This window comes from Meriones unguiculatus, chromosome 2, assembly GCF_030254825.1.
Source record: "Meriones unguiculatus strain TT.TT164.6M chromosome 2, Bangor_MerUng_6.1, whole genome shotgun sequence".
Lineage (NCBI taxonomy): Eukaryota > Metazoa > Chordata > Mammalia > Rodentia > Muridae > Meriones > Meriones unguiculatus.
In genome coordinates, this window is record NC_083350.1 from 144,168,819 (window position 1) to 144,240,907 (window position 72,089).

Genomic DNA, 72,089 nt, shown 5'->3' on the forward strand with positions numbered 1-72,089 from the left:
GTGGTTCAACTAGATACTAGATTACAAGGCACTAGTTCTTTTTCTCCTATCTCTCTCAATAGCTTCCCCCTTAATCCCTCTCCTCATGCTTTCCAAGCATGACTCATATTATCACCTACACGATGGAAGAAGGTCTTTGTGGTAACAACAAAACAAAGCAAAAACCATTGTAGACAAGGTTGGGAGCTGTGGAGAGCAGGGCCAGGACCTGATGTCCGATTCTGCTTTGCCCCTTTCTGCAATGGACACCCAGGCAGGTAAGCAGAGGTCTGTCATCTTAGGGTGTTCTGACTGACCAAGAAATTCAACTGCTAGGGATTTTTTATAAATAAATAAACAGGTCAAGAGAAAAGGGCAGAGGTCAGGAATGTCCAAGGTAGTAGTGTTACTTCTGAAACAGACATTCAAGACACTGAGGTACCAAGCCATTGATTACACAGTCTCATAATAAATTATTGGTCTGTGAATGAAAAGCTGGCACAAATGTCTGTAAAGTGACACGGACAAATGTCAGGGCATACAGTCAAGTGAATAGAGGAAGAGAACAAAACAAATACGTCAGCTTAGTAAAATATTTGTTTCAGAGATACAATGAATTGCCATCAAACAGGTTAATTATTTGGTCTGTGATGCCCAGACCATTCCCAGCCAGGATTGCTGCTTGGCAACCAGGCAAGATGTCCTGTAATCTCAAAAACATCAGAGAACTCTCCATACTTGAGTAACAAACTTCCAGGTGGAGGAGGGTGGCATGTGTAAGAGTGGGTGGGTAGCTCAGAAAGAGAACATTCTCCTCTTGGAAGAGACCTCCCTGCACAGTATTTTCAAGGTGCTTACCTGACGTTTATCACTTCCCAAAGGAGCAAACCCACTTTGTGCTTCCTAGAATACAGGTGGTCGTCACTCAAACTACTCAAACAAGACTAAGATGCCATTGAGGCTTCTCTGAATTCTCCAGGGAACCCTGGGATTTCTGTTGTGTTGAGGAGAAAGCTTGGTATGGAGTGTTGAGCAGGACTTCAGCCCACACCTGTTCCTCTTTACCTGGTTCCCAGGCATGGTTGTCCTCAATGTTGCTGGGATCTTGAGCATCCTTGCTTCTCAAGTCTGGAGGCCTGGCCACCATACAGGTGTTATCAGGAAACCAATGAAGTATTACCCTTTGCCAATCCTTGGCTCACTTTCTTTCCCGGACACTTGTTCACCTTATTATACACACTCTGGATTGGGCAACTTTTACCCCAGCATGTGGGTCACTAATGTTCAGACACGAGTCATCCCTGATCATTCACGTTGGTGAGGTTTATTTGTTCCATAAAGTTCATAAAGAATCAAGCTAGTATAGACATCATTTTTTTTTAACCAAAAGTCTATCTTGTTCCCCTATCAGATGTCATCAAGGTGTAAGAATGATACTACTCTCATGGTGTCTATAAGAACTTTATGACAGAGAAAGCAATATTACTTTTATTTCCACTAGAAGGCAACAGAAGGATTTAGATTCTATAGTATTTTTATTATCTCTCTCTCTCTCTCTGTGTGTGTGTGTGTGTGTACGTGTGTGAGTTTGTGTGCACCTCATACACATGGAAAGCTGGTGAGGTCAGACTCCTGGAATTGGGTTATAGGCCATGGGTTAGCCATGAGTAATGGTAGATAAACCTGGGTCATCTACAAGATTGGTAAAGAACTCTTAACTGCTGAGCCATCTCTCTAGCCCCAGATTCTACAGTTTTGAAAGGCAAATCTCTATCTATGGACATTCTACTATTAATTTCCAATTTTGTAAGAACAGTGCTTGCAAAATTAAATAACAAGTCCTGGAAATGTGTTATCTCCCAGGTCCTTTCTTCTAACGTGCATTAATTGTCTCCTTCCTTCTTTACAAACCATACTTTTGAAATGTACCAAATTTTTGGAATATGTATAAATACTCAAGTTTTGTCTCAAATCTAACTGGATCATCATCTAACTTTGATTCAAAAAGTTTGGTTGATTTTGTTCTTATTTTTGATAGGATGAGGGCTAGAAAGATAGCTCAGTACGAAGAGTGTACACTACTCTTCAAGAGAATCCGTGTTCAGTTTCTATCATCCACACCAAGATGCCTGTAATTCCTGCTCCAGAGCATCTGATGCCCTCCTCTGACTCCCATAGAAAACTCTACTGTGTATATAAAGATTTTTTTCTGAAAGAGTTTGTATTTATGTATTTGAAAGATTTATTTATTTTATGTGTATGAATGTTCGCCTGCATGTATGTATGTTTACCATGGGTGTGCCATGTGTCTGTGGAGAGCAGATAGAGTGCTAGTTATTGGATCCTCTGGAATTGGAGTTAGAAATGGTTGTGAACTTCCAGATGGCTGCTGGGAACCGAACTCAGGTCCTTTGCAAGAGCAGCAAGTGCTCTCAACCACTGAGCCACCTCTCCAGCCACCTTATTATTTTTGACTATGTGTATGCTTGTATGTCTTTGTGTGGGTCTGGGCACATGAGTTCATTTGCCTGAAGAGACCAGAAGATATCCCAGAGCTGGAGCTGCGCATAGCTGTAAGCTGCCCGATGTAGGTGCTGTGAACTGAACTCTGGCCCCAAGAGCAGTGAGTGATCTGAATTGTTGAGCCATCTTTCTAGCCCCTCCTCCAATTTCTTTAGACAGGAAAGTGTGCATTTGTACCAGGTGGGTTGATACACAGTGCGAATGAACACCTTCTGCATAGAAATTCTGTTCATCACGTCTGTTGGAGGACACTGATTCCAGTGTAGCTGATCTCCAGATAGTGACCATTTGTATCCATCTCTACCGAAGAGACAGCTTAAGAGATCCTCAGTTTCCTCAGGATGCTGCTGAAGAAAACTGTTCTTTACTGCTTCTCTAGGCATCCTTGGTGGCTTCCTGTGTTGTCTTCGCAATTGTCACTAAATTTCAGGTCTGCTTATCAAGAACTTTATTGTGACTTCTCCTTTACTCTGGCGACCCTCATTTTTTTCATGATCGTTGTGGCTTTGTACATTTGTTACTACTTTATTAGCAGTCGGGTAGAAGGAATACATGTTTATACAACCTGCCATTTCGATTAAGAAATCATCGCACAATTACTTTTGAGTTAACGACTGTCGTTGGAGTTTTGAGAACATCCACACACTTGCTGTGCTTGTTCCCCGCAGAGAAGAAGCACACGGCTGCTTTTCAGATGTTCCTGTGTTGGCATACTTTAAAAAAACTCTTTTATTTACATTTCTTATATTTCTTTCTCCGTACTCCCTCCCAATCCTTTCCAACACCCCACCACCAGATAGGAGAGGAAAAGTTAGCTGGAGAGGAGGCTCAGTTCTCTTAGCTGCTTTCTGCTGGTTAGGGTTGTCGGGTTCCTTGGAGCCAGTCCAGTCCTCATTTCAGGAGATCTCCAACTTCTTGTCTCACTGCATCAACAGCAACAGGAGCCCCAGAAGGGAAGCAGCAGCTGCAGCCTTGTTCTTTCTCAGAGCTGAACCATACTCTTTGGGCTCTGGCATCTATTCTCTCTACCCAGTCCTCAGATTTAAAGTATCTGCAACTGGCAAAGAGCTCCTCTCAGAGCCCACATGAGGCAAATAGTCTGCTGCTGTGGACTCTCTGAATCAGCCCGACACCCCGCACCTGGGATTAAAACAAAAACATGCTTATATCCACAACATCCCTTTGCCTTGGAGCCTTTTCAAGAAATTGCTTGTGACAAATAATTAAAGATGCAATTGTAAAGTTTTCTTTTTATGTAAATTTTCCTGATTTAAACTCACTTTATAAATATTTTGGAAGCCAAGGATTGTGCCATACTGACATGAAACTGATGGAGTCAGAGCAATGACATTTCCTACTGTCCTCTCAAAAGTACAATAGCTACACAGGTTTATTTTAAAAACCATTCTTCACTTCATTTATGTCTAACCTTTTCTTACATGAAATGAGTCATAATCCATGTTTGGAATATAAAAATTTTGTCAAGTAAGAGGAAAACATGCCTGATATCTAAGTTGATAGAGATGTATTTAATTTTCAAACTTATGGATTCACTTGATTATTTTTATAACTGAATTTTCTCTATTATTTCAGTGCCCAATTAACCTAAATCAATCAATCAGCATTATCTGGTTTAGAGAGGAAAATGTTCTTCATTTGGGAAGGGAGAGACAGTGTCTAGATCAGACACATTGCAGGAGGTTCAAAAATAACAGTTGAACTCCAACTCCTAAGTCTAGGGGAACATTGAGGAAGAGAGGGCAGGAAGATAGTAAGAGCTGGAGGGTCGCAGAGTTTGCTGTGAGACTGTGTCATGTAGTAATTCGAGAAGCTTCACTCATTAAGTTTCACCAACACAGTTTCCCAACCATGGATTGAACAAGGACAATACCGGTGTAGATGAGGAAAAGTGCATGAAAAGAAAAGAAAAAAGAAAAAAGTTCTACAAAAAGAACTGTAGGCAACTCAGGAGAGATGGGAGTGGAGAGCTGACCTTCCCCAAGGAAGTTGTTCTCTAACACCAATTGGGTGCCTAGTGCCAAACAGCCCTGAAAACATAGCTGCAGGTAGCAGTCTACAGATTGAGCAGGTTATATTTAGGCATATATATATGTATGTATATATACATATGTGCATGTATAACAATTAGTGGGGAAAAAAGAGGCCATGAATTTGAAGAAGAGTAGGAAGAGGTTGATGGGAGGATTTGGAGAGAGAAAAGGGAAGAGAGAAATATTATAACTATATTATAGTCTAAAAGATAAAGTTAATAATAATAATAGCTGAACAAAAGCAAGGATCCATTTTTAAACATACCCCATAAGAACCTTTAAATACTACGTATGAAAAATAGCAGCACTTCCACCTCCATTTTTACCCGCAGCAATAAACTCCTCACCACTGTATGTAAAGAATCTGCTGTTCTTACAGGAAATAGAGTTAAGTGGCTATGTGTTAAACTTTGGGCAATAAAACGGAAAATTGTTACATTAGCGCAAAAATAACTTTTTAAAATTATTTTTATTTTTTTCATATTAATTACAGTTTATTTACTTTGTATCCCAGCTGTAGTCCCTTCCCTCAGTCCCTCCCACAGAAATAACTCTTAATGGGATGTCAAATAAAGGAATTTCACAGGTTTGATGGTGGCAAAGACCAAATTAAACATTAGGAAGAATAACTCAGTAGCCAAGAGCACTGGCTGCTCTTCCAGAGGGCACAGGCACTGTTCCCAGCACCCGCATGGCAGCTCATTACCACGTGTAATGCAGTTTCAGGGGATCTGACGCCCTCTTCTGGCCCCTGTGGGAACCAGGCATGCACACTGCACATTCCTCCCCACTAGAAGTTGTATAGTTTCCTATTACTAAAATTACTTCCCCCATCACACACAACCATCGGGGCTCCTTGAAAATATAGACCACATTGATGTAGCATTGCCCAGTTGGTCATTCTTCCGTTGGAAGCCACTAGGGATGCTTTCTGCTTTGAATTTATTATTTATGGATGGATAAGTACATAATTCTACACTTAACGTTTTATTATCATACAAATGTTTAGCGGTTAAGTGAAGATAATCAAAATCAGCACATCAGGACCACTTTAAAGGATTTCTCAGTGTAATGATCAGTGTTTTGTTACAGTGTAACTAGACAAAAAAGGTGGCACTTTACAAAAGTGAGCCATAAAAAACAAATGAGTTTCCCCCCTTTTCACTTGCTAATTTTCCTGTGTCATGCAATTTGTTTTTCTCATTCTACACCCTGTCTTTTACCTTTTTCCTTTTCAACAACACTTCTCTGATGCACATAAGATGAAATGCTTGTAACTAAGGGGACCCAAGTAGTTTGTGCTCTTTGGTTTCCAAAGCTTAAAGCTTAAATTATAAACTGTTCTGAGTTCTTCAGATGGAATGAATGCTCGCAAACTGGAGGCAGAAGAGACATGTAGGCAATGAGGCTGTGGCCTGGCTTGGGGTATCCTGTCTGTGGGGACAGTAAAAGAGTGCTGACAGTGACTCTGTCCTTCCTGGTGCACCACTAGGAGGTGTGCCTTGGAGATAGCAATATTCTACAAGCTCAGCGTTGCCTCAGACCTTCCCCGTTAGTCTGCTACAAAGAAAGTCTCTCTTAATACATATCAAAAAGTCTTTCCTCTCACTAGAGGAAATAAAGTACCAAAAATATATAAACATCTGTAATCTCTGTCATCTATCTATCTATCTATGATCTATTTTTGTCAATAAATAAGGTTACCCCATGTTTCTTTTGATGAGAAACACCAGTTACAACACAGACATGAGAGGAGAGTGAGGTAGCGCTGGACTAAGTTTTAGAAGGGAAAACAGAGCAGAACAGGGGAGCCAGAGACAGGAGGGGCAGGGCCGGGACCCACAGCTCATCACTTTAGAAAGTGCCTTTCTTTTTAGGCACTTTGTTTCGGGACCGCTCCACGAAGCAAGTAAGGCAGAACCTCAGTTCATACAGGGACAAACAGAGACTTTAAAGGATGAGATGAGGTGACCTGTCATCACAGAGATGGCAACTCATAGGACCATGTATTTGTCTCTTAAGTTCTATTACTTGTCACTTGCCCGATTCTTCATCCTTTTTTACTTTTTTCATTACAGCACAAATATCAATTGCAAAGTTTGTTTTCCTAAGTTCAACAGCATACTGTACATTACATTACAATGTTCAGCTGTTTAATATTCAAGGACGATAGCACAATTTTAATAATTTTTACCCCGTTTAGCAATGCACAGAAAGTCACATTACATTGACTACATGGATGAAAACTGCTGCCAAAACCATTGTTTTTTTTATGATGTCTTTGCTAAATGTACTTTAATAATCTTCAGAGCTGCTTTAATGATCTTTTAAAGTCATAGTTTCATGTACTGTGTCAGTTCAAATGGAAAACATGTCCTGCTTCTCTTTTTGTCAATACTTAAAAAACAGTCTTTGACCTTTGCTCAAAATAACTTTCCACGCAAATGATCTCAATTCTGAAGGTACCATTACAATTCATGTCCACTGTCGAAAGTGGAATTTTCAGAAACTTCAGAACTAAAGAAGGCAAGCTGTCGCTTGAGCTGCCTTTTCTCTCCCGGTTTCTCACACAATCTGACCTCGATGTTGGCATCGCTGAATGCATCTCCTTTGGTTTCTTCTACTGGACGCTGTTGTCGTGATAACTTTGCTCTCTTTTGCATCATTGAAATTCCAGAATTCCCATGCTTCCGTGCTGGAGGGAAGGTTTCTTTCACTATGCAATAGCAAACTGCAGACAAGAAATTCTTTTTGAAGTTTTCATTCATAAACGCGTACACAATGGGGTTACAGATGGAGTTGAAAAACCCAATGATTTGTACTACAGCGAAAACCATCTTGATTGTGACATCATCATATTCTTTTTCAAAATTACCTGAAATAGAATAATACTTCAGAACGCTGATTGACTTTCTCAAGAAAATTCAGAAGCACTTATCATCTGACATTGTCAGAGGTGAAAGGTATGTAAATTTCTGAAGACCACTTGGGGAGAGGAATCTGATTATCTGGAAACAAATGACCTTTGTGATGAGCATTCTTTACCTACACAGGCTGCTCTCCAGAACACATTACCAGGCAATTCAACCAAAACATTCAAGTGCCGTGTAAGCTAGAAGAAGGAGTTCAAATATTCACTTGCGCTGCAGAAAACACCGTCACACTGAAAGCCACTCAAAGTCCTAACTTACCAGGGAGACTATCCCGGGTGCTGCCTGACAAAGGCCACATTGAGGTTGTAAAGAGATCATTTGTAAAATGCCATATGGCTCCCCTCAGGGGAGAACCTGGAAGCTTTTCTTTATTGTGTACAACTACTAAAGTACGCTGGCTAGGGTGTCCTCATCACACAGAATCACCCTCCACACAGTGACCTGGTGCTCTTTTAGCAGGGAGGAGCCAGACTCAAGGCTTGATGTTTAATTAAGCCTGGGAATAGCAACAGGTTTACAGTCGTTTCTGTCTATTCTAGCAGGAAATGGGTCAGAGTCGTCAAACGAGAATGCCAGGTACTCACTGTATTCAACCATCATGTGGACAACATGGAAAGGTGCCCAGCATGCCGCAAAGAGAGCCACTACTGTCACCATCATCACGACAGCCCTCTTCTTCTTCCTAGACCCGCAAAAGAGTAGTGTGTTGGTTCACTTGCCCATGGAAAATGTGTTAAACAGCAAGACTGGCATCGAAGTTGGCCTTCGTCCACCCCAGCGTAACTGCAGGCAGCTTATCGCCTTTTCCTGCTTGTTTTACTCCTTGCCTTCATGGTCTTCATGTAATACATATGTTTATGATGTGTGCCCATTGTGGGGTTGGTATTTTACTAGGTTACTGACATGTAATGTATCATTAATATTCAAGCAAATCAATGGGCCAACACAGAAATGGAGACACAGAGAAGGTTCCATGACTGGCAGTCAGATGGCTAGTAACCGACGTACTTTGGGTTTGGATTTAGGGCTCTAAGTTGAGTGAGTAAGCTCTGTGATAGCAAAATAAAAATATTTATAAAATACAGTGAGCTTCAAGGACAAATGTAGAACTCTGGCTTACCAGTAATTCGGGCTCATTTCTTTATTCTTCTTATGAGGTAGACTTATATCCGCAGTAGAACTAAATATTTAGTTTCTATTTTAAAAGTTCAGACTTGGCACCTCTCCTTTCAACTCAATACCTCCCCCCCACCCCTCCAGCCCCCACCTCCCGAGGAAAGGGAACAACCAATTCAATGAAAATTCCCAAGGTGATGACGTTTTGGGACTGCCTTATGGTCATAAGGGCCCGTCTGTACACAAACTGGTCACTAGAGGGCACCGCACACCTGAGACACAACCAAATCCCATCAGCTCTCTGGAAGTCTGCACAGAAGGCCTCCCTCGGTTTCATTTGAATGGTCAGTGCGGACTATGAAGTAAGTCTATTGCACTATATATGCAGCATCGTAGTGTTAAAAAATCATACTAATGAATAAGGCCAGAAAGATAGCTGTTACTTTAAAATCAAATTTCAACAATAATCATTCAACATTAGTAATACGCTCTGGTTTAAAATTTTTTTCTAGGTGTATGTTAGCATCATCTTTGAGTAGCAGGAAGTAGGGATGGATGTCACTATGTAACTCTGTATATATGAAAAAGACAGGGGAGAGAGAAAATGTGGATCTGTGTCCCCTGGCCAGCGAAGTGACACAGAGAGGGGACCACAGAGCCGTGACACCGGCTCATAGCTCTTCCTGCAAATTATATTTACATATAGATGAAAATGCCACCATGCTCTTAATTCTCTTCCTAGCTCCAACTTTGCTTTTGATTTAAGAGCTAATGATTTTGATCTATCTTTTTGCAATACACTAAACTGCACAGAGCTTCAAGGGTTTAAATACTCAACTTAGATTATTGTGACTAAATTATCCAAGAGTTCTGGCATCCTTGGCAACAGTCCCTCCTAGTACAATGATTAAAACCTTTTAAACAAAGATGAACATTTGTTCAGACAGACCTGGCTATTTTGGACATTTCTTTCCCGTGAATAGTTTGAAGCGCTGAGCTGTCTCCCACTCTTTTCTTGATCCACAGTTCATAGCCAATCTTACTGTAGAGGGCAAGCATCACCACGAGAGGCAGGAGGAAGAGGATGACGAGAATGAAGGTGGTGTAGATTTTCTGGTGCACGGGGCTGGCCCATTCTTCCAAGCAGCAGACATGTTCTTTTTCATATAGGAAGTCATACTTAATCTTTATAGCAAGAATAATTCAATTATAAGAACCAGCAGTCAACACCAGAAGCAGTCAGCTGTCATTGCAATAAATCATTTTAGAGACTTTTCACATTTGTCACTGATATTATTTCAAATGTGTATCACTGCTTTATTGTTATTTTGTAGTAAAATGCAGTTTTTCTGCTTACCTGCTTAGGTCTTTTGAGAACTTTGTGCTTTTAGATTTGAAATAGAATTGAGGTCTGTGCATGCTTCTTTCCTTTCTTAACTTTTATTTATTTATTTATTTTTTGCTTCTCACAACTTTTCAGTGAGTTAAAAGAACACACTTCCCACACTGTATATTGAAAATACCATATGCTATCTGCCGTCTGCTTCTGCTTATAATATTAACTGAACCAACATATTTTGCTTCCTCACTTGTTGAAGAAACAGACTTGGAGAATCACCAGACTTCCGTAAAGTAAGAGATGCTGAAAGAGGCAACTGATAGCTTTTAAATTCTGAGGCAAATAGGAAATGAGATCCAACTACTGCCATCCTGAAATAATCCAAATGACCTTTGTTCGCTGATTTGTTCAAACTATTTCTGGCAGACTCGTTTTTAAGTTCAAGCTTTATTAACAACAACAGAAAATGGTGTGGCTCATTTCTAGATCAAACCAAACCTTTTAAAACATATTCAAAAGCCACATCTTTAGGTAACAAAAATGAAAATGTGAGCATTTATCAGGGATGTTGTCCTCTAGGCACTTTGGATCTTTTCAGGTGAATACTTAGGTTTTGAATATAGTTTCACTTTTGTTTATGTGCTTATGTGCAATTTCATCACAATCTTCAGTAGCAATTGAAAGGGCAAGAAAATCCAAGTTCTGGTCTAGGTGTTACAGACAGATATAACCAGGATATGAATCATTGGGAAAGCAATTTCAAAATCTGAACTTCCCATGACTAGAGGTAAAACCACAACCTATTCCGACTCCCTGTAAGTTGCCCCTGCAATGACCATAGAGATCACGAAATAACAAAGCCCCATGCTAGTCTCTGATGGGTTCACATAGCTCTGGGGACAAGCAAATCTCTAGGTATGCTCTAACCCAGGTGTTCTCTCCCCGACTTCTCATGTGTGCTACATTCCTGGCAACACAGTCTCCACTTCTAAACATACATTTCTCTGAAATGTTACTGTTTAAGACAGAACCGAGAGCTGAGAAGATATTCAGGGTCTATGGTTCACTTCTACTTTCACCACCCTCCTCATCCTTACATACGAGTCACATTTTTCTCCCAAACACAAATGTCGCCGTGGGCACCAAGGAAAGAGACCATTTATTACTGACACTAGTGATACCAGTGTCAACAACCCATGAAAAAGCCTTTTGCTTTCCTCAGTGTTAGATGTTAGAGATACTGTACTCAGTGTGAAGCCTGAGAGTCGGGGAAAATGGTATGTTGACAAGTGCCCAGAGGGGACCTAAGTGGTGACATGGTTCACTTAATCATTTCTTTGCATTCCCTGAGAGATGAGAACAAGCCATGCCCGAGAGAACACAGCAGCAAGGGCCTCATGTTCCATCATCTGCCTGGGAGACTCGGGTTCCTACGTGCTTGCACAGGTACTAATAGCATTTAGGGATGAGGCGACCACGGGATGCACGTTAATACAGGAAGCAAATGTGGTTGGCTGATCTGATAGTGAACGAAGTTATGTCAATTAGATTGTATGACACATTTTCTAGTGTATTTAAAGTCTACTCTGGAGAAAAGTTGTTTTTTTTTGTTTTTGTTTTTTTTTTAATTGCCACATCTACGTGTTTTCTATGGTGCAGGAATGATCTTACGTTGGGAATGTGTCATTTGTGAAAGAGTCCATCACTCTACATTCTGCTGGTGGAAAAGAGCTGGTCCTGCCGGAGGTGCATAGAAGGGCTCAGGAGTGGACAAGCAGCCAGAGGTGTTGGGTGTCTTGGGAAAATGAGATGAAAAGCATCAGGTATGAGTCACAGTCAGACCCAGAGACACTGTTTCCAGACTACCTCTGTTCCTGCCTCTCCCCTTTCTCCTCATCAGCTTGTGGGAGGGAGAGGCTCACCTGCACACAGAGGAACAGAGACACCCAGCAGGCAGCCACAGCCCTTCACATTTCTAGGCCCAATGTCAATTCAAGCTGAGGGAAAGGCCGGGTTTTAAATCGATTATATAAACTTAAGCGACTACGGCAGTGGACTGGGAGTTTCATAACAGATGTAGCACTGTTTCTTTGTGGAAAGTGAGCAGAGAATGTTAATTAATTGAATTCTGGCAGAGCTGGTGCAGCAGCTTGGGACATCCTCAGATAGCTTCAAAAGTGCTATCACATAAAGCTGCTCTCTGCTCTTACACAGTTCAGCTCACTCAATCCTCAAATCATAGAACAAATATCAGATTGTTTCTAAAACCTACTCTTATCTTATGTTTCACTTGATATCCTTGCTGATGGATGTGGCAAGCTTAGTAAAATTCCATATTTGCCTTTCGATTTAAAAAAAGTAGAAAAGAAAGTATCATTTCATAAATTTTGTCAGGGGCTATGTGAGCTATGCTCTGTTGCATTTGAAGACTGCTGTCTGTGTTAGACTACAAAAGATGTTCAAGTTCACACCCACAGAACAGGTTGGGTCAAGCCAACACCTACCCTCCTTTACCATGAATTCCCACACATGGCCGAACCCATCGAAGGCGGGAAAAGGAGAGGGATTAGATAAGATGCTCTCTGAATGTGTTTTCTACTCATTTTTTTTTTCAATTTATCTATGAAGATGATGCAGGCAAGAAAGGCTTTATGAAAGAGAATCAATTAATCTATTACATTTTTTTTGCATGAGTTAACAATGAAAGAAAATATAGAGGAGAAAGGAGAAAGAGAATAGAGAGTAATGGACAGGCAGGAGGGTCAGATGGGAAGGGGAGGGGGATGAGAAAGGGAATCTGGGGAGGGACAGCTAAAATTAAAGGCTACTTGAGGATGTGTGTGGAAACTTGATACAGTAGAAGCTTTTAAAATCGTACACACATATGAAATCACCAAATCATAGGGGAGACAGCTGCAGCTGGATATCCCTCGCCACTAAATGAAGCTTCCAGTACCTGGAGTAGGTTGTATCTAATCACATTGCTAGCCAAAGAGGTCCCGGGGAACCCCCAATAATGCTGGCTGACACAATGGTTATAGGTTTCCCTCCACAAATTGAGAGCAAGGCTGTACTGCTGAAAATAACACACACACACACAATTCATTGAACACAAAGAAGTCCAGCTGGTGCCTGCCTAGAACCTTCACCACTTTTGTCTAGTGTTCCTGGTACCAGAGGGTACTCTGCATGCTACCAAAAGAGCAATGGAAACTCCAACCCAGCTACAAACTCTTTGATCTACACTGGTGCAACGGTGGTGCAAGTCTTGTGAGAATAAGCAAAGTATATCTGTTTTGCTTCAAGGCCTGCTCCACGAGATGGAATCCATATTCAATGCTATCTGGGTGACCAAGAACCTGAGACTAGATAGCACGGGGACCTAGGGGAAAACCACACGCTTTTGTTCTACAAAAGGAACTTAGCAATAAAATGTCTCTTAATGACAGGCTGCTGTACTCATAGATCAGTGCCTTGTTGAGTCATCGTCATAGAAGCTCCTTCCCAAAAAAGATGGGAGCAAACACAAAACCCCACAACCAGATAATATCCAGAGACCTCAGAACACTCAGCCCTAAACAGCACGCCTCCATCAAACCTCTCCCCTCAGGACTCAGAGAACCCTGTGGATGAGGAGACAGAAAGAGTGTAAGAGCCAGAGGGGATGGAGGACACCAGGGAAGGAAGGCCTTCTAAACGCAGCAGGACTGACACACCTAGGAACTCACAGAGACTAAGGCCGCTGGCACAGGGCTTGCATGAATCTGCACCAGACAGGGTCCTAGAGCTGAAAGGAGAAGTGAATAGACATCCCCTCTACAACCCAGAAGCCAGCTCCAACTGACACCCACTTTTAAGTGAAAAATTAGTTTGTTTCCAAGGGAGTCTCCCTGGAGAAACAAATGACGCTTAAGGGTAGGTTGCATGCTCAGCACTAGTTGGCCAGCAGAAAACTAGTTCAGCTGCATATTTGGAGGTTTCTTGTCTCATAATGTCCTGTCAGGGCATTTGTCTGTTTGTTTGTTTAAACTTTACAGGTTTTGCTTATATACTATGGCTTCTGGTTTTGTGTTTTTGTGAGATTTCTCACAGTGCGAACAAGTGGGTCTTTCCATTTATATCTGTGTCCTGTACCTTTTCTTGGACTCTTTTCTCTCTGTTTGTTTTGTCCTATTTCAATTTGTTTGTTTTTGTTCTGTCTTATTATGATTTATTATTATTATTCTTTAGATGCCTATTTGTTCTCTAATGAGAGACTAAAAGGATGTGGATCTGGATAGGAGGAGGACTGGGGAGGAGTTGGGAGGGGTAGAGGAAAGAAAACTGTAATCAGAATATATTGTACAAAAAAATCTATTTTCAATAAAAGAAAAAATACAGAGCAATCATTGGATTTTCAACTATATCAAGACGTTGGAGCGTTCTAGGAAAAGAATGTCTAATTTGTAGGAAAATGGAGAAAGTGACTTGGAACATTTTTTAAAAATGTTAAGCACCAATGTTAGCAATACAATATCTAGAAGAATTAAATAAAACAAAGGAAACTATTTTATTTCATTTGAAAGTTCTCCAGTGGAGGAACTGAGGTAATCCAGACTTGCTGAAATGTTCTTGCGATGGATAATGGATAATAGTTATACATGAAAGATGTGGAGAAGGGTTTCAGCACCATAAGAAGCAATTCAACCCTGAGTACCTCAAGTCGCTGCACGTGCCACATGGGTGAGCCGACGATGATGGCCACCAACCAGACCACACCTGTAAAAATGTGATAGTCATCAGAATGCAGTCAAGTGGAGCCACATGCTTAACCAGATAGGCGATCCTCAGTGTTCCTTATAAGACAACACCAGCTAAATTTTTATAACAGAAATGCTGCTTGCTTATTTATTTCACGTGATGTATTAAGTTTGCTACCTTTGATGATTCTATCAGCTGTACACTCTACGTCTGACTATTATAAATTCAGACCATTATGAAGCATCTTAGATTTTAAGTGATGATCACTAAGAAGGAAAATTAATCTAGTGCCATGGTGGACTTTAGGACATTGCTTCAGATTCACCATTTCTTATGAGCTATGTGGTATTCGTCCTGTATTGCTATTGCTGAGCCGGGAACAGTGATGGCAAGTTAAGAGTCTAGAAGTGCTGGAAGCAAAAGGAAGAGAGCGGGACACGTCTCTGTCAGCCATCTGAAGGACTCTGTTCTCAGGCTCTTGCAACCACGAGTGACTGTGAGCACACGCCAGCACCGCACTCCTGCCCTCTGCTTCCCTCAAAACACATTCCCTGCTCTGTATCAGGATCATCTTGCTCTTGCACACTCAGAGCTCACATCTCAGCGTCAGATGAAGGTTAACGTGGAAAGGCCACTGGTAGGTATGAAAAGTTGAAGATGTGAACTGGAGATGTGAACTGGAGAAATATATCTACAGTAATATATTTAAGCATTAGGGTAGAAGTAAAGGAGAGTTGGTGTTGGGTAAACACAGAGAGGACCAAATCCCTCAGGTTATACAGGAATTCTTATACGTAAAGGACAAAGAACATTCTACAAAGGACATTCTACACTGAAGAGTGTCATTAGCACTGCAGGTGGCACACTGATAGCCGAACCTAACATTTCAATCTGAGTATTAAATCTCAAAGGACTTGACTGCTACCTCAGTCTTCAAGGGTGTCTGGGGAGGTTATTGGATCCTGAAGGGACCAGCTTCAGGAATGGATTAATCCACTGAGGAATGTGTAGGTGGATGGACTGCCTGGAAGCAGGGCCTGATTGGGAGGAGTGGGTGGCCGGCCTACGGCTTGTCCCAGACTGTTGCTGTCTGTGTACTTGTGGTTTGCTATGAGGTGGGCCACTGCTCTATCGCATGCTCATGTCATGGTTCTGCTTTACTGCCCAAAGGCCAAGAATTACCAGAGCCAAGTGGCCACGGACTGTGCTGTCTGAAGCCATATGCAAGGCGAACCCTTTCACTTCGAAACTGTTAATCTCAGCTATTTTGTCAAGGGGCAAAAAGCGGCTCACGTACCCAAGATTGTGAAAGCCCTTCGGTTGGTGTACTGCCACTTCATTTTAAAAGGATGGACAAGGCCTTGGTGCCTCTCTACAGCAATGCACGTCATAGTGAGGATTTCTGTCACGACGGCAGTGGACTGGACAAACGGCACCATCTTGCAAATGAAGGCACCTGCAGCAAGGAAACAGACCACGTCATACGAAAAACTACATCTTAAAAGCCTTAGCTGTTCCTTTGTAAATGACACAAGCCATTAGCTCTGAATGGCCACTCAGAAGCTCCAGGGCTATAGCAGTTCCATTTACACAAACAAATGAACAAAGTAAGCGTGGCTTTGTGCTTTAGCTCTTTAACTAGAGTTTTTCACTCTTAAGTGCCATGGCATCGTACATAAAACAGTGGGAGACACAATCAGTAAGTCAAGAAAGAGGGTCCATGAATAAGGTTGTGCACAGCCCTATTCCAATACATAAAAGACTGAGGGGGGAATCGAGATCATTTGGGTGCAGTGTGGGCTAGGTAGCAAAACCCTGACTGAAGAACCATGAACAGAGATACCCCCACCCTCGGTTTCTCTTTTCTCTACAGGCTTTCTGCCCTCTCATCCTTGCTCTCCCCAGTTCTGGTCTCCACCCTCTTAACTCTCTGCTCCTCCTCTTCTGCCTTGTTCCCTCTCTTCAGCCACTGCCTCTGTCTGTTCTGTCTCCCTTTCCAAGTGAGATTTATGCATCTGCCCCTGTATCTTCTATGTTACTTATCTTCTTTGGCTCTGTGACTTGTAGTATGCTTATCCTGTATTATATGGCTAAAATCTACTTTTAAGTGAGTACATACCATGTGTATTTTTCTGGGTCTGGTCCACCTCACTCACAATGATCTTTTCTAGTTTCACCTATTTGCCTGCAAATTTCATTTCTTTGTTTTTAATAGTTGAGTAGTATTCCATCATGTAATAGTTTCTTTATCCATTCTTCAATTGAGGGACATCCAGATTATGACTATTACCAAATAAAGCTGCCATGAACATAGTTGAGCGAGTGTTCTTGTATGGTAGATTTTTTTTTTGGGTATATACCCAAGAAAGGTATAGCTGGGTCTTCAGATAAAGCTATTCCCAGTTTTCTAAGAAAGTGCCAGATTGATTTCCAAAGTGGCTGTACACATTTACACTCTTACCAGCAATGGAAAAGTGTTCCCCTTTCTCCACACCCTTGCCAGCATGTGCTGTCACTTGAGATTTTGATCTGAGACATTCTGACCAGTGTGAGATGGAATCTCAGAGTTATTTTTATTTGCATTTCTCTGATGACTAAGGAAGCTGAGCGTTTCTTTAAGTGCTTCTTTGTCATTTGAAAGAGTGCCAACCCCTTATGCTATGAACAATGCTCTGCCAAAGTTTTTTTTAATATAATTTATTTACTTTCTATCCTGATTGTAGCCCCTCCCTCCTCTCCTTCCAGTCCCTCCCTTCCTCTTACCCTTACTTCCTCCCCTAGACCACAGAAAGGGGGAGCTATCCTCTCCTACCATCTGACCCTAGCCTATGAAATCTCATCAAAACTACCTGGATCCTCTTCCTCTGTGGCCTGGCAGGGCCCTCCCACCAGGGGAAGTGATCAAAGAGCAGATAACAGAGTCCATGTCAGAGATAGCCCCTGCTCCCCTTACTAGGAAGCCCACATGAAGACTGAGCTGCCTATCAGTTACATCTTGCAGACAGGAGCCTGACAGAGTTGTCCTCCGAGAGGTGCTACCCAGCAGAGCCTCAAAACAGATGGGAAGACTCACAGTCAAACACTGGGCGATGCCTAGGGAGTCTTGTGGGAAAGTGGCGGGAAAGAGAAAAGGACCTGGAGGTGACAGGAGCTCCACAAGAAGACCAACAGAGCCAACTAACCAGGGCCCAGAGATGCTTGCTGGGACTGAAGCATCAACCAAGGATCAAGCATGAACAGATGAACTGGGCCAAGGCCTCCTACAAAGATGTAGCAAATGGACAACTTAGGCCTCACATATATCCTCTAGTAAGGGAAGTGGGGACTGCATAGGACACAGACTCACTTCCCAGCTTTTTTTATCACTTTCCCCTGGCAGAACTGCCTTGACAGGCCACAGGGGAAGAGGACACGCTCAGCTCAGTCCTAATGTTACTTGACGAGATGGACTGGATGAGCAAGGGAGCTCCCCTTTTCTGAGGAAAAGAGGAGGGGGGATTCTTCTCTTCCTGCCTCCCATCTTCCCACAGGAGCAGCAGGATGTTGTCACTGAATCCTGGTATACACTGGTTCTGGGGACTCAACGGCTCACACTTAGGTGGCGGCAAGTGGTCCACTCACTGAGCCCTCTGCCCAGCCTTTCTTCTTTGATTTTTTTATTCCCCTTAGAGTGTCTATCCAACTTTATATGTAGATTAAACCATTAACGTTTTAAATTTCTTTTTAGTTCTATACAAGGCTGTCTTGGGTTTTTTTGTGTATTTTATTTAAATTGAAAATAATTTTTTCTTTCCATACAGCATAGTCTGATTACAGTTCTTCTTCCTCCTGGTCCTCTCAGTTTCTCCCATTCCCTCTGGAGCCACCCATTTTCTGTCTCTCATTAGACAATGAACCAGCAACTATAAAAACACTTCTTGCTCTGCTCCTTAGAAAAAAAAAATTTAAATGTCTCACTTTAGGGAAACTGAGGGATGAGGTATTCACAGGAAGCAGGATGAGGCAGGTGGAAGGAGGGTGAGGCCTGCCTTGGCCTATGCAACTCCCTCTGGCAGCCTCCCCAATACCTACTGAGGCTGAATGCCTCTCCCATACTCAGAGACAACAGGTAGCGATTGTCTGTATGTACCTGTAGTTAAACAAATGTTCCAAACCCCCTTATGGTGGGGCTTCCTCTGCTCTGCTAGCCTCCCTTGCTGACCAGCCTGTGCCCCACCTCCAGGCCTACAGCTCTGTGAAGCACCTGGATAGAGAAGCTGGATTGCCTCTAAAGAGAAACGGAGTCTACATAGTTGTCTCTGACTCACACATACCATGGCATGTGTGTTCCCCCCCAGCTAATAACAATAAAGATTTTTTAAAAACTGAAAAAAAGGAAAACAAACCAGCATCTAAAGGATAATAATAAAATAAAATCAGGTGAGTAAAAACAAAATAGAATGGCACAAAATAAACAAAGGGAAGAAAGAGTCAAAGAAAAAGCACACACACACACATACACACACACATACAAGCCACATATAGACACAGAGGCACATATGTTTGCACACATGGGAATCCCTTAAAAACACAAAATCAGAAATCATAATATACACACAAAGGACTCTTAAGGTTGGGGGCAAAAGCCCTGACTTAACATTATGAGACAAAGAACTTCAAAAGATGCCGTTGAGTTCGTTTCGTGTTGCCCACCTACTGCTGGGCGTGCATTACAATTTTAACTTCCTTTACTTTTCTAATATAAAAGTCTCAAAGTGACGGACATTTTAAAAAGCCTCATTTTATTTATAACTGAAGAAGCTGAGTACTGACTATCAGTCATTCCACCACTCCTTGACCCTAGGACAATATGGAGACTGGTCTGGAACACCAGTTAGAGACCCCTTCTACCACCCATCCATCAGTCACCCCGCCCACCCTTGGAGTCTCCCACCCCTTGGACTTCACCCCAGACCACTTGGAGTCCAACTGGGAACCCCCAGAGCCATTTGTCTGCCTCCTCATCAGCCACTCAACCCCCCCATACCAACCCGGAACTGTGTGAATTTCGGACCAGGATTCCAGGTTGGAACCTCCAGGGCCAGACCTCCTGCCTGGAAAGAGCGACCACACCCCGTTACTCAGTTCTGGAATTGAGTGGATCCAACCCGGAACCCCAGTTAGGGACCCACAGAGCTTTCCTCTTGTCTATGAGCACCTCACACACTGGTTGTAGGACCAAGGAAAGTCTGACGTGGAAACCCAGCGTGGACCCAAGACCGAAAACCAATCATCATCCAGCTGGTTTCCATGGAACAGTCATTTCAACCCTCATGTATTTGGGTCCTGTGTGCTTGTCATCCCTAAGGCCTTTCTTGTCCACAGCTGTTCCGTTGATACGGGTTTCTGACCTTCAGTTCCCTGGACCACACTGACGCAGTAGGCTGGGCAGTAGGCTGGCCAAGGCAGACACTAGGACCCTGACGTCCCCACCACCCTCTTCCGCAACTGTAACAAAAATTAACACCGGCCTTTATACACTTCACTGTTTGAATACTTATTATGCTGTAGAGAACCAGTTACCCCACATCTTGCGTGGATGTGACATTTTAATGTTAATCTTTGAGTAAAATGTTACTGCAATTCCTTAGAGTTTCACTTAGTATGGAGAATGCCCTTTGCTAACCGACTCAGTTATCTTGACTTTTTCAGCTGAGAGCTTATTTTTCAATGTCTGTACAGCTGAAACAGAGTACACATTAGTTTTGGTGATCTGGAGCTGTGGCTTGCTGGTAGCCTGCTTGCCTGGCATAAGCAAATCTCTGGGCTCATCTTTGGCACCCCAAAAGGAAAAGGAAGAAGAGTTTTATTTTTTTCTCTACCTTTCCTTAAGCCTTTATTACTAACCTTCCCTGTATTAGTCATGTCCTTGATCTGATAATCCCTGATGCTTGAGGTTCTTCCATTAACCTGCTCTACCCTTTCCAATGCATATTTCTTATTGTAAATAGCCATTTCTTTTTTTAAAATATAGGAAATTGATGTATTTAATAATATTTTAATTACATTGTTTTTATTTTATATTCTTCCCTTCCCCCAAGTCCTTCCAGATATCCTCCCCCCTTATCCACTCAACTTTAAGTTTTTCTCAAAAAAACAAAAACCAAATACAATAAAATTCATCCAAACCAAGAAAACAAAATAAAGCCATATCCCAAAAGAAAACAACAACAACAACAAAGCCTCCCTAAACTGCAAACAAATAAAAGCACACAGGAAAAGCTGTGGAGTTCATTATATGTTGGTCAACTACTCCTGACCATGAGGCCTGTCCTGGAGTGATATACCCAGTGTCTGTGTCTCTGTATTGGAGAAAACTTATTTTCCCTTTCCTAGCAGGTATAAGTGACAGTTCAATTGTTAACCTTTACCCTAATGGCTAGGTTTTCTCCAAAACAGACCATATAGTCAGTCACAAAGCAAATGTAAACTGATACAAGAAAATTGAATTAACCTATCATACTTTATCAGACCACCGTGAATTAAAACTGGTCTCCAACAACAACAGAAATAACAAAAAGCCTGTATGTTCGTGGAAACCGATCAACTCCCTACTATATGACCACTGGGTCAGGGAAGGAATAAAGAAATAAATTAAAGGCTTCCTAAACTTTAATGAATATAAAGGCACTACATACCCAAACTAATGGGACACAGTGAAAGCAGTGCTAAGAGGAAAGTTCATAGCACTAAGTGCATTCATAAAGAAACTGGAGAGATCCCCTACGAGTAACTTAACATCTCACCTGAAAGCTTTAGAAATAACAAAAGCAAACACACCCTAATGGAGTAGATGGCAAAAAATAATCAAACTCGGGGCTGAAATCAGTAAACAAAGAGAACAATACAGAAAACAACAAAAACAATAAAAACCAAAACAAAACCACGAGCTGGTTCTTTGAGAAAATCAAACAAGATAAACAAACCTTTAACCAAACTAACTAAAAGACAAAGAGATAGTATCCAAATCAACAAAATCAGAAATGAAAAGGAGAACATAACTACAGATAATAGTGAAATCCAAAAAATTATTAGGTCTTACTTCAAAAGCTTGTTCTCCACAAAATTGGATAATATAAATGAAATGGACAATTTTCTTTTAGATACCACCTACCAAAGTTAAATCAAATCAGATAAACAAGCTAAATGGTCCTATTACCCTCAAGGAAATAGAAGCAGTCATTAAAAGTCTCCCATGCAAAAATATCCCCCGGCCAGATGATTTTCATGTAGGATCCTACCAGACTTTTAAAGAAATACTAATACCAATACTCAAACTATTTCACAAAGTAGAAACAGAAGGAACATTACCAAACTCATTCCAAGAGGCCACAGTCACTCTGATACCTAAACCACACAAAGACTCAATAAAAAAAGAGAATTTCAGACCCATTTCCTTTATGAACAATGACGCAAAAATACTCAAGAAACTGAATCCAAGAACACATCAAGTACATAATCCACCATGATCAAGTAGGCTTCAACCCAGGCATGTAAAGGTGGTTCAATAAATGAAAATCCATCTTATAAACAAACTGAAAGAAAATAAAAACTACATGACCATCTCATGACATGCTAAAAAGATTAAAAAAAAAGCTGCTGACAAAATCCAAAACCCCTCTATGTTAATGTTTTGGAGAGATGAAGGCTACAAGGCACATACCTACATATAATAAAGGCAATATACAGCAAGCTAATAGCTAACATCAAATTAAATGGAGAGAAACTTAAAGCAATTCCTCTGAAATCAGGGACAAGACAAGGCTGCCCACTCTCTTTATATCTCTTCAATATAGTATTTGAATTTCTAGCCAAAGCAATAAGACAACTGAAAAAGATCAAGGGGATACAAATTGGAGAGGTAGAAGCCAAAGTATCACTATTTGCAGATGTGGCCCCCAAATTCCACCGGAGAACTACAACAGCTGATAAAACCTTCAGCAAAGTGGCTGGATACAAGATTAATCAAAAAAAAAAAAAAAAAAAAAAAAAAAAAAGAAAGAAATCAGTAGCCCTCCTATATACAAATGACAAATGGTCTAAGGAAGAAATTAGGAAAACAATACTCTTCACAATAGCCACAAATAATATAAAATTATCTTGGTGTAACCCTAACCAAGCAAGTCAAAGACCTGTATGACAAGAACTTCAAGTCTCTGAAGAAAGAAATTGAAGAAGACATCAGAAGATGGAAAGATCTCCCATGCTCATAGAGCAGTAGGATTAACATAGTAAAAATGGTCATCTTACCAAAAGCAATCTACAGATTCAATGCAAACCCATCAAAATCCCAACACATTTTTATACAGACCTTGAAAGAACAATTCTAAACCTTATTTGGAAAACAACAGTGTTGGTATAATTTTTTTTTAATGTATACACCTTACCCTTGTTCATTCAAATACTGATTTCTCCCCCACCCCACCCCCAACTCTCTGGTTTCAATCTGGATATTGCATTGTGATACTCATTCTAAGCATCCTGTCTCAACTCTTTGTGTAAACAGGACACAAATAAAGCAACTAGATACAATGTTGTGCAATGGGAGGAGCCAGAGGACAGGAAATAGGGGAGGAGCTAGAGAACAGGAAGGGGTGAGGAGGAGGAGCTCGAGGAGAGGAGAGCATGAGGAGAGCAGAGCGGGAGGAGAAAGGTTGGAGGACTTGGAGCATGAACCAGACCTAAGATTTCACAAAAAGCAAGTATAATGTGGGAAATCTAAATGTTAGGAAACTGAGGGCTTGGAGATTTAGGAGGCAGTAAATATTGCCCAGCATTGTGTTCTAGGTTAACTAAAAACCCAGTCTCTGTGTGGTGATTTGGTTCTACAGCTATTTAAGATTAACAGCAAACTTTACTAGAAGATAAACGAATAGTAAATATTAATAACCTCTTACAACACAACAGCAACAACAACAAAACCCAAAATAGCAAAAACAATCCTATACAATAAAATAACTTCTGGAGGGATCTCCATCTCTGACTTCAAGCTATACTACAGAGCAATACTAATAAAAACTGCACGGTACTGGCATAGAAATAGATTGGTTGACTAATGGAATTGAATTGAAGACACAAAAATAAACTGACACACACATGGACACTTGTTTTTTGACAAAAGAGCCAAAATCATAAGAAAAGGCATCTTCAACAAATGATGTTGGTCTGACTGTTGAAAAATGCAAATAGATTCATATTTATCATCCTGCAGAACAATCAAGTCCAAGTGGATCAAAGACCTCAGCATGAAACCAAATATACTAAATCTACTAGAAGAGAAAGTTGGGAAGAGCCTTGAATTCACTGGCACAGGAGACAACTTCCTGAACAGAAAACCAACATCTCAGGCTCTAAGATCTACAAATAATAAGTGGGACGTCTGGAAACTGAGAAGCTTCTGTAAGGCAAAAGACACTATCAATAGGGCAAAATAGCAGTCTACAGATTGGGAAAAGATCTTCACCAATCCTACATCTGACAAAGGGGCTAATATCCAAAATATATAAAGAATTCAAAAAATTAAATACTAAAAACCAAAATAATCCAAATTAAAATGGGGGTACAGAGCTAAACAGAGAATTCTCAACAGAGGAATCTTGAATGGCAGAAAAGCACTTAAAGAAATGTTCAGCGTCCTTAGTCATCAGGGAAATGCAAATCAAAACAACCCTGAGATTCTATTTTATACCCATTATAATGGCTAATATAAAAAAACACAAGTGACAGCACGTGCTGGCAAAGATGTGGTGCAAGGGTAACACTTCTCCATTGCTGGTGGGAGTGTAAACGTGTACAATCACTTTGGAAATCAATATGGTGCTTTCTCAGAAAACTGAAAATAGCTCTACCTCAAGACCCAGCTATACTACCTGGACACATACCCAAAAAATGCCCTACCATACAACAAGAACATATGCTCAGCTTTATTTATTTGCAATAGCCAGAATCTGGAAACAACCTAGATGTCCCTCAGCCAAGGCCTGGTCCAACTTGAGACCCACTCCATAGAAGAGAGCGAACCCCTGACACTATTAACGATATTCTCCTTTGCTCACAGACACAAGCCTAGCATAGCTGTCCTCTGAGAGGCTCCACACAGCAGCAGATCGAAACAGATGCAGAGGCCCACAGCCAAACATTGGGTGAAGCATAGGGAGCCTTGTGGAAAAGTGGGGAGGATAGAAGGACCTGGAGGTGACAGGAGCTCCACAAGAAGACCAACAGAGCCAACTAACGAGGGCCCAGAGGAGCTTGTGGAGACTGAAGCACCAACAAAGGACAATGCGGAGACTGACTGGACCTAGGCCCCCTGCAGATGAGTAGCTCAGGGTTCATGTTGGTTCCCTAGTAAGGGCAGCCAGAGCTGACTCTAACATGAACTCTGTTGCCTGCTTTTTGATCATTTCCTCCTGGTGGAACTGCCTCAGCACGCCTCAGGGGAAGAGGGTGACCTCAGTCCTGATGTGACTTGATGAGCTGGGGTGGATGGGTAATGGGGACTCTCCTTTTCTGAGGAATAGGGGAATAGGGGGGGAGAATGGGGCCTGGAGGAGAGGAAGGAGGGGGCTTAAGATCGGGATGTGAAGCGAATAAATAAATAAATTAATTAAAAAGAAAAAGAAAATCCAGGACAACTGCTAGATCCTTAACTCAGTCATATTGGCAAAGTCTCTTCTTCAGTGGAAGGCAGCGTAATCATAGGCTGTTGCAACTGAGAAATGGAAGTCTTTAAAGAATCACTACCCTATCAACACAACCATTTCACGTTTTACAGTGACACTGCAAAGTTATCAGGTTTTCTCCAAAGCAATATTTAAATTTAGAGCAACATCAGCCAAATTCCAGGCAGATTTTTTAAAAAGTTAAAAATGCTAGTTTTAATGAGTTTCCTTATATAACTAAATCAACCCTGGGAAAGATGCCTAAATGAGCGGAAAACTTCTTCTAAACAATATTTAGAATAAGATTTCTGCAGTAAACACTGCTATGGGAGTAGCCAATGAGACAGCATTTTAAATCAGAGCTAGAAAGATTGGATCAAAATAAAGTAGCAACATAACTCTAGGATGAATTAAATAAGCTGTTTCACAGAGGTATAGAAAAGACACAAGCCAATTTAAGATGTTATGCCAAACATTTTACTATAGCAGCCTATGAGAGGAATCTGAGAGTATGAAAAGGATGAGACAGAAAGAAGAAAGTGAGGAGAAAAAGAATGTAGCATTTTTGGAAGAGGATAAAATGAGCCTTTTTTTTTTTTAACTTCAGACCAGCCCATATCTGCCAATATGAAGTCACTACCAGCTGTAGTACCAGGTACTCAAAGTCTCTTCTAAACAACGGAAAAACCTGTGCGCTGAGAAGTCTTGGGTCTTGTCTCAATTCCAGGTCCTAAGCACTGTCTTCCATGCTTAGCTTTGTGTTGGAAAAGCTTCGGGAACTAGTGAGCTTCACAATGAGTCTGACTCAAGTAGTGGTGTTCTTAGCAGGTTCTGAGAAACACTGGTGATTCATGGGGGAAGAACGGCTCGAGGCTGTCCTTAAAAACAGAGAGAGCAGGGTATATATTATGATTTATATGTAAATATATTGTTTATAGTTATTTTTATATGAATATATTTACATTATTATATATGATTTATATATGTGATATATATATATATATATAAATTCATGCTATCAGTTCTGTTCTTTAGAGAACTTTGATTAATACATAGCCCAAGGAGAAGTGTTGCAGTCAGTGAAGCTGGAAGGGAAGCACCATCTAAGCCCTTTGACATCAGACATAGAGCTACAGGATTTGGAGTTTGGACTGCTGGGTTTTGGTCTTGCTTTGGCCCAGTGTTTCCTCGTGTGCCCTATTCTTTCCTTTTGGGATGGTAACGCATATTCTGTGCCACTGTTTGTTGGAACTATGCAATTTAATTTCTGATTTCACGGCAGGGGGTGCACATACAATTAAGAGATTGCTATGAGTCTCAGAAGAGGTTTTGGTCCTTAAAACTGTGTTGATACTGAAAGGCTATGGGGACGTCTGACGTTGGACTCAATGTATTTTGCAGTATCATATGGTCACAAGCCATATGCTAATGATAAGCCGCATTCCACAAGAGCAACTGTGGATTGTGCCCGGTGCAGTGAGAACAGCCTCCACAGACTCATACACTGGAATGCTTGCTCCCCAGTCCATACAATTATGTGGGAGGGCTTAGGAGGTGAGGCATTGTTGGGAGAGGTGTGTGACTGTAAACTCTCTTTTTCTTTCCATCACGGTCGTGTTTCCAGATGTAAGTGCTCAGTTGCTCCAGCAACAGGCCTGCCTTCCTGCTGCCATGATCCCTACTGTGCTGATCGTGGACTTACCCTCTGAACCGATAAGCCTCGTTTATAGCTTTCCTCTAAAAGTTACTTAGTCACCATGTTTCTTCATAGCAATAGAACAGTAACAAAGACAAGATGAAATCTCATTCTTATGTGCATTATAAAGCCAAATAACAAGACGATATTCATTGATTCATTCCAAACGTTTGTATAGAATTTCCTATCTGCTACTGACGACTTTCTGTGCAGAAAACAAACTGAGCATTTTTTTTAAATTGTGTCTTTAATTACAAATTTCAGACAACGTTTTTCAATACTGAAAATCTAATTTAAATATGATTTGAATTTTGAATAATGTCTTCACTGCATTAACCAGCAGGTTTGGTATCTTGGAAACAAATTACATTTAAAATTCTGTTGTGATGAAGCCAGGTACAGTGGAACACGCCTGTAATCCCAGCACTGGGGGAGGCAAAGGCAGGCAGATCTCTCTGAGTTCAAGGCTAGCTTGGCATACAAAACTAGTCCAGGACAGCCAAGGCTACACAGAGAAACCATGTCTAGGACTTTCCCATCCCCCCCAATTCTTCTGGGTAATTTATATGCAAAATCCACATCTTCCTCGATTTTTTGCATTTCATTAAGTCCTGGCTTAGTTTGTTGAAGGAAGCTAGCCAGCACTAACTTACAAAGCTTGTTCCCTCTGTTTGTAAAGACAGAATCAAGCTATTTTTCTACCATGTATTACCGGTGTTTCTCAGAACCTGCTAAGAAAACCATAACTTGAATCTGGCTCACCGAGACACTTAGATTAGCTTTTGATGAAATGAAATTCCTCCTCATAAAAACAAATCCAAGATTGTTTCTAGATACCGCAGTAAAGAAAGGTTTTACAGTACTGTGGTGTCACTGAGTGGGATGTTAGCTGCTCGTTTGTCTGAGTCAGGGTAGAGTTCGGTGCACAGGGGTATAAATGTGTGAGACATTTCCATGAAGGGTTTCTAAGGAAAAGATCACATCAAAATTTCATTACAGAAACTCTCCTTTAACTACCAAATTAGCCATCTGGGCATAAGGGTAAAACTGCTGCAGTCACTTTGTGCCATGGGGACAGAAAGGGGGCAGAAGCAGGCAGGAGGCAGGAGTAACTGAAGAAAGAGAAATCTTCCTCTTCCACCGCAGCCACTGCTTTCCCAAGCCCAAACTGAAGCAGATGCCTAAGTAAGCTTAGGCAGTGAGCTTGCTTGAAGACATTGTAAGACGGGAGGATAAAGGCTGCAAATCCTTCCATTACAGACTTCAAGTCCATTTGACCTTTCCTCTTCACACGAAGGAATGTTTCTCTGCTCCCTAGAGCTGGAGCAATGACCTACTTTATCCCGGGAGTGGTAATGTCCTGTGCTGGCTCTGCAGGGACATTGGAGCTCACGGTGACTCTGATCTTGGCTACCCTGATACAAGACAGTGCTAGGACAGAGACGGCCTGCCTCTTCCTGGGACTTAACACAATGAGTCCCTGGCAATTCACCAGTTAAACCTAGTCTCATGAGTGACTCCGCTGGATTAAGCCCAAGAATTGATCCAAGCCCAAAGTGACGCCTCAGGGAATCGCCGACGATGATTTTCTTAGTTATTCCACCGTTGAGTGGTTCATTACGCAGAGTAGATAACTGACACACTGACACCCCAGGACCTCCCCTTCCTGTAAAATGAGGAAGAGACTTTCCGGGCATGTGGTCAGCGCGGTGTTGCTGAGTTAGGTGTTACTTGGGGAAGCTCTTCCAGCCTCCCCGCAGGGCACATCGATGGCAAGTTTGCCACACCCGGTTGTTTTGAATTCTAGATGAGGATGGGGCCTGGTAGCATCTCTGTGTGGGGACATGGATGGTGTGCTATGGGCTGGGGCGGCCTGGAAATGCTCTTGAGCCTTGCAAGGCTACAGCACTGAACGGCTGCAGCTGTGTCCTCAGCACCACTGTGCCTTCTCTAGGGACATGTCACTGCCTCAGCAATTAATGGGAGCATCAATGTTTCCTGACTGCCAAGTACAAAGCATTCATTTGAGCCGCTGTAATTTAAGCACAGAAATAACTTTTAATGTAAATTGTTCAGCATTGAACACAAATACACTACAAATTCATACAACTAGCACCGTTTTGAGTAAATTCATGTTGTCTGAGTTTGAGATATTACTAACAACACACTGTGTTTTTTTTAGCATTTAATCAGACTTACTGGCCAGAAACCTATTCTACACATAAGCTTACACATTTGAAATACTACCACTCAATCTACGAACAATAACTACACCTTCAGAGAGTACCTACGATCCCACTCCTTTCACACCTAAGCTCATTCATTCTCACATCAACCTGATGAGGTGGACACATGGGTTCTTCCAGGCTTACAAATAAAGACATTATTTCCACATTGTTTAATAACTATCTGGACATCAAAGCTATCCTTTGCTAATGTATACTATTCTGAGGCTTCACATGCAACGCGATTCCATTAGGAAAATGTCTTTAAAACAATATTGTTGTCTTCTCATGCAGTATTGGAAGAGATTTCCGAGTGATTTTTTTTTTTTTTATGGATGAAAACGTGTACATAGTATTTACTTCATTCTGAGATCAAGTTGAAATCCATAAGAACTGGCTCTGTATTGGATCTTTTAGACAGTTGCACAGATGTAAATAATATACAGTGGCTACTTCCATCCCATCCTCTTCTGTCTCCCTCTCTGTCAGTGCCCTCCCTTCGCTCACCACTGTACTCCTTACGGGCCCTTTTCTTATATCCACATCTTTGTGTTTTGTTTTGTGACCCACCGAGTCTAACCACGGTTATGCATAAACATGGGTTTTGATTTGTTGGAGCCTGGGAGGCTCACCTGTGAATATACGAATGAAAAGAATGACTGCTTTCCCCCCTCAGAACCCACAAGTAACCAGTATTTCACCAGGATGGACTATGATCCCACGAGTCTCTCTACTCTTGACTGATGATAGACCCAGCCTTGTGAAAGCCCAGCCAATGGAGGCAACTATCGCCATGAGATTGTTACTGCAACAGCTGTGTCATGCCTTCCTCTATCTTCCGCATCTTAAATTCTTTCTGTCTCCTTTGGGCCATGTTCCCTGAGCCTTAGGTGAGAGGTATAGGTACTCTGTTTAGGGTTGAACATTCAATTGTCACTTTCTCTCAGCACCCTAATCAGCCATGAGTCTTTGAAGTTACTATATACCCTCTATCTCAAAGGGAAGCTTCTTCGCTTAAGGATGGGTATATCATCTGTCTATGGGCATAAACGTATTGATTAAAAACCACAACAAGATGTAAAGATCATGTTATGATAGTTCCTACAGCTGTCCTCTGCCACCAGATGGCAGCATCAGGCATTAATTTTAAGCTTCGGTGGTCTTCTAATAATGCCAGGCAATATATTACACAACCCAGCTAATAATAAAGCAACTAATAAGTGGTGGAACACTGCATAAGCTCGTCTTTACTGACCCACTGTCTCATTTCTCCCAGGAGGTGTTTTAAGATCGCTGTGATCTATTCTGGCTCACTCCCTAAGGAGTGCACTTAGTTTTCATTTCAAAAAGTCAGATAAAAAGGGGAATCATTTCTCCAGCTGTTACAGAGTTAATCATTAGGAAACACTCTTTCTCCGAGAGAAAAGGAAACAAAAACAACTTCTGCTGACTCTCCCTCAGTGCCACGGGCTAGGAGAAAGCTAAAAGGGAAGCTCTCCAACTTTGCTCTCTGATCTGTGATTCCTCGGCAGGGAGACAGCAATTTGGGAACTTGCAGCATAGAATGCATATTGGTGTCATAAAATGCATCAACTTGGAGAGGCAGAAAAATGGTTCTGTTTTCGTGAACTACAGAAAGAGTTGACACATCCCTCATGGAGGCTACAAGTGGTGGTGAAGACACTATTGGGGCAGACATGGGTTTTGTAGTTTCTTGCAAAACTCATATGTCTTTACAGGTCCCCTCAGCTAGTCCAGGAGAGGTAGACATGGAACAGCTTCACAGTGCTCAACCTCAAAGCATCATCAGGGACTAGGTCACAGGAGAGGGGGATATCAATGAAATAAAAGGCAAAAAGGTGTGTGTCATGGGTATTAGATACTCAGTTCTACACTCACGTATGGCCAAACCTATGCTGTGTGCTCTCCTTCAGAGCTCCTTGTTCAGGGGTCAAACATTCTGGAGGAGCTTGGTGGCTAAGAGGACCACAGCTGCCATTGCTGCAACCATGAGCTTGGCTAGTTATAGTTTCACACACTTAAGCAGCAAGGAATCAACGAGCCCGAACTCATGAGACCTTGTGGGTCCACACAAATTCAGGGAGTTTATTAATTAGACAACTCAGAACAGGTCAGCTTCTTCTGCCTCCAGTCCCCCAGAAGGACATTCGACCTGAATGACAAATTGACTAATGGCAGCTTGCACAATGGCTCACTCTGCTAGGGTAGAGACAAAGGAGCTCTCAGATGCTACAGCCTGTGGCTAGGTGGGAAGTTCTGAGCTCAACTGTGGAGAGCTGCATGTGCCGCACCCTAAAGAGGGCGTCGGTTTCTGCCTTCCGCCATCCCCATGCCGAGTGCTCTCGGGATAAACAACTTCTTATTGGCTGTGGTGTGTCTGATGATCTGCCGTCTACCTATCCGCACTTCCTACGTGGCTTCCTGGGATTGGTTGGCTCCAGGGTATTGATTACTGGGGAGGGCTCTCCCTGGGGTCAGAAGATCACTCAACCTTCCTGAATAAACTACTTGGAGAAGAGTTCGTGTGCCGTACCTTCCTTGTTGGTCGAGGTGGTCGCGACACTCAACTGGAACCAAACTCAGGAGATGGGTGAGAGATAAGTAGCTTGCAGTGTATGTTGCTTTAAGAGGCATCTTTAGGCATCCTGCCAAGGATCTGCTCAGATGATGGTAAAGCCTTGCCTACGTGGTCTCACTAGAGACATGTAAGCCTTCCAGAGTACCATGTGAACCTGATCCTGAATTTCCCCAGATTGAATCTGCTATGTAAGTCATTCAGGTAAGAGTGGCACAAACCCTCCTAGCCTGTCCATCCAGCCCAACACCATCACATGACTAGGTTCTGAGCACAGGATTCTATCACTTTGTTCACAACAACTGATTCTATGAGTAAAAGTGAGGCCTGCCTTGCTAGTGTCCTTCCAGAAATTTCCAGAGAAACCCAGAAGTATCCTTTTTTTTTTTTTTTTTTTTTTTTTTTTATCTTCTGGGGTAGAGATGGATATCCTTTTCTGTCATTAGTCTGATTGTTGTCCTACATAGAGAAGATCTTCTACATAAAATCCTGTGGCTTCTACTTTCTATGAAAATTGAGTGATTTTCTTCATTTGTAGTAACAGAGAAGACACTTTTTTTGTTTGTTTGTTTTCTCAAAAATGTGCACAGAGTTAATTCGAAAAAGAACACTCAGACTAGTCCTATCGTACAATTTCTGAGTTTACTTCCAAAATTACTGCTGCTTTCTGTTTCTTGACTGTTTTTCTTATTTTAAAAAAGGGTACTTCTCCTCGGGAGCAGGCTTGGAGCAAGAGTGAGGTGGAAGCATGTCCAAATCCCAGAAATATGTCCTGCGATCTGCAGGAGTAGGATCCATCCCTGTCTGCCCTTAGCCGAGTGTCCGGCACCCTTAGCTCTGTGCCCCACCCCCACACCTTTGCCTCTCCAGAGGAGGTCAAGTAGCTGGGAGCCAGGTTAAATTTCCTTTTATCTTATAAGTTCATTCCAGCAACACCAGTAATTCCTCCTCATGCAAATAAGGCATCCCCAGAACCCTGGCCCTGGCCAATGATGCATTCTTACTCTCATAGCCCATACTCACACCCTGAATAGCCTTTGTTGCCCCCAAATAAAGGAGCTGTTTCACTGAAGCCAGACCTGAGAGTCTGTTCTCATCCTGCTCACTCTCCATTCTAACCATCCATCATCATCCCCTCTTGTTCTTGCCTTGTAACCCTGGTCCTGAAGCTATGAACAGGGAAACAGAGCCTAAATGATAGCCCCCTCAAGACTCTTTAATAGTTGTCATCAAAAAAAAAAAGCATCCCCTATCTGTGGACTTGAAGAGGTGCATAGGAGGAGATGAGGAAGGAAGGGTAGGATTGGGAAGGGAGGAAGGTGGGGGCTACAGCTAGGATACAAAGTGAATAAACTGTAATTAATATAAAAAATAAAAATTTAATTTAAAAAAGCATCCCCTGGTACCCTTGATTTCACATCAATTTGGCCATACAGAAATTTCTAAAGTGTGAAAGAAAAAGAAAAATTATTACAACAAATGTAATTGATATACCTCATCACTAATTGAATAATGAAGTGAAGTCCCATGATAAGCCCTCTGATCTGAACTGGTCTCATAAATTAACATCTTTTCAATAAAATCAACTTCTACAACTTCGTTTAACCTTTTTCTCAGTTTGCTAGTTTGTAATCTCTAAGAACTCACCAACTGTTCCAAGCAGCATTCAAGGCATGTCCTTTTTATCCTTCCTCCACTATCCCATCCATCCAGGGAAATAGTTATCTTTTATGTAAAAACATAGGCAAAGTTGCATTTGTTAAAAAGAGTGATAGGTGCGGTTCTGATAAAGCACTTCCTTCTTCATTCACATAAGCCAGTCCTCGGAGCTCCGGAGAACAGACTGAAAACCTCCATGAGGTGTGCTAATTCATAGCTAGAGCTGTATTCAAAAGAGAATAATTCTTGTAGTGTTTTATTTGTATGTTTCATATTCCAACCTTTTTTTAAATCACTTTTTAAAACTTATTTACAACATTGTCTTGAAAGACTCCAGAGAGGTTAAGGATTCTTGGACACATTTTGTACAAACTTCCATTGCATTATATAAGCATTTCTGAGTCTTTTGCATATTTTAAAAAACATATAATAACTCCTTTGAGATTGCATATGTTAAAGCCACTGTGCTTTTTAAAACTCTGTCTCAATAATTTTTAAAATTTTGGCCTTCATAACAAGCTAATCCGTGACATTGTCAGAATTTATGCCTCACAGCTTTGGCTGGAAATAATAATCCTTCCTAATGTGTGGAACTTTTGAAAACGTGAAACAAGTTATTACACTCAGACCAACGAAATCTGAAACTCTTAGTGTGGGATCAAGAGTTGGTTAAAACTCCCAAGTGGTATTCTCGTGTGTTCAAAGACGGAATCATTGCCCAGAGATAAATTCCTTCTTTCCTTCCTTCCTTCCTTCCTTCCTTCCTTCCTTCCTTCCTTCCTTCCTTCCTTCCTTCCCTCCCTCCCTCCCTCCCTCCTTCCTTCCTTCCTCCTTCTTTCTTTCCTTCCTTCTCCCTCCCTCCCTCTTCATCGCTTCCCCTTCTCTTCCCCCCTCCCTCTGCTCATGACTTCTTTAAAAATAAAGCGATGTGATGGGCTCAGAATCACTGAGCGGCATCACTGAACAGCTTCCCTCCACCGCTTCCCCTCGCCTGGGCCCCACCCTTTAAGCTTACAATCCCTCCTAAATAATCAAAGAACCCACTCCCGAAGCCGTGGTGGGCACAGGCTCCAGATTCCCTTGGTTTACCTCCTTCCCATCCATCCTGGTCAGGGCTGGCACCTCAATTTGAACACATGGGAGAGCCCAGAGCAGTGACAGGAACACAGTGAAAGGCTTTGTCTTCAGGAAAGAGGCAAGTAGAGGCTCTCATAGACCAGGGTACCAAAATGGGACCTTGGGAGCAGAGGAAAGGGTACAAGCCACTCTGTAACTTCATATTCCTCTCCTTGGGAATAGTCGGTACTTAACTGGCCTACTTACAGAACCTCACTCCCAGCCCAGGGTGCTCCGCATGAGCATGATCTGCCAGCTTCTCCAGGCTCCCCCTCCAGAGGCTCAATACTTCTCTGCTTTCCCCCGGAGGCCTGCCTCAGGGCCTCTGCTCTGCACATCTCCTGAACGCTGTGGTCAGCATCCTCTACCCACTTCTCCAGCATGGGCCACAGCCACCCGTTCTTAAAACTGGGCTGCAGGTCCTCAAAGCGGCAGACGGTCAGCTGACTGACTCTTTCCAAAGAGAGCGTTCAGTGTGAGCGCACATCGGCCGGGATATACCTTAGGGGGATTCTCTTCTGCTTGAGGAACTTGAGCTGCTCTAGTTCTTTCTGCGGGGTCTTCATGTGTTGGGATTCCTCAGGCCTTGGTTCCACCTTCTCCACCTTCACGGCTCCGGGCCAAGGGGGGGCTCCCTCTGAGCTGCCTGGCCCTGAGGCTATAAACTCTCCAGGCCAGTTTGTGGCATCAGGCCCAGTCCAACCTAAAGGCCACACAGTATGCCACACCTCCATGGAACTCAGACATAGGGCACAGAGAGATCCCCAGCCACTCTGAGTCTGGCTCAACCCCTGGCAGGATTCCAGGCTCGCTCGGAGGGCCTTGGGGGCTTACTCAGGAGAAAGGGTTCACCCAGCCTAGCTCCAGCCCTCCTGACCTGTCACTCCTGATGGGGGTGAGAAGCCTGAAGCTTGGTGCACTTCTATAGGGGAAGACAGGCACTCTAAGCTGGGGGCCTGATGGAAGCAGGAGTCGCCTAGGGATAGAGAGGAACACTTTTATACCAACTACTGAAAAATTGGTTTTTTACATTTCGTTACTTGCAGAGTGCTTCTCAGCGAGGGTTTTTCAAGAGTAGTAAGAATTCGTAGATGTGCGTTTCTCCTGATGGCACTGCCATTAGTTGAGATATTTTAGGAGCTTTTTCTTGGAATTGCTTTTAGTCAGTTTGCCAGCCACCATTAAAACCTTCTCTTCACTGCTCGCTCCAGGACTGTGGAAGAGCCGTCGATAGACCTGTGTGCAGCAGCGGGGACTCTCTCTTCTCGGGTGAGCCTGGACTCACAGCAGGGTGAACCGGGCACAGACCTTTGAGGTCTCCTAGCAAGGCCACTGCTTTTAACCGCCTTCGAACCAGCGGTTCTCAACCTGTAGGTCAGGACTTCTTTGGGGAGGAACCATGGGTTCAAGGGTCGCCTAAGACTATCAGAAAACACAGGTGTTTACATTACAACTTATAACAGCGGTAAAATGAGAGTTGTGAAGTAGTAACAAAAATAATTTTATGGTTGGGGGGTCTCCACAACACGAGGAACTGAATTGAAGGATTGCAGCATTAGGGAGGTTGAGAACTGCTGCTTTAAACACTCCCATCTTGCATTATAGTTATCAGGATCGTAAGGGAGAATAGAATTAGAGCTGATTTTCTACTTCCTTCTGGATCTTCAGAGTTAATCCTCCTATGTCCTAAGCTTCCATTTATTTTAGTCATCCAAGCCCCACTCTATCTTAGACACCTCCACTCCCCAACCCCTACCCCCACCCCTATCCAGACTCAAACCCATTGGGTTCTGAAAATCCTTATTCAGGCTTTTCATACTTACATAGTATACCCTGAAACCCCTCACAGTTACAATTTCCCCCTTCACTCTCCATCTTTTTGCTAAATACTTCCTTCTCCTCTTGATCTAACTAAAACCCAGCTATTCCACAAGGACAGAGCTTTCTCCACGCCTATGGTATCTCAATATCCAGAGAAGTTATTCAGGATATGCTGAATACAACCATGATTGTACCATTGATCATAGTTTAGACCTTGGGCAGAAGGCAAGATACAATGAGAGATCAGAGGATGTTGACAAGATTTCACATCAGTTTCCCCACATGGGAATTTCTAGGTGTGATAGAAAAATCAAAGGTAATACAACATTACAAAGCATCGTCTTCCATCTTCCGGTAGGTAGAAGACTGTCTCCAGATTGTGACTAAAGCTCAGAGTCATCCATCAAGCATGGAAGTCCTGACCACAGCCTCCCTATGCAGAAATGAATAGCAAAAGAGAAGACGTTGCAAAGTAAAAGGAAGCATGAGACCTACTGAAGGACAGAAGATTTAAAAAGGAACATGAAGAAAAAGAAACACTGGAGAAGAGAACACTGCCTGTATTGGTGGTTGGAGAAAAAAAAATCAGTTCTAAATTATCTAGAAACAACTCAGGGAATTCAGAGGAGTCTTCCAAACACCATGAGAAGTTCAAAAGAAGAGGAAGAAAGGGCACAATGAGAAAGGTATCCATAAGGACAGGGAAATTTGACGGTGCAGAGAGCAAAAGACAGTTCAGTGTTGACATCTGACCAAATCAATCAAAGACAGAGCTTCCAGGCCCCAGTTCTGAAAGCTATGGGTGGCACAGCCCCAAACCTGTTCCAATTGGCTCCTAGTTCCAGTGAGTCCTGTCACAGTATAAAGAAAAGCCGTAAGTCATGTTGCTCTCAGTGAGAATCTCCACTCCTGCTACCTCCTCTTGGAAGAATTCCTAGAAAGCAGTGAGTCAAAGAAAAGCTGAAATACCAATGGCCAACAAATACCTGAACGAAAAAAAAAGTTCAACAGTCTTAGCCATTGGGGAGTGCAAATTGAAAATGCTTTAAGACGCCAGCTCAGACCAGGTAAGGGACATGGGGATAGAGTAGTCATCATACATTTGTGATGAGATGTTAACTGGTGTCTAGCTACCATATAAATCAGAATGGAGGGTCTTCAAAAAACTAAAAAATGCACCTTCTACATGATCCAGGTGAACAGAAGAAGTCTAAGTCATCAAACCACAGACATATTTACATATCTATAGCTAATGCTGTATTAATCATAATAGCTAAAAGATGAAATCAGGCTAGGTATTCATCAATAGATAAGTTCATAAAGAAAATGTGTAACACACATATACACACTAGAGTTTTATTCAGTTATAAAGAAGAATAAGATCGTTATTTGCAGGAAAGTGGTTGGGACTGGAGATGGTCATACTTGACAAATAATCCAGACCCAGGAAGACAAACAAGAAAAGCAAACATTTCATATTTTCTCTGAAATGGATGCTGAAAGGGAGAGAAGGAATCTAGAGAGAGGGGAAAGAGAACAAAGAGAAAGTGCTAATGGGAGGAAAGAGATAAAATGTTGCATACTTTTCCTCAAACATACTGTGAAATGTTTGGGAGAAGAGGAGGGTCCAGCATGAGGTGGGGAGAAGGAAGAGAAAGAATATTAAGGGTGAATATGAGCAGATTACAATGTTATATATGAGTGAAAATGTCAAAATGAAACCTGTTATTTTTGTATGCTAATTAGAAATGAACACAAAGTAAAATTTTTTTTTTAAAGAAAAGCTGATAAGAAGGAAGGCAAGTGCAGTGGTTTTAAGCCCACGCCATTAAGCTCCCTCCCTGCCTTGGCTTGGCTCAGCTACTGCTCCAGCACCATTCCTATCTGCCTGCTGCCTGATCCTCACCATGAACTCACCTCTGAAACTGTTATCAAGCCCCCAATTAAATAATACTATTTTTTTTATAAGTTGCCTTGGTCATAGTGTGTCCTCGCAGCAATAGAAAAGTTCCTAAGGCAGGAGGAGAACTAGATAAAGAGCTTCCACATCTGCTTGCCCCCTGCTGGGAAACTTACAGATGCTCCAGATTGGTCGACCTCCTGACTGGAATGTTGTCCAGTGAATAAACTCAGTGTTTGCGCATATATTTTCCTTCCTGTCTTTTTATGGGATGTGGTGATTTGAATTGGAATGGCTCCCAAGGCTCACATATTTGAATACTTACTTTTCAGTTAGTTGAACTGTTTGGGAAGGATGAGGAGGTGTGGACCTGGTGGGACAAAGTGTGTCACTGAGGGTGGGCTTTGAGGTTTGTCTCAGCCTGTGAGTGCTCACTTGTCCCTGAGCTCCAGCAGCATGGACTCCAACCCTCTGAAACCAGGAGCCAGATTAAAGGTTTTTCTCTTCTAAGTTGCCTTGGTCATTGTGTTTTATCACAGCAATGGAAAAGTAAGACATCAAAAAATAAATAAATAAATAAATAAATAAAGAAAGAAAGAAAGAAAGAAAGAAAGAAAGAAAAAGAAAACAAAAAGAAAAAGAAAAAGAAGAAAAGAAAATGTCTTTGCAAAAGTCTTTGCTCTGTGGTGCTCTGGCAAGACAAAATGAGTTGTTTGTTTTCAGCCATCAATTATAGCTGTTGATTTCTGAAAGCTCCCTCTAGGACTGATTACAAACCAGTAACATGACATCCTGAAACAGGCCTGGAATGGAATTGAGGACCAGAATTCCACCTTGCAGTTCCAGCTGGCTCCTAGTTCCAGTGAGTCCTGTCACAGGACTCCAGACCAGCTAAGGCATTTATTTTGTAAGAGCCCTTTGGGAGATTTTCTGTGCTGGTGGGTGTGAGAGCCACTGGCTGCCAGTCTTTAATTTGCATCATCGTCAGGGTGTCTTGTTAAAATGCAAGTGCTGATTTGGGAGGTGCTGCTGGTCCTTCTGTAGTGGACCCAAAGGCAATGCAGTTGCTCCCCTACCACTGTCCAGAATGTTTGGGAAGTAGCTTGTCAGAAAACCCTCTAACTAGAACTGTGAATTACTTATGCTCCAAGCCATAAAGATGTGTGTGTGTGTTTTTTAAAAAAAAAAAAACAAACAATTTTGTTTTGCTTTTTAGTTTGAGCTACATGTCAAAGTCATAAAATCCACATTCTCGGCTTCTCTGGAGGAACAGCAGGAACAGTTACAGCAGAAGAGGATGTGACAATACCAGGCAGCCATCCTGCCCTCTGGGAAGCAGCTACTATCTGCCATCGGTCCCTCCAGGTGATCTCCATATGGATGCTTTGCTATCCTTACCCCCCCCACACACACAACATATTTTTGGCTTTTACACAGCACATTTCCTTCGCTTTTTGCAGTGACTGCTTTTCTGTCTCTTCCCATCGTTTCCCATTTGATAAAATTGATTGAAATGCCTTATGCAGCCTTCTTAAAATACAGCACTGCTTTCTTTCCACGAACTACGGTGTGGCGAGTGCACACAGACCCCCTTGTCGGTTCAAGCACATTTCCTCGAGAGTTTTCCAACAACAGAGTGAGCCTCATCTGCTACGATTTAGGTCTGCTTACTTTGGGGCCTCTTGTATCCTCTGAGATCCTACAAGGACCCCAAGCTTTATTTGCCTTTGTATTCCCAGGGTGGTACTTTCTCATACAGGAGCCTTTTCAATAGATTTGTCAAATGACTAATGAATTACTTTTCATCTTTTACGTTCTCATAAACTCTCTTTCGATAATGTATCCTGGTAGTTTTGCAATTATTATCCTGCTTATAGCATGCAAGTTAATTCATCTCTCCATACCCATCTGTGGGTCTTCTTTGGGCTTTTCCTTCTCATCTGAACTGTAATTTTGCTCTTGAATACTCAACTTGTAGATCATTATTTATGGAGTCCTATATAAATATAAGCCACCTCTAACTAAACAGCTCTTAATCACATATTTTCACAGCATGACCTCTCTCTCTCTCTCATTGTTTTGTTTTTGTGATGCAGGTTCTTCTCACGGAAACCCACTGTGAAGCCCAGGTCTTCCAAAACCTTGCAGTCCTCCTGCTACTACCCCACACTATGTGTTAGCTTGCAGGTATGTAACCATGCCTAACGGGACTGTTTTCTCAAAGCACTTTGATGCTTTCTCACACTAACCCTATGACACAGATGTGCAGCATATTACTCCCTCCCCCCCCCCCCCGCACACACACACACACACACATTTAGAAGCTAAAGTGAAATGTCTCCCCTAAGCAGGAAGCCAAGGAAACAGAAGCAGAAGGGAAACCTTGGTTGTTCACGTCCTCTGCATGGAAGAAGTGCCTGGCCCTCTCTGGGAAGCACACCTCACTCTGGCACGGGGCTAATGATCTGCTCCACTCCATATCAAAGCTCTTTACTCCTCAACACTTTATTAAAAAACTGAACTCTAGACATGCCCAGTTATCTTGCATTAGAACTAAGGGGCAAACGAGCCTTCGGACTACTTTAAATGATCCCACATTGCTTATGTCCTTTACAAGTGGAGTACAATTGCTTTCTAAATCTGCATGCAAAGCCTCACGTAGTTGCTCTTAAGACTTTGCCTCCAAAGGAAGTCCTGTGCAAGGGTCCAGAATTGTCCCAGGAATTTGTTGACACCAGTTGCAGTGGGTAAATCTCAAATGATCAAACAACAGTGATTTCTCTAGACAGTGTGAGAAGGTGATCCATGGACCAATTTATCACCTTCTACAGAGTCCTTGTCAAGTCAAGGCTGCATACTCAACAGTGAACCTCTTAGAAACACATGCTAGATGAGACGCGAGCCAACAACTTGGCAGAGCCACCTGCTGAAATAAAAGCAGCACAAATGAATGGAAAACAGCAGTGGAGACGAAATACCCTGGAGACCTGGGGTGGGCAATGTTTGGGAGAAGAACACTATTCATACACTAGGAAGACAGCAGTAAAAGGGTGGAAATGGCAGAGTGTTAAGGCATCACGAGCCATCTCTCTTATTTAAAATCACTTCCTAGGGATTTTTACGTGGTCACAGGAACACACTTCTTGATGAAAATGAGTAGAGGCTGTGCACATTCCTGAGGAGGAACACAGCAGTGGTAAAGACACACCACACCGATCCAGACACCAGCTGTGTCTGTGGGAAGACTAGACGCTCTAACTTCCTCTTCTTCTTTTAATTGTGTGTGCTCTGTTGCAATCTTAGTGACCCCACTCAACAGGTGTGTGTGTGTGTGTGTGTGTGTGTGTGTGTGTTTCTGCCCTGTTCCACAAGGCTGGAGGATCGGATCTCCCTGTTACAAGTAGGAGGGGAAGACGCGCTGTCTTCTGCCACCCTATGCAGTGGTCTTAGTAACAATTTCCACGAAGGACTTTTTTCAGGACACTTTTTGTTATAAATATTATTTGTTGTAAAAAAAACAAACAAACTAAAGATCACATATTTACTAGCACATACAGGAGCTTACTTGGAAGCCACACAAGAAACTGGTAAGCAAATCTGGAAGTTGGAGAAGAGATTTTTTAACGTTGGCGAGTTTTATTCTTTCATCGAAAAAATGACAGCAACTCTCACCTTGTAATTACGGAAAAGGCGGCACAGGTTATCTGAACCATCCTCTTACTTCAACTGGTGTCTGGGCTAAACCATAAGAACAACCCCCGCCCCCCCCCAAGATTCAATTTGACAGAGAAAGACAAGATCAGAAGTGTAAATGTAGTGGTGCGTGTGTGCGTGTGTGTGTGTGTGTGTGTGTGTGTGTGTGTGTGTGCGTGCGTGTGTGCAGGCATAGTCACTCTCTTACCACCCAGCCACTTGTCGGAGATGTTCTGGAGCATCGTGACGGGGATGCAGAAGAAGGCGATGAGGAGGTCGCTGAGCGCCAGGGAGCAGATGAAGATGTTGGTGACGGTGCGCATGGCCTTGCTGCGGGTCACCACGTAGACCACCAGAGAGTTGCCAAAGAGCGCCAGGGCAAAAATGAGTGCTCCTGCCAGCGCGAAGGCCAGTTTAGCGCGCGCGGGCAGCTCGGGGGTGTAGACCAGCGGCTGCAGGCCGTAGCGCTGAATGAACTGCTCCCGAGTCAGGTTGTAGGCACTCAGCAGCCGGGAGAACTGCTCCGCCGTGATGTTGAGCGCCTGCATGCTGAGCGCGGAGTCCTGCCAGCCTTCTCTCCCACTGTTCCCAGTCGAAATCTCAGCTGGCAACGCGGCGCTCGGGAGGGACAGGAGGCGGCGCCAGGGGGCCTCGCTCGCGGGTGTTTGAAGTTCACAAAAGTTCTGCGATCAGCGGGGCCGTCTGAGCCCGGTGCCCAGACTCTCCAGTCTTTAGCTGTGAGGTTGGTGAGGATGGGGCGGAGCCTGCCATCCGCCTGCCGTCCGCTCCTCTCAGAAGCTTGGTCGCCTTAAGTTGAAGCTGAGAATTGAGTTTTCCGTTTCTCATCGAGTCTACTCCTGAGAAATAATGTGAGCCACAGCTACCCAACGCAATTAAAAACAAAATCGCACAAGAGGACGTTGCAACCACGGTGCAGTGCTCCCTTGTATCATTCACTTAACTACACTGGGTCTTAAATATGCAGCCTCTCTCTCTCTCTCTCTCTCTCTCTCTGTGTGTGTGTGTGTGTGTAAGAGAGAGAGAGAGTGTGTGTGGTGCTTGCACGTGAGTGTGCACGTATGAGGAGCAACAGTAACATGTTTCTCTGTCACTTCTCAACTTACTGCCTTGTGATGGGCGTTCTCACTGTCCCTTAAGGTTTGGGGGTTGGCTGGGCTGGCCAGCCACGGAGCAGAGCCCGGGGAAGTTGTAGGTCTTCAGGCACAGCGTGGGGGCATGGTGTTGGACACAGGCACCCCCAGCTTCTTATGGAGATGCCGTGGTTAGACTGGATCCTCATGGTTGCAGAGCAAGCTCTCTCACCCACGCAGCCCCCTCCCCCGCACCCCGTCACTACCCTAGGTAAAACCCTAGCTGTGCTGATAGCTGTGTGCTGATCTCAGGGGGTCATCTGTGCTTTCCCAAGGCCCAGGGGCACCGAGTTCTCTTGTGCTCACTTGCTCTGGCCCAGTATCTCCTCCACACGGCTTGTCCATTTTCTAACTGAACCATTCGCTTTATACGTGTTTAGGGGCTCATTTAAACTCCGCGTTCCAGTCCTCTTTCAAGAAGGGTAGTTTGCGAATATTGTTATAGAGTTTGTGGCTCAATTCGCTTCTTACCAGCGTCTTTCCCAGAATATTTCACATTTTGATTTGCCTTGATTTTGCTTTAGCTTTTGTAGCCTGTAAGTGGTTATTTATTTTTGTTCTTTGCTTTCTTAGGATTAACTTTTAAATTTAGCATGCCAAGAGGTGAGTTTCCTTATGGCGTTTTCATAAACATATGTTTTTACACTTTTTCTTATTCACTTCCTTCCATTATTGCCTTCCCATTCCCCTTACTCCCACTTTCCACAAATAGATCCCCCCTTTGCTTTCATGTCATCTGTATTCCATTGCCTTCTTTTCGCTCCCCAATTTTGAAGACCTTTGTTGCTTCTCTACTCTCTACTTTCAAGACCTCAGTACACACACACACTCACATACAAACTCACACATGCACACATGCACATACACATAAGCGCACACACATGCTTGCAGGCACAGATCCTGTGTATGGAGTAAAACAGGCAGTGCTTCTGCGTCTGTTTTATTTTGTTTAGCAAGATCTCCACTTCTCTTCACTTTCCTGAATTTTTCATTTTCTTTATGGCTGGAAAAACTCAAATTGTGTATTTGTTCCAACCACGGATACATAATTCTTTATTCATTCATCTATTGACAATCTTATAGACTGGTTCCATTTTCTGGAGCTCCATTCCCCTTAATTTCTTTCTCCTTGAGTTCATTGTTAGTACACGGAAAGGATACCAATTTTATAGGTCAGTTTTGTGTCCTGCTGCTTTGCTGAAAGGGTGTGTCCGTCTAAGGGTTTTTCAGTGGGCCTGTTGGGCTCTTTTAAGGATTGCATCATCTGTAAAAAGGGATACTTTAACTTCTACCTTTCTCATTTACATCTTTTTCTTTCTCTTGTTTTATTGTTCTAGCTAAGACTTTGAACACACTTAACACTCTTCTACCTAAAATGAAAATCTTCAATTCTCTCCAAAACTTTTTCTGAGGGTATCTCTTAGGTGTGTTGGGGTATGGAAGCAACCACGGTGCTGGGATCTATAAGTTAGAGGACCTATCTTTTACAACGCAACCAGTCCTGATGAGACCTGATAGGCGAGGGTCAAATAGAAGGGGAGGAGGACCTCCCGTATCACTGGACTAAGGGAGAGGCATAGAAGGAGGAGGGTGGGATTGGGAGGAGACAAGGGAGGGGGACACAGCTGGGATGCAAATTGAATAAATTGTAATAAATGATAATAATAAAAAATTAGATAGATAGATAGATAGATAGATCCTGAGGATTCATCAAGCTGCACCTAACACTGGGGTATTCAACTATATTTGGAGATTGATCTGCTTTCAGTTCATTTGGCATTTGCTCCACATGTCCTGTAGATTTTCCCCCGGTAAATACACACATTGAAGTTGTATGTAGTCATCATTTTGTGCTGCCTCTCTCTGTGCCAATGATACACTTGTTTCAATGGTCACTCTCCAAATAATAATATAAGCGCCCTGACTTCTTTCCATTAGTCTTTTCCCCGGCATGTCTTTTCCACTCTTTTACTTCCAGTGTAAATACAGTTTTGAGTGAGTTTCTTATATACAGCATACTTTGGGGTCATGATTGATTCTTCATTCTATTCTAGTCCATGAATCTCTGTCTTCTGATAATATAGTTACATTTAATGATTACTGATAAGTTAAGATTTCAGTATATTCCTTGTTTTCAATTAGTGCTATTATTAATCTGATTTTTCCCCACCTTGCTTTCAGTTATATAAACATTATAACAATCTGTTTAAGTTTATCTTTAATAGCTTATTTGTTTTGTGTGTTTGTTTACATACCCTTTGGAGCGAGTTCTCTAGGTATTACATTATCTGTACATAACTTACCACAGTCTGCTTGGGCTAATACTTTCCAGGATGAGTCAAGTGACGATATCTTTCCTCTTCTTAAGTCCCTCTAATCTTGCCTAAATTTACTGCCCTAAATATTGCCTGTACATTTAGAATAATAATGGTCATTGTTTTAACATTATCTTCAACTGTTAAAATTAATTGAGGAAAAAAATTCACGGATATGAGAAAGAAAACCTAGTGTGTTTACTTCTGAGTTACTCTTTCTACTCTTCTTTTTTTTTTCCCTGATGTGCCTTCTCTTCTTGGTAATTCCTTTTCTGATAATTCTCTCTGATTTTATAGGGCATCCTTTTTGAGATGCAAAATCTTTTTTTTTTTCTTTCTTTAAAATAAAATGTTTTGATATCTCCTTTATCACTGAAGAACATTTTCACCGGATATAAAATTCTGGGTTGAGAGACTTGTTTTGTTATTTGCTGGTTGTTATCTATTATCTTGAAAATTACCTCACGACTGTATTTCCTCTTCCATGGTCTCTTAAGTGAAATCCATTACCATTCAAATAGGTTTTTTCCCCCTAGAAATAAGACATCATTTCTTTCTTGCTGTTATGTCAAGATTTCTTTATTACCTTTGATTTTGCAGAAGATTTGCTATTCTATATCTTCAGGTTGAGCTTTTTGTCCTATCATTGGATATTTCCTGTGTATGTTGAATTCTCAGGCTTGTCTTTACCACACATGGGAAAATTTCTAATCTTTACTTCTTCAAACACAGTTTTAATCCTGCCTCCTTACTCCTCTCCTCTGGCATCTGAGTTGCTGGAAGACTACATATACCCCTTCTTCTTGTCTTCTTGATGGAAAGAATTTATCTAAGAAATGCAAACAGATTGAACAGAGAAGTTTACCTAGCAAAACAGCAGCACACTCCTGAGGGCTTGGAGTAAACTGACTCAGAGCTGGATAGAAGCAAGATAGCTTGATTTTGTGTTTTAGAGTTTTTATGAATATGAGGTGGGTGGTTATTCATGGAGGTAAGGTGATCTTTAGTCTCTCCCAGGTCATAGTGAAACAGATTTCCCTCTTTTTGCCATAATGATCTTGAATAGCCCATGGAAGGTGTGGCCAAAAGCATAACAAAAATGATATTATAATTAAGTTGAGGCCTTTTGAGGATTAAGACTTTTAGTGTTTTGAATGAGGATTGCTCCCCCCCCCCCCGCCCCCATAGGCTCATAAAGTTAAATGCTTAGTCAGCAGGGAGACGAACTCTTTGAAAGGATTAGAAGTATTAGGAGGTATGGCCTTGTTGAAGGAGCTGTGTCACTGGGGATGGATCTTAAGGTTTCAAAAGTCCATGCCTGGCCCAGTCTCTCTGTCTCTGTCTCTTTCTATCTCTCTCTCTGTCTATCTCTGTCTGTCTCTCTGTTTTTCTTTGCCTGAGGCTCAAGATGTAAAACTCTCAGCTACTTTTCCAGCACCATGCCTGCCTTCATGCTGCCATGTTCTTCAGCATGATCATGACTAACTTCTGAAACTGTAAGCAAGCCCCCAATAAAATGCTTTCTTTCATACGAGTTGCCATGTCACAGCATTAGAACAGTGACCAAGACAAGACTTCTCATTAGTACACATATATGGAAATCAGAGAAGCTGCCTTAGTGTCTGAGGTTTCAGATATACTGTAAAGAACCTAACTTCAGTTTCAAAGATGCTAGGCCACTAAGGGGCAGTCTAATCTTCAAGAGACAGAGCTGACAATATACAATGCAGGTTCTCTCAGGTCTAATTTTCTTCCTGCTCAGACTCAACATGACAAAAAGGTCAGTTCTTTTGTTATAGTTACACAGGTACCTGAGGTTCTCTGTCCATTTTTTGAGGTGTGAGGCCTGTTTTCCCTGTTTTGTTTAGATTGAGTAATTCTGTAATTAAATTCTACAATTAAATATAATTCATTTCCTGTTTTCTACTTCCTGGTGTTGACTCCATTTATTGAATTGTACATTTTGGTTATTATATTTCTCAGTTCTGAAGTTTTTGTTCCATCTCTGTTGTAGTGTATTTTACTATGTAGCTTAGCCTAGAGAGGAATTCGCTGTGTAATCCAGTCTGGCCTTGAAATTATGGTCTTCCTACCTCCTCTTCCTACGTGATAAGACTCTGGGTGTGGAGTGTACGTGGTTAGTTTGTTGGTTTTGTTTGTTTTTCTCCACGCTGGGAATCAGCCCCAGGCTCTGTACATCCTGGGCAAAGCACCCTACTACTCTGCGGGGTGCCTGGCTTCTTGATTTTCTTTATATCTTCTATTTTTTTTTAAACTAGGACTTTCTGTTTGCTTTATTTAAAATACGTTTATTATCACTTGTTAATTTTTTTTATGTGAAAAGACATGTTTTCAATCCATCATTAGTTAGGAGTAACAGATATGTAAATGAGATGGCAGTCTTTTGCAAAGGTCTTAATTCAGGCTCTCTCCCACGCAAATGTTAGGGAACACACTCTAAGCATAATAAATAGTCTTTTTTACAAGAAAATTTAACAAAAGAAATAAAAGTAAATTACAAGAAAACGCTAGACAGCAGTGTTGGCTGTTTCACAATAATTTAAAACAACTACCATGAAATGTCTTAAGTTTAAATTAGTTCTTAAATTTTGTTTCACAGATAAGCTGTTCAGTTGCAAAGGTCCATCAAGTACGACGCTTCATGGAAAGGAGAGACAGAGATCTAAAGCATTTTTTTTTTTTTTTTTGTTAAATCAAAACTACAAGTTTAGATGGCTGTGGTGTTCGCCAGTAAGCAAATGCTGAGGAAGACGAGGCAGGAAGAACAGGAGTTCAAAGCTAGCATAAGTAAAACAAAACAGGTGAGCAAAACAAAGCTTGCAGAAGTTTGATCATGTGGCTTTATGCATACTTCATGGCAACAGATCTGGGGCAATATTTATAACTTACCTACTTTCCTTTCTCACAAGTGTGGATCATTTTACTACATTTTTGGAAATCTAAAGTATTAAGTTATGAGAGTTTTGTTTGAACTAATTTGGTTCTTGTGACATTTCTGCCTGGGCCCCCCAGCTGTCTAGCTGTGGAAAGAAGAATACTCTGCTTAGGTAGGGAGAAGTCTAGCAACATAAGAGGTTTGAAATTACTCTAGTTTCAGTCGAAGTTTGTTTGTTTGCTTGCTTTTCTTTTCCATTTCAAGGTGATGTCTCCAGATACTTTGAAAAAGAAAATGAAATTTCATATAAAATTATTCTCATCATATTTGCCTCCTCATCACCATCGTTGCTGCTTTCTAATCCAAATATCACATGTTATAATTCCCCGTGATAGGACGAAATTGTGTTCCTGATTCATACGTGGAAGTGTAGTTCCCGCATGACTGTCTTGGAGGAGTCTCTAGAGGTAAAGTTGACTGAGGTTTTGTTATTGTTGTTTTGTTTTTCAAAAAAGGGTTCCTCTGTGGAGCCCTATCTGTCTTGGAACTAGCTCTGTAGATCAGGCTGGCGTCAAACTCACAGAGATCCACCAGCTTCTGCCTTCTGAGCACTGGGATCAAAGGCGAGAGCCACCACATGGAAAGCTGAGTGAGTTTTATGGGTGGGTTGTAATGGGCTAGGACCAGTCTCAGAATACCAGAGAATTCTGTGTATTGCTCTAGGATATTTGATCCCATTGTGAACCCCGGGATTGTGAACTGTAAAAACCTATTTCTCGTTGTGCAAATGCTCAACCCTAACACACACCTTTAATCCAAAAGCTAATTACAGTCAATTCTAGATCAAGAGCAAGAAACTCTAGAGCAAGAAACCAGCTGTTCTCCTCCCCTTCCATCTAACCCTAGCTTATTAGGTCTCATCGAGTAGACTTGGAGAGGGGCTTGGGAGGAGATGAGGGAGGGAGGGTAAGATTGGGAGAGAATGGGGAAGGGAGCTACAGCTGGGATACAAAGTGAATAAACTGTAATTAATTAAACTGTAATTAATAAAAAGATTGAGCAAAAAGGAGGGACATTGAGAGAACGGTATTTAAGACAGCAGGGAGAAGGGGCTTTTGGCTTTGCATGTTTGGGCTTTGGGGCTTTTAGCTTTTTGGCTTTCTCCATCTGAGCTGAGTAGGAAGGTCAGTTGGGTACTTTCTCTGCCTCTCTGATCTAGCAGGTCTTCATCCCAGTATCTGGCTCCTGAGTCTTTACTGGTAAAAGAAAACATTTGGGATTTTCATTCTTTAAAGCAACACTCTTCTTCCTCCCTCTTTATTTCTCTCCCTGCATCAATGAAAGGACAAATGAGACACAATGAGAAGGCAGCCGTGGGCAAGCTAGCAACTAATCCACCAGGAACCCTGGTCTTGAACTTCTAACTTCCAGAGAACTCTGAAAAAGTGTCTATTTTGTAAGCCACCCAGGACAGCACTGTTATGGCTGTCCTGGCAGATTAACATAGCTACAGTTTTATAACGTTGCTCCAATTCTTTCTTTCATTAATAGGATCCTATAGACCCATACATCTTGTTTTCATTTACTTTCAAGATAATATACTAATGAGAGACTATAAATGTAATACTATTTATGCACAGAATTTAAATATTCTGAAATCTATTTCTGATAGCCCTATGCTGCATAGAAATGGATTTACTCAACCCCTACATCTACTCACATGTTATTATAAAACAGGTGCTTCATATGGGAATGCATGTTTTTATTATTTAAAAGTTTCTGAAATTCTGAAAGAGCAAAAATAAGTAAAGGATATTTGAAACTCTGATGGTTGAAACCCATCCTTTCTCCCTTATGGGAGTGATGATTCACAGTTGTGACCCCAGTTCTCTGACTCAGACATAAGGTTTTGGTCTGAAAAACTAGTTGTCCAATGATGCAGGAAGCACGGAGCTGAGACATGCCTCCTTCTCTCTGGTTCAAGGAAGACAAGTAGTGTAGCCGAAACTTTAATTTTATCCTGTAAGTGACCTAGAGAGGCTCCACCTAAAGTTCTCAGGAGAAAAAGCACGGTCCTGCTATCTTAGTTAGGGTTTCTATTCACCATGACCAAAGAGCCAGTTGGGAAGGAAAGTGTTTATTTGGCTTACGCTTCCACAGCACTGCTCATCCTAGAAGGAAGCCAAGACAGAAACTCAAACAGGGCAGGAACCTGACTGGAAGCAGGAGAGCTGAAGCAGAGCCTATGGAGGAGTGCTGCTTTCCCTGGATTGCTCAGGCTGCTTTCTTACAGAACTCAGGACTACCAGCCTAAGGCTGACACCACTTGCAATGGGCTGTGTCCTCCCCCATCAATCACTAAGAAAATGCCTTACAGCTGAATCTTACGGAGGCATTTTCTCAACCGAGGTTCTCTCCTTTCTGTTGATGTAGCTTTTTCCAAATTGACATAGAGCTAGGCCAGGACATGGATGTTAAAGATTATATAAAATTGAATGACTGGCTAGAAGTTTGTTACTATAGAGAATTGGAATGTTGATGGCCCATGGGTAAGTTATCTTAAGCTGTTTCTAGTCCCCTTAATAGCCATCACTGCCAGCCAGGCACAGTGGCGCATATCTGTAATCCCAGAACTCAGGGAAGCAGAGGCAGGTGGATCTCTGTGAGTTCCAGTCCAGCCTGGTCTACAAAGCCAAGGACAGGGCACAAGTATATAAGTCCAGGACAGCCAAGGCTACACAGAGAAGCCCTTTAAAAACTATAAACAAACAAAATTACCCATTGCCCACCCTTGTGTCTAATTTAACATCCTGTGACTATGAAGTAAAACTTTTAAAATGTATTCTTAATAGAATACTAGTTTCCACCAGTCTAAACTGCAAATACAGGTGGCATTGCATCTTCTCATTAATCATGCTTCAATTTCTTTTTCTTTTACTTATTCACTTATTTAATGTGTGTGGGTGTTTTGCCTGCATGGATGTATGTGATTATGTTCATTCAGTGCCAGAGGAGGTCAGAAAAAGGTATGAGATCCTCTTAGAACCGGAGTTATAAATAATTGTGAGCCAGCATGTGGGTGCTGGGAACCAAACTCAGGTCATCTGCTAGAACAGCCAGTGCTTTTAACATCTGAGCCATCTTTCCAACCACATCAATTAAGCTTTACTTAGAACAACTCATGCAGACCTTCTCCTTTACTTAAACTGAGGCATTGTAACCAGAAAGATTTTTTTCATTGCTCTCATTAAAGTTATCTTCTTATTCAGTACGTTTTAGATAAAAATTCCAGAATTTAGACTGGCAGAGTACTGTTTTTAATCTCCCAAAGGGAACTTCCTTTAGGGAGTCCCTTTATTTTAGGCCTAACTTCCTAGAGCCAAAAACCAATACAACATCTATTAAAAACATAATACCTGGGTGCAAGCAATGAGGTTACTGTCCTGCTAGGCTGGAGAGATGGCTTAGAGGTTAAGAGCAGTGGCTGTTCTTGCAGAGGCCTGGGTTCAATTCCCAGTACTCACATGGCTGCTCACAACTGCCTGTATCTCTAAGGTATCTGACAGTCTTTTCTCCATGAGCACTGCATGCCCCTCAAGGCACAGACACACATTCAGGCAAAAACACTCACATTCTTTTCTTTTCTTTTTTTTTTTTTTTTTTTTTTTTTAGTAAAAGAAGTTAAGATGAGGTACCACCATCAGACTGAAAAGTCTCTGAAATTTTTTATGAGGTACTCAGATTGGCCTCCTTGGAGTAATCCTAACTCTACAGATGACTCTTTTGATATAAATTACATGAAAACAATCAGTCTCCAAAATAAATAAATAAATAAAAATAAAAATGCACACAGTGCTTTTAATAAAATTGCTAGAGCAAAATGTTAGAGCAAAAGAGGACTTTCTATAGGTTTAAGTCCTAGAATAAGAATTTGAAGCTCACTTACTTTCCAAAAATAATTTAAAAAAACACCCCAAAAGCAATTATTTTAAATAAAAATAGAATATTCAAATAGTGTTATCTTAAAAAAAGGAAGCTTGCAGCCTAAGAAACTATACCTTAATAACTTATTTCCAAATAGAACATGTCTCCAACGTATCCTAAAATACAGCGGAAATTCGAACAAACCTTTACTCACCCCACATCAGACACCAGTCACAGATCAAAGAAATGATTCCACTCAAGTCCAGTTGGTGAGCCACCGGTGCGTTTATTATCTGGGTCAATTACAGGAGTATGGGTGGGGAGTTTCTTGTAGGAGCACAGACAACTCACAGGCACCTGCATCACTGAAAAGCCCATCCTTTCCTGCACCCTGCAGGTGGCATGACAGGTCAGGAGGAAGGCTCTCTCCCCCACTTGTTCTCACTGCTTATATAACCCTGGGGAGAGAGTGGCTCCGGGAGTCTTTTATATTTTGGCTGCCCTCCTCACACGTTAGTTTGTTTGCTTCCCGAATCTCATGCACCTCCATCACCCGTCTAGGAGAGAATATTTCACTTCAGAAGAAATTGCTGCACAGCAGGGGAATGGAAAAGTCACATTTGAGTTGTGACCGTGGCAAATAGAGGGACAGTATTTCAAGTGTCTCTACTGGAGTCGCTCTCCATTTCTTATTGTGAAAAAGATTTAGTTAGGCCCTTGAAATATAGAAAATTCTAATTTATTCATAAATCTGGCCCCTTGCTTCTATAGCTGCCACTAGTAATATTTTGTAACAGGGCAATTTTATTAAAAAGAAATTCAAAGTGATACCATATTTCTACCTGATTTCTTTCTGTAACGTGACTATACAATTGTTTTCTTACCCAGATAACAGACCGAATGAAAGTATTAGCTATGAGTAAGACTTTCTAAACAAGAACAAGCCATCTCTCATGATGTCATGACTACAAAACAAAACTGTCATAAGTCCCTAAAATTAAAATATCAAAAAATTATTCCAAACACTCCAAGCATCAAATATGTGGTTCTGCATTCCACATCCTCCCTGGGGCACTCAGGCACTGCTGCACACTGGGCTGGGAAAGAGAAAGTGAGGTCTGCAGGATCCAGGTCCAGCCGGAAGAGCTGCTGGAGAGAAGCCCTTCTCTGAGGATTCTAGCGTTACAGCTCTCTAAGCTCTCCCAGCGAAACTGCAGTCTTAGACGATATTCAGTGAAACAGCTTGTCTGCGCGTGTTTATCTGGGGTGAGTGGACTCTACATGAATCTTGGGGAGAGGGAAGGGGTTTCCAGGCTGAGCGTTTATCATTGGCTGGCGGCTTAGGGTACTGGGATGCCTCATTTACTTGGAGAGGCACTCCAGGTGGTGAAGACCTTGAGAACTGTGGGGGCGGGAGCCACAGGACTAGGTCCTCCAGGGCATACAGAACAGAGAGGGAGTGATCCTTGCTCCTGGTGGTCTCAAGACTGAGGTTTCTGGGATTTTGGACATGTTTCAACCTCACTTTAGTTCCATGCCAGTTTTCCCTGGTGGGAAACAAACAAAATATGTAATAGAGTGCAAATGACTGCAGACAGGGCAAAACCACATGGTCAGACAGGTGGATGACAGGCTCGGCTCAGGTCTCTCCTCTTTCACCTGCAACCTTTGCTTTAGGGCAGCCTGGGTTCTTGGTAACTTGGGGATCACATACCTGCAGTGCTACATGCTGCATTTAAAATGCAGTGCTAGCTACAGAGAATAAAAAGCTATATCTGCCTCGTGACGTGATGATTTGGAGACTTTTTCCTTAATGACTTGAATGACTATTTCTCCTGACTATTTCTCCAGCGCCATCTTTATCAGACCCTAGAAATGAGTATTCCTAGTTGTATTGGACACAAAATGACATTTGGCGTATCCACAAAATATGAGCATGTACAGCAGGAGAACTGTTAATTAAACTTCCCAGAACACACACATACACACATACACGTAGAGAATTATACAAACATGAATGATCAAAATTTTAATTGTGGAGAGTGAGAATGTTTCAGATTCAAAATCAAGTAATCTTTAACCCACTTAATAGGCTTTCCATGTCTACCCATGTATGTAACCTAACATCCTTTTTATTATGAGGCAAAACCTTTAGAGAGAAAGAGAGGGAGGGAGAGGGAGAGAGGGACTCATGAGGCATGTAGCCCAGATTAGCCTCAAATTCATTATATATCTGAGAATGACCTTCAGTCTTTGTTCTTCCAGTCTCTACTTCTTCAGTATTAGGATTATTGCCCCCCCCCGCGCTTTTTATTGAAAATAGATTCTTTTCTCATACAGTATATCCTGATTTCAGGTCCCTTCCCTCTACTCCTCCCAGCTTCTCCTTACTTCCCCCCTTCAGCATCCATTCCCTTTCTGTCTCTCATTGGGAAAGAAGAGGCTTTTGAGAGGTAACAACTAAACATAACAAAATAAAATGTAAAATAAAACGAAAACTGTCACACCAAAGCTAGAGAAGTCAAATCAACAGAAGGGAACAAGCCACAAGAGCAGACACAAGAATCAGAGACCCTCTCATTCACACATTCAGGAGTCCCATAAAAATACTAAATTGAGTGTCAGTCTCAGAAAAGACCCCTCTGCCCAGATTTTGTTTTCCTCTCTTCTTGTGGAGCTCCTGTCCCCTCCAGGTCTTTCTATCTCTCCCTTCTTTTATAAGGTTCCCTGCACTCTGCCCAAAGTTTGGCTATGAGTCTCAGCCTCTGCTTTGATACCCTGCTGGGTAGTCTTTCAGAGGCCCTCTGTGGTAGGCTCTTGTCCTGTTCTCTGTTTTCTCCCTCTTCTGATGTCCATCCCATTTGCCTTTCTGAATGAGGATTGAATATCTTACCCAGAGTCCTCCTTCTTGCTTAGCTTCTTTCTGAGACTGATACTCCAACCAAGGACCATTCATGGAGATAACCTAGAACCCCTGCACAGATGTAGCCCATGGCAGCTCAGTGTCTTAGTGGGTTCCATAGTAATGGGAACAGGGACTGTCTCTGACATGAACTGATTGGCCTGCTCTTTGATCACCTCCCCCTGAAGGGGGAGCAGCTTTACCAGGCCACAGAGGAAGACAATGCAGCCACTCTTGATGAGACCTGATAGACTAGGATCAGGTGGAAGGGGAGGAGGATCTCCCCTACCAGTGGACAGGGGAGGGGCATGGAAGGAGACGAGAGAGGGTAGGATTGGGAGGGGACTAGAGAGGGGGCTGCAGCTGGGATACAGAGTGAATAAACTGTAATTAACAAAAAAATAAATAATTTTTTAAAAATACTAAATTGGAAGCTATTATATCTATGCAAAGGACCTAGTATAGACCCATGCAGGCCCTGTGCTTGCTGATTCAGTTTCTGTGAGTCCATATGATCTTTGCTCAGTTGGTTTAGAGAGCTTTAATATTTTAGAGACTCTTAGTTTCTACCAGTCCTAAGAATTTTATCAGATACTTTCTGTGCTCTATAACATAGTTTTTCTTGCTTAGCTGTAACTCATCTACATGCAAGTCCCACCACTATACTTACAAAAGAAATACTTCCCTATTCATCTTGTCAGTTGAGAGGTGCCTATTTTTTTTAACTTTTATTAATTACACTTTATTCATTTTGTATCCCCCCATAAGCCCCTCCCTCCTCCCCTCCTGGTCCCACCCTCCCCCCCCTTTCTGCATGCATGCCCCTCCCCAAGTCCACTGATAGGGGAGGTCCTCCTCTCCTTCTTTCTGATCTTAGTCTATCAGTTTTCATCAGAAGTGGCTGCATTGTCAGGGTTCTAGATTATCTCCATGAATAGTCCTTGGTTGGAGTATGAGTCTCTGGGAAGTTCCCTATGTTCAAATTTTCTTGTTCTGTTGCTCTCCTTGTGGAGTTCCTGTCCTTTCCAGCTCTTACTATTTCTCACTTCTTACATAAAATTCCATTCACTCTGCCTGTCAGTTGGCTATCAGGTTCAGTATCTGCTTTCACAGTCTGCATGGCAGAGGCTTTCAGAGGCCCTCTATGGCAGGTTCCTAGGTTGTTTCCTATTTTCTTCTTCTGGCTTTCAGAGGCCCTCTGTAGCAGGTTCCTAGGTTGTTTCCTGTTTTCTTCTTCTTCGGATGTCCATCTTCTTTGCCTTTCAGGATGGGTATTGAACATTTTAGTTAGGGTCCTCTCTTTTGCTTAGTATGTTTAGATGTACAGATTTTAGTGGGTTTATTCTATGTTGTATGTTTATATGAGTGAGTATATACCGTGTGTGTCTTTTTGCTTCTGGGACAACTCACTCAGGATGATCCTTTCCAGGTCCCACCATTTACCTGCAAATTTCATGATTTCCTTATTTTTCATGGCTGAGTAATACTCCATTGTATAGATGTACCACAGTTTCTGCATCCATTCTTCAGTTGAGGGGCATCTGGGCTGTTTCCAGCTTCTGGCTATTACAAATAAAGCTGCTACAAACATGGTTGAGCAAATGTCCTTTTTGTGTACTTGAGCCTCTTTTGGATATATGCCTAGGAGTGGTATGGCTGGATCTTGAGGAAGCACATTCCTAGTTGTCTGAGGAAGCGCCAGATTGATTTCCAGAGTGGTTGTACAAGTTTGTACTCCACCAGCAGTGGAGAAGGGTTCCCCTTTCTCCACAACCTCTCCAGCATGTGTTGTCACTTGAGTTTTTCATCTTGGCCATTCTGATGGGTGTAAGGTGAAATCTCAGGGTTGTTTTGATTTGCATTTCCCTAATGGCTAATGAGGTTGAGCATTTCTTTAAGTGCTTCTCTGCCATTTGATATTCCTCTACAGAGAATTCTCTGTTTAGCTCTGTTCTCCACTTTTTAAGTGGATTACTTGGTTTGCTGCTTTTCAGCTTCTTAGTTCTTTATATATACTGGATATGAGTCCTTTGTCAGATAAAGGGTTGGTGATGATTCTTTCCCAATCTGTAGGCGGTCGCTTTGTTTTCATGACTGTGTCCTTTGCTTTACAGAAGCTTTTCAATTTCATGAGGTCCCATTTATTGATTGTTGCTCTTAGAGCCTGTGCTGTTGGTGTTCTGTTCAGGAAGTTTTCTCCTGTACCAATGAGTTCTAGGGTATTCCCCACTTTTTTTTCTAGCCGATTTAATGTGTCTGGTTTTATGTTGAGGTCTTTGATCCACTTGGACTTCAGTTTTGTGCAGGGTGATAAGTATGGATCTATTTTCATTTTTCTACATGTAGACGTCCAGTTGGACCAGCACCATTTGTTGAAGATGCTATCTTTTTTCCATTGTATGGTTTTGGCATCTTTGTCAAAAATCAGGTGTCCATAAGTGGTGGGTTTATTTCTGGGTCTTCTGTTCGGTTCCATTGATCCACCATTCTGTTTCTATGCCAGTATCATGCAGTTTTTATAACTGTTGCTCTATAGTACAGCTTGTGAGCAGGGATGGAGATACCTCCAGAAGATCTTTTATTGTAGAGGATTGTTTTAGCAATTCTTGGTTTCTTGTTATTCCATACGAAGTTGAGAATTTTTCTTTCCAGGTCTGTAAAGAATTGTGTTGGCAATTTGATGGGAATTACATTGAATCTGTAGATTGCTTTTGGTAAGATGGCCATTTTTACTATGTTAATCCTGCCAAGCCATGAGCATGGGAGATCTTTCCATCTTCTCATATCTTCTTCTAATTCTTTCTTCAGAGACTTGAAATTTTTTTCATACAAGTCTTTGACTTGCTTGGTTAGGGTTACACCAAGGTACTTTATGTCATTTGTGGCTATTGTGAAGGGTGTTGTTTCTCTAATTTCTTTCTCAGCCCTTTTGTCTTTTGTATACAGGAGTGCTACTGATTTTTTTTGAGTTAATTTTGTATCCTGCCACTTTGCTGAAGGTGTTTATCAGCTGTAGGAGTTCCCTGGTAGAGTTTTGGGGGTCACTCATGTATACTATCATATCATCTGCAAATAGTGATAATTTCACTTCTTCCTTTCCAATTTGTATCCCCTTGATCTCCTTCAACTGTCTTATTGCTCTAGCAAGGACTTCCAGAACTATGTTGAAGAGATATGGGGAGAGTGGAGGTGCCTATTTTTTTAAAAAAAATGTTACTTTAAAAAATGTTACTTTAAACATTTTTTTAAATGAAGCAATTGTGAGGTGCCTAACATGGGTGCTGGGGATCACACTCGGGTCCTCTGCAAGAGCAGCCTGTGTTCTGAACCACAGAGCCACCTTTCCAGCACACCCCACCCCATTACTGTATTTGGTAAATATCTGGATTTATAACTTTATTTTTGCAACTAATTAAATGTCACGTTAACCCCCCCCCACACACACACATAAACACACTCAGGTAAAAAGTCTTTGGGCCAACCTGGGTCCATGTTCCATGTTCTCAGGCTCTGATCACTCATATTTGACTCAAAACAATCTCTTATTCCATTTGCGGGGGTGGGGTTCTGGTTTTCATTGACAGAAGAAATCTTTTAAAAAATTTAGGTCCTTCTTAATGGCCAGCTCAGTCCGGGATGGATACCCACCCCAGCTTTGTAGACACAGTGGGCAAGAGGAGTGTTGAATCAAATTCACTGAGTCTGGTATACTTATCCCTTTTCAAAACAGATGAAGGGAAGCAGGGAGGTCTCAGAAGCTGAGTAGCTTTCCTTGGGACATTTGTAAAGCCCCATGGAGCCAAAGCCGGAACTGCTTATTTAAATAGCCGTGTATTGGAGCAGCATTTGATTGGAACTATGCATAAGGAAAGATTTAAAGGGGGCAGGAGAATTAGTTCTCTGTTCTGAATTATGGGCAACAGGAAAGAACTGGTGGACTGAGCAGAGCCTGAGGAAATACTGCCGCCACCTCCAGGTAAGGGCACCACTGCTCACTCCAACCTTCCTCAGATAGTTTCACGAGACCAAGGCAATGAAGTTTAGAGAAATACACATTGTCTCTCGTCTAGTGTCTTTAAAACAGTTGCTGACAAAAGAGGGCGATGAGCTGTAATATTTAAATTTTTGACAGTAAAGTACCAGGATGTCATGAGGGAGTAGAGCATGGGGGAAGCCTCAGTTATGTGAGTATATTGATCCAAACTGTTCACATAACTCTAGAAAAGTCACACATACATGTGAGCAGACACAGTAACGTGTAAAAACAGTGACTTCAGGATGGACTATAATACTTCTGTGAAAAGTGCTTCCACAGGAGAGAGTATGTAATTGTTTAAGTTATTATGTAGCCATATTAATATCCATATGAAATGTGTGAAATTAATTTATCCTTAAACGTATCATACCTCAGAGTTGTATGTTAGAATTAATAAATGAATTCAGCAAAGTTACAAGATATACAACATTAATGCAAAAAAATAATATTTGGAAAATAACTCCATTTGCAATAGCTTCAAAAAAATAATATACACAGTAGTGTACTTTGCCAAGAAGTACAAGATTTTGTTTGAGAAGATTAAAAGAAGACAAAAAAGTGAGATGGCATCCTGTACTTATGGATCAGACAATTTAATATTGTCAAGATGTGAATAGCATCCAAACTGACCTGTGGACTTAAAGGGATGATTGTCAGAATCATTGCAGCCTTTTACATAATTAGAAAATCCTATCTTATCATCTCTTTGGAATCTCGGGCTGAGGGGAGGGTAATCACTCAGTGAACATGACTACTGTGTAAGTATGAGACCCTGAGTTTGCATCCCCAGCCCTCGCGTCAGAGCCGGGTGGAGCAGCACCCGCCTGTGACTCCGTGCTGGAGAGGTAGAGACAGAAAGATGCACGAGACTCCCTGCCAAGACAGTCTGGCCAACTTGATGTGTCCCAACTTCAGTGAAAGACTGTCACGAAAGAAGGGTAGGGCAGATATTGATAAATGACATCTGACATTGACCTCTAGCTTCCACATGAGTATGCCCGTGCGCACACACACACGCACATGCACACACACCTGCACAAAATGGACATGTGTGTACATATACGCAATAAAAATGTACATGGATTCCAAAGGCTCTTGAGGCCAAAAAATAATTCTATGAAGAAAAACAAAGTTGTATGTCTGACATTTTCTTATTTTTAAAACTTATTACAAAACAATGTGGCATAGCACAAAGATAGACAGAGACAAATAGATTAGAATTAAAACCCCAGAAGTAAAGCCGCACATAAACACATACACGCACACATACATGTATTTAATTCATATATTTTCTTCACATGATCTTGGGAAGCTAGATGTCTACATGTAAAAGAATAAGTTGAAATCATACAGAAGATCATACAAGAAATAACTCAAGTAAATTGAAAAAAAATCCAAATAAAAAAAAGAACAAAGAACTACTTTCATAGAAGAAAAAACAACAACAAAAATATCTTTATTAGATTGGATATAGAAATGATCTCTTGGTGCTGGAGAGATGGCTCAGAGGTTCAGAACATTTCTGTTCTTCCAAAGGTCCTGAGTTCAATTCCCAGCAACTTCACGGTGGCTCACAGCCATCCATAGTAAGATCTGGTGTGCAGGCAGAATGTTGTATAGATAATAAATAAATCTTTAAAAAAATGATCTCTTGAATATAAGACTAAAAAGTATAGGCAAAAAATTAAAAAAGGGTAAGTTAGAGTACATAACAATTTAAAACATCTCTGTATCAAAGAATACAGTCAAAGGAAGACAATCTGGGAAAGAGGAGAATTATTTGAAAATTACATACTCAAAGACTTATTAACTTGAATATACTAAGAATTCCTGCATTTTAACAATATAACTATCTTTTTAAAAATAAGCAAATGATTTAAACAAAATTTTTGCAAAGACTATATGCAAATTTCCAACAAGTATATAAAAAGATGCTCACTACGATTAATAATTAGGGAAATGCAAATGTACCAAATAATCAGGTATCACTTACCCAATGTTAAAAGACGATTATATATAGATATATAAACAGTGGGTTTTAGCAAAGATATGAAGAAAAGGAAATTATTTTTTACCCAATGACTAGAATATAAATTGGTACCATCATTCTGGAAACAGAATTAAAAATACAACATAGATCTAGCATTTGATCCAGCAATTTTACTGATACCCAAAGAATTAAAAGCACCGTCTAAAAGAGATACTTGGATGTGCAAGTGTGTGGATGCATTGTTCCCAACAGCTAAAGAGTGATAGCACTTTAAATATTCACCTGTGCATAGGGCGGGGGATAAACTTCGGTCAAGTATTCACACACGATGAAGGAATATTCAGCCTTAGACATTTGGATGCATGGTCCAATGTGGAGGAAGGCTGAGGATATTATGCCAGTCACAAAAAGAAAAAATGCTTTGACTTACATGAGGTACCTGCAGGAGGCAAAGTGGCAGCTGCAAAATAGAACCCAGAGTGGTGGCTGCCAGGGGCTCAGAGGCTGTGGATGGAAAGGTGGTGTTAAGGAGCAACATCTCAGGGTGGGGTGTGGGGGGCATCCAGGAGCTTTTCTGCTTTTACAGAAGAGAGTTCTGTGCAGAAGAGCATGAATGCATTAAATGCAAAAGTGGATAAGATGGTAAACTATGCAGTGTATATTTTACCATACATTTTAAGGATGAAAAAAAAGAAAAATAGTATCACGTGACTTGTGTTCACAGTGATCATAAGAGCTTTTATCATCTATCCTCAAAATTCCAAGTAGTTTAGAATCTTAAGTCTTTTCTACCAACCTAGAAGGTATACTATTTAGAACCAAAAAAAAAAAAAAAAGAACATTACCTGAGGGTAAAAGGTTGGAAGACGACTTTCAAAGCAAATGGACCCAAGAAACAAGCAGGAGTAGCCATTCTAATATCTGATAAAATAGACTTTCAACCAAAATTAATAAAAAGAGATGGGGAAGGACACTTCATACTCATCAAGGGAAAATTCCACCAGGAAGACATCACAATCCTGAATATCTATGCCCCAAATACAAGAGCATCCACATTTGTAAAAGAAACATTGATAAAATTTAAACCACATATAGATCCCCACACATTGATAGTGGGAGACTTCAACACCCCACTCTCAACAAAGGACAGGTCAACAAAACAGAAATTAAACGAAGAAACAATATCTCTGACAGAGGTCATGAATCAAATGGACCTCACAGACATTTACAGAACCTTACACTCAAACACAAAAGAATTTACCTTCTTTGGAACTTTCTCCAAAATAGACAATATAGTTGGTCACAAAGCAAGCCTCAACAGATACAAGAAGATTGAAATAATCCCTTGTATCTTGTCTGATCACCATGGAATAAAGCTGGACTTCAACAACAGAAATGGCAAAAAGCCTACACACACGGAAACTGAACAACTTGTTACTAAATGACAGCTGGGTCAGGGAAGAAATAAAGAAAGAAATTAAAGTCTTCCTAGAACTCAATGAAAATGAAGACACAGCATACCCAAACTTGTGGGACACAATGAAAGCAGTGCTAAGAGGAAAGTTCATAGCACTAAGTGCCTTCAAGAAGAAATTCGAGACAGCTCATTCAAGCAACTTAATGGCCCACTTAAAAACCCTAGAAAAAGAAGAAGCCGACACACCAAAAAGGAGTAGACGGCTGGAAATAATCAAACTCAGGGCTGAAATCAATCAATTAGAAACAAATAAAACAATTCAAAGAATCAATGAAACCAAGAGCTGGTTCTTTGAGAAAATCAACAAGATTGACAAACCCTTAGCCAAGCTAACTAAAAGGCAGAGAGACATCACCCAAATCAACAAAATCACAAATGAAAAGGGGGACATAACTACAGACACTGAGGAAATCCAAACAATCATTAGGACTTACTTCAAAAGTCTATATGCCACAAAATTTGAAAATCTAAATGAAACGGACAATTTTCTTGATCGATTTGACTTACCAAAGCTGAATCAGGACCAGGTAAATCAATTAAATAGTCCTATATCCCCCAAGGAAATAGAAGCAGTCATCAAAAGTCTCCCATCCAAAAAAAGCCCAGGACCAGATGGCTTCAACACAGAATTCTACCAGACCTTCACAGAAGAGCTAACTCCAATTCTCTTCAAACTATTCCACAAAATAGAAACAGAAGGAACATTACCAAACTCATTCTATGAAGCCACAGTCACCTTGGTACCTAAACCTCACAAAGACTCAACAAAGAAAGAGAATTTCAGGCCAATCTCCCTTATGAACATTGATGCAAAAATACTTAACAAAATACTCGCAAACCGAAGAACACATCAAAGATATCATCCACTATGACCAAGTAGGCTTCATCCCAGGCAGGCAGGGATGGTTCAATATATAGAAATCCATCAATGTGATCCACCATATTAACAAACTGAAAGAAAAAAAACACATGATAATCTCCCTAGACGCTGAAAAAGCATTTGACAAAATCCAACATCCATTCATCTTTAAAGTCTTGGAGAGATCAGGGATACAAGGCACATATCTAAACATACTAGAGGCGATATACAGCAAGCCTATAGCCAACATCAAACTGAATGGAGAGAAACTTAAAGCAATCCCACTGAAATCAGGGACAAGACAAGGCTGCCCACTCTCCCCATATCTCTTCAACATAGTTCTGGAAGTCCTCACTAGAGCAATAAGACAGTTGAAGGAGATCAAGGGGATACAAATGGGAAAGGAAGAAGTCAAATTATCACTATTTGCAAATGATATGATAGTATACATGAGTGACCCCCAAAACTCTACCAGGGAACTCCTACAGCTGATAAACACCTTCAGCAAAGTGGCAGGATACAAAATTAACTCAAAAAAAATCAGTAGCACTCCTGTATACAAAAGACAAAAGGGCTGAGAAGCAACACCCTTCACAATAGCCACAAATGACATAAAGTACCTTGGTGTAACCCTAACCAAGCAAGTCAAAGACTTGTATGAAAAAAATTTCAAGTCTCTGAAGAAAGAATTAGAAGAAGATATGAGAAGATGGAAAGATCTCCCATGCTCATGGCTTGGCAGGATTAACATAGTAAAAATGGCCATCTTACCAAAAGCAATCTACAGATTCAATGCAATTCCCATCAAATTGCCAACACAATTCTTTACAGACCTGGAAAGAAAAATTCTCAACTTCGTATGGAATTACAAGAAACCAAGAATTGCTAAAACAATCCTCTACAATAAAAGATCTTCTGGAGGTATCTCCATCCCTGCTCACAAGCTGTACTATAGAGCAACAGTTATAAAAACTGCATGGTACTGGCATAGAAACAGAATGGTGGATCAATGGAACCGAACAGAAGACCCAGAAATAAACCCACACACTCATGGACAACTGATTTTTGACAAAGATGCCAAAACCATACAATGGAAAAAAGACAGCATCTTCAACACATGGTGCTGGTCCAACTGGACGTCTACATGTAGAAAAATGAAAATAGATCCATACTTATCACCCTGCACAAAACTGAAGTCCAAGTGGATCAAAGACCTCAACATAAAACCAGACACATTAAATCGGCTAAAAAAAAAGTGGGGAATACTCTAGAACTCATTGGTACAGGAGAAAACTTCCTGAACAGAACACCAACAGCACAGGCTCTAAGAGCAACAATCAATAAATGGGACCTCATGAAATTGAAAAGCTTCTGTAAAGCAAAGGACACAGTCATGAAAACAAAGCGACCGCCTACAGATTGGGAAAGAATCATCACCAACCCTTTATCTGACAAAGGACTCATATCCAGTATATATAAAGAACTAAGAAGCTGAAAAGCAGCAAACCAAGTAATCCACTTAAAAAGTGGAGAACAGAGCTAAACAGAGAATTCTCTGTAGAGGAATATCAAATGGCAGAGAAGCACTTAAAGAAATGCTCAACCTCATTAGCCATTAGGGAAATGCAAATCAAAACAACCCTGAGATTTCACCTTACACCCATCAGAATGGCCAAGATGAAAAACTCAAGTGACAACACATGCTGGAGAGGTTGTGGAGAAAGGGGAACCCTCCTCCACTGCTGGTGGAAATGTAAACTTGTACAACCACTCTGGAAATCAATCTGGCGCTTCCTCAGACAACTAGGAATGTGCTTCCTCAAGATCCAGCCATACCACTCCTAGGCATATATCCAAAAGAGGCTCAAGTACACAAAAAGGACATTTGCTCAACCATGTTTGTAGCAGCTTTATTTGTAATAGCCAGAAGCTGGAAACAGCCCAGATGCCCCTCAACTGAAGAATGGATGCAGAAACTGTGGTACATCTATACAATGGAGTATTACTCAGCCATGAAAAATAAGGAAATCATGAAATTTGCAGGTAAATGGTGGGACCTGGAAAGGATCATCCTGAGTGAGTTGTCCCAGAAGCAAAAAGACACACACGGTATATACTCACTCATATAAACATACAACATAGAATAAACCCACTAAAATCTGTACATCTAAACATACTAAGCAAAAGAGAGGACCCTAACTAAAATGTTCAATACCCATCCTGAAAGGCAAAGAAGATGGACATCCGAAGAAGAAGAAAACAGGAAACAACCTAGGAACCTGCTACAGAGGGCCTCTGAAAGCCAGAAGAAGAAAACAGGAAACAACCTAGGAACCTGCCATAGAGGGCCTCTGAAAGCCTCTGCCATGCAGACTGTGAAAGCAGATACTGAACCTGATGGCCAACTGACAGGCAGAGTGAATGGAATTTTATGTAAGAAGTGAGAAATAGTAAGAGCTGGAAAGGACAGGAACTCCACAAGGAGAGCAACAGAATAAGAAAATTTGAACACAGGGAACTTCCCAGAGACTCATACTCCAACCAAGGACTATTCATGGAGATAATCTAGATCCCTGACAATGCAGCCACTTCTGATGAAAACTGATAGACTAAGATCAGAAAGAAGGAGAGGAGGACCTCCCCTATCAGTGGACTTGGGCAGGGGCATGCATGCAGAAAGGGTCGGGGAGGGTGGGACAGGGAGGGGAGGAGGGAGGGGCTTATGGGGGATACAAAATGAATAAAATGTAATTAATAAAAGTTAAAAAAATAATAAAAATAATAAAAAAATTAAAAAAAAGAAAGAAAGTAAGTAAGAAGGAAGGAAGGAAAGAAAGAAAGAAAGAAAGAAAGAAAGAAAGAAAGAAAGAAAGAAAGAAAGAAAGAAATTTAAAAAAAAGGAATGGGGAAAGGGAAGATGGAGATATGAGGCTGGCCCAGAAGCCAATCAGGTATCTATCTATCTATGTGTCTAGATTATATAAATTACATTACATGAAGCAACAGAAATTGGATAGAAGGCTGTCAGCTTCCGTCCCTGAGGGAGCCAGGGCCAAGAGAGACATAAACATTACTGTCCTCACTAGCTAAAGGAAGAAGGAAGTATACCAGCACAGCAGGAGGGACCATGTTAGTCTTTCTATAATAAACGATGAAATGCGTGTTGATGACGTCTCTAACAGCAGCGCATTTTGTGCCGTCAGCCACTCTCAGCAGCACAGCTGGTGTTAGCTGCTGGCCTAAAGCCATGCTCCTGAGGAGTGATTCTGTAGAGCGCCAGAACAAGGAGACACAGACGTGCTGCTCTTGGGTGATCTGACCTCACAAGAGAGTTTAGCAAACGTGTAGCCCTTTGCAGCTCATAAACCAACAGTCTTTAGGGCAGATCATCTTTGTCAGGCTTTGGACAGAAGTTATACAGTAAATAGCTCTAATCTGAGGCTAGTGGGTCTCTGTATGACGGAAAGGAAATCTATGGGCTCTGGACATGCCGTGTCCAGCAGAGAGCGGACTTGTTATGAAGGTTGAGAGACATACAGAGGTCATCGAACTCTTCTTCATGGAGGTTGATGACAGATGTGTGGCTGTGGATTGTGAAGAAATATAACCAGCACAGTTGAAGAGCCACTCTGAAAATCTGTAAATCAGAAGTCCAGGATAACCAAAGGCAGGCTGTTCAAAACTCTCAGTTTCCCAAGAATGAAAATGCAGATAAGAAAGATTTATTTTTAATCTCTCTTTCTCTCTCTCTCTCTCACTGTGTGTGTGTGTGTGTGTGTGTTTGTGTGTGTGTGAATCTAGGTGTCATGGGGACAAGAAACATTGAATCTTTCTGGGGCTGCAGTTACAGTTGGTTGTGAGCTGTCTCACGTGGGTGGGTGCCAGGAACTGAACTCAGGTTTCCTGCAAGGACAGCATGTACTCTTAACCACTGAGCCAACAACCCAACCCCCAACCCCAACTAAGAATTTTAAAACCGTGGACTTGAAGCTATTTCTAGAAAAATTCCAAAGCATGGAATGGAGATTATCCATCTGCCTTCCTAGTTAGAACAAGGTGTCTACCTTTTGTTTTCATTTTTATTTTTGTATTTCTCTGCCTTGGATTGCTTTCTCACAGCCTTTCCTTGTTTTGTTCCTAGTGGTATTGGGAATTTTTATTTGAAGGCCATGAAGCTATATTACTCATATTGTGTTATATTACTCATTTTGTATTAAACCACTAAAACTACATAAATAAAGAAGTGCTTCTATTATAAAATATGGAAAAATATATACATTTTTATTTTAGGTGACATTCATATAAAATAATATTTATCCCAATAAAGTGAACAATTCACTGTCATGTAGGTTGTACAATTTTAAGTAACAACTATCTCATCTAATCTATGAATTTTTATCAACCTAACAAGTTACTTTTGGACCTTTAAGAAGTATTTTCTGATTGCCTACTATATTCAGTCTTAAGAGACCAATAGTCTAAATTCTGTCTCTATGGATTTAGTTACCCTGAACAGTATATATAAATTTAATTACATCTATAGGAACTCTGTATCTATCTTCAATTTCTTGACATAGTATTTCTGAAGTTTATCCATCTAGTACATCTACATTTGTTTCATTTATAACTAATGGACATTTGCATTGTTTTCACCTTTTGGTTATTGCCAAGTAGTTCTTCTATGACCAATTAGATAAAATTATTTGCTCAAATACCCATAGTAAAACCATTTGGATAGACATTCCTGAATGGGTCACATGATTGTTTGATTTTTGATGGTCTGCCAAAGAGTTTTCAACAGTGGCTTTTCAATTTTACACTCCTAACAATAATTAACAAGCATGCCAATTTCTTTACAACCCTGTAAAGATTTATTATTTTTATTTAATCTTTACTAGTGGGTGGGAAACTGTATCTAAGTGTAGTTTGAATTTGCATTTCCCTGATGACTGGTGATACTGGACACATTTTTTTTTTTGCATGATTACTCACCATTTGCTTCTCCTCTTTTAAAAAAATGCATTATTTCACCCATTTTAAAACTGGATTGTTGTCTTTGTTTTTTAGTGCATATTTATTATGTAAGATAATGGGTTTCATTACATGTATGTTAGGGTCAAGAAGATGGTGAAAGAACGACCCCAAACTAGAGTATCGTGCAAACAACAAAAGGCATTTATTCTGCAGAAGACCAGTATGCTGGAACCACCCCCTTCCCAACATGGCGGTGGCCCCGAGGAAAGTTGAAGGTCCCTTTTAAAGCCAGAGAAGGGAATTCCTTCTGTGGCTATGTAACCTTGATTGGGATTGGCTGGTGCCCACGGAGGCTGGTCAGGACTTAGGGCTTCTCAAACCAACAGTTAAACAACCTTATCTTCCCCAGGCCAGATTTGTCTTGGCTGTTTCTGATTGGTTGTCCCTTTTCTGTGGTTTTTCCTGCAACTTTTAGGCCTGTTCTGTCTAGCAAGAAAATGAATATTTAACCAGGTTCCCTCAATGTATCATTCATTATCTTGTATACTTCATGCAATTTGATCATACTAATACTCTCTTGTTCTTTATCCCACCTCCCCTTGGTCCCCATCTTCTTAAAGAGTTTTTGAGGTTTTTTTTATTATTATTTTCTTTCTTTATTTTTTAAAATCTACACTCCAAGGAGAAAAGAAAATGTCCGATATATGTCTTTTTTCATTCTCGTTTATTATTATTTTTTGAACATGATGATCTCTAGTTTTATCTGTTTGCTTGCCTACAAATGACATATTTTCATTCTTCTTTATGGTTAAATATTATTCCATAGGGTATATGTGCCACTTTTCTCTACTCATTCATCTACTGATGGGAATCTAAGCTGGTTCCAAAATGGTCTTTGTAAATAGTGCCACAATAAAGTGGATGTCCAGGTACCTCTGTTGTACATTGTGTTAGTTTGAATGAAAATGGCCCCAATAGGCTCATATGCTTGGATATTTGGTCCCTAGTTGGTGGCATTGTTTGAGTAACCAACGAACCAACACCCAAACCAACAAACAAAGAGAAGGTTTCTATCATTTCTAGTTGCTTAGACCAGGGTGCAAACTGATCTCAACACATGAATGGTGGTTAACTCAGTTCTTTTATTTTAATTTTATTTATATATTTATTTATTACAATTTATACACTTTGTATCCCTGCTGGAGTCCCCTCCCTCACCTCTTCCCAGTTCCACCCACCCTCCCTCTTCTCCTCATATGCCCTTCCCCTAGTCCCCTGATAGTGGAGGACTTCCTTCCCTTCTATCTGACCCTAGCTTATCAGGTCTCATCAAGGTTGGCTGCATCATCTTCCTTTGTGGCCTGGCAAGGCTGCACGCCTCAGAGGGAGGTGATCAAAGAACCAGCCACTGAGTTCTTGTCAGAGATAGTTCCTGTACCCCTTACTTGGGAACCCACTTGGAAACTAAGCAGCCAATGGGCTTCCTTTGAACAGGGGGTCTAAGTTCTCTCCATGCATGGTCCTTAGTGGTAGGATTGGTCTCTCCAGGCCCTTGGGCCCAGGTATTTTGGCTTTGCTGTTCTGGTGGAGTTCCTGTCCCCTCCAGGTATTTCTGTCTCCCTCTTCTTTCATAAGGATTCTGGCACTCTCCCCAAAGTTGGGCTATGAGTCTCAGTACCTCCTTCAATACCCTGGTGGGGAGTCTTTCAGAGGACCCCTGTGGAAGGCTCCTGTCCTGTTCCTTGCCTTCTACTTTCGATGTTTATTCTGATTGCCCTTCTGGATGAGGATTAAGCATCTCCCCTAGGGTAGTCCTTGTTGTTTAGCTTCTTTAGACTATAGATTTTGGACTGTATTCTTTGGACTATAGATTTTAGTAGGTTTATCCTATATAATATGGCTAATATCCATGTATAAGTGAGTATATTCTATATGTGTCTTTTTGCTTCTGGGTTACCTCAGTCAGGATGATCTTTTCTAGTTCCCACCATTTTCCTGCAAATTTCATGATTTCCTTGTTTTTAATTGCTGAGTAATATTCCATTGTGTAAATGTACCACACTTTCTGTATTCATTACTTCATTGAGGGACATCTAGGTTGTTTCCAGATTCTGGCTATTACAAATAAAGCTGCTATGAACATAGTTGAGCAAATGTCTTGTTGAATGGTGGGGTATCTTTTGGATAAATACCTAGGAGTGGTATAGCTGGATCTTGAGATAGCACTATTCCTAATTTTCTGTTAAAGCACCAGATTGATTTCTAAAGTGGCTGTACAATGGAGGAGGGTGCCCCTTTCTCTACATCCTCTCCAGCATGAATCATCCCTTGAGTTTTTGATCTTAACCATTCTGATGGGTGTGAAGTGAAATCTCAGGGTCCTGTTGATTTGCCTTTCCCAAATGTCTAAGGATGTTGAGCATGTAAGTGTTTCTTTGCCATTTGATATTCCTCTATTGAGAATTCTGTTTTGCTCTGTACCCCATTCTTAAATTGGATTACTTTGTTGGTGATTAACTTCTTCAGTTCTTTATATATTCTGAATATTATCCCTCTGTCAGATATAGGGTTGGTGAAATCTTTTCCCAGTCTGCAGGCTGTCTTCTTGTTCTGATGAGTGTCCTTTGCTTTACAGAAGCTTTTCAGTCTCATGAGGTCCCATTTATTAATTGTTGATCTTAGAGCCTGTGCTGTTGGTGTTCTGTTCAGGAAGTTGTCTCCTGTGTCATTGAAGTCCAGGCTCTTCCCCACTTTTTCTTCTAACAGATTTAGTGTGTCTGGTTTTATGTTGAGGTCTTTGATCCACTTGGATTTTAACTTTGTGCAGAGTGATAATTATGGACCTATTTAAATTTTTCTACATGTGGACATCCAATTAGAATAGCACCATTTGTTGAAGATGCTGTCTTTTTTCCATTGTATGCTTTTGGCTTCTTTTTCAAAAGTTAAGTTTCCATGGGCATGTGGTTTTATTTCTGGGTCTTTAATTCGATTCCATTCATCCACCAGTCTGTTTCTATGCAAGTACTATGCAGTTTTTGTTATTATTGCTTTATAGTACAGCTTGAGATCTGGGATAGAGATACCTCCAGAAGATTTTTTTTTATTGTACAGGATTATTTTATCTATTCTCCCTGCCAAGAGGTTAATGGGCTAAACCTCTGAAACTGAAAGCAAGCCCCGATTAAATGATTTCTATGATAAGAGTTGCCGTGGTCACCGTGTGTCTTCACAGCAATAAAAGACATAGAGGCACGGATCTGTCAAGCTGTTAGCAAATGGCCTCACGCTCCTGCTGCTAAAACCTCAAGCTACTCCCACCACCATATTCCCCTTCTATAGTGCACTGTCCTGGGATTTTTGTTTTTCTATATGAAATTGAGATTTGTTCTTTCAATGTCTGTAAAAAAAAATGTGCTAGCATTTTGATGAAAATTGCATTGAATCTGTAGATTGCTTTTGGTAGGAAAACCATTTT

The 72,089-nt window shown here is 41.4% G+C and overlaps 1 protein-coding gene and 1 pseudogene across 1 annotated transcript; both read right to left on the reverse strand.

Annotated features, from left to right (window-relative positions):
* Window positions 1–4,984: 4,984 nt before the first annotated feature.
* On the reverse strand, window positions 4,985–42,844 carry LOC110546361 (pyroglutamylated RF-amide peptide receptor). The gene is made up of 6 exons (XM_021633149.2): window positions 42,296–42,844; window positions 15,979–16,137; window positions 14,638–14,699; window positions 9,552–9,787; window positions 8,071–8,168; window positions 4,985–7,428 (listed from the first exon to the last, which is right to left on the reverse strand). Exons 1-6 carry the CDS (start codon window positions 42,633–42,635, stop codon window positions 7,022–7,024), a joined length of 1,302 nt encoding a protein of 433 aa, XP_021488824.1. The 5' UTR covers window positions 42,636–42,844; the 3' UTR covers window positions 4,985–7,021.
* LOC110546352 (POU domain, class 5, transcription factor 1-like) lies at window positions 34,877–42,107 on the reverse strand (annotated as a pseudogene).
* Window positions 42,845–72,089: the final 29,245 nt, after the last annotated feature.

Bases quoted from the DNA above. Each gene is read 5' to 3' on its own strand.
- LOC110546361 (XM_021633149.2), bottom strand. From the start codon at position 42,635: ATGCAGGCGCTCAACATCACGGCGGAGCAGTTCTCCCGGCTGCTGAGT. The intron at 14,700-15,978 runs GTACGTGAGCCG...ACATTTTTACAG, and splicing joins AAGGGCTTTCACAATCTTGG to GTGTGGTCTGGTTGGTGGCC. The intron at 8,169-9,551 runs GTCTGTCTGAAC...TTGCGGGTCTAG, and splicing joins GAAATGTCCAAAATAGCCAG to GAAGAAGAAGAGGGCTGTCG.